Source organism: Schistocerca nitens, chromosome 3 (assembly GCF_023898315.1).
Source record: "Schistocerca nitens isolate TAMUIC-IGC-003100 chromosome 3, iqSchNite1.1, whole genome shotgun sequence".
Classification (NCBI taxonomy): domain Eukaryota; kingdom Metazoa; phylum Arthropoda; class Insecta; order Orthoptera; family Acrididae; genus Schistocerca; species Schistocerca nitens.
Window position 1 is genome coordinate 976,266,658 of NC_064616.1, and position 72,089 is coordinate 976,338,746.

Sequence of the window (72,089 nt, forward strand, 5' to 3'; positions counted from 1 at the left end):
TTCTGTATATAATTTTAGCGGGACCTTGCAGATATAAAATTACTTAGCAAATGTCTACATGACCGTACACAAAACCCTAACTAGAGTTTGAACAGCTGTTCGTGGCAACGAGTACCAAAACCAGTGTTTGTTGGATGGACGGTACTCAAAATGGGTGTGATGGATGCTGTCATCTGTTTCAATGATGGTGTAATCAGCAGGACAAAAGATATTTCAGTAAATTTCCTTTTACAGCTTCAGTTAATGTCATTCAGTGCTGGAAAAAAACCACAACTTCCTCCACATTGTAGATCAAGAGTAATGTGCACTGAGAACGAGGTATAAGAATGTAGCCCGTTCACGTCCAGATCCCCTTAAGCATCGACTTCCAGTCACCCAACCACCTTGTCACTATGCCTGCCGTGGACAATGGCACAGTGCAGTGCAACTTGGACTACCTTGCAGTTTCACTCCTCACACAGACTCCTCAATTTAAAAAATCCGAAACAGGAATGTTGTTTTGTCAATACACCTCGAATTTCTCACACGAAATTTAGATTCCTCCCTTTTATATGAGTTATTCTCGATGATAGAAGAAATGATCGTACAAGCGTTTTCACATCGCTAAAGTATCGTTACTTGTTGTGAAAATCCTGTAAAACACTATGGGGTAGCCTATATATCCTCTAAGTGTTCTCTCAACAGGTAGAATACTGTTCTTATAGCTTAATATCTGCCACGTCCTGTATCACAACACTAGAATATTGTAGATTGCAACTTCTGTCACCAAATGTAACAGAAACACCAAATGTAGCGGCAAGAGGTAGAAGACACTGTATTAAGACTTGTCCGAGCTTACCAAGTAATTTATTGTTTCCAACTACAGTGCCATATTCCCCTCAGTCTGTGTCACCGGGTCCTCCAATGCTGAGGACGCCACCTCAGCGACCCATCAAGCACTCTGCTAATATGTCAGCCTTGTACGGCTGCAGTGATATGACAATATCAGGGATGCACCGGCAGTCGACTCAGCAGCCTTTGTCCTGCACTGCCTCAGCACTGCCCGCTGTCAACTGCAGGGTGGCCCACGCCATGCGTCCCTGCCGGCATGGCTTGGGTCATGGAGGCAACAAACGCCTGCGATCCAGCGTCCGAAACTGCGGCCCTCGCCTCGGGATGCCTCTGGCGTGTGTTGGGAGCCAACAAGACTACCTGTAGTAGCGAGCTGTGGCGTGGCCCGCCACTGGATGGCTGTGGACCCTGCGTTGGCCTCAGAGGGTCGAACCAGCGACATGCTGTGGACTGGAATGCTGGCACCACATCTGCTGCTGCATGTAAAAAATGGCTCTGAGCACTATGGGACTTAACATCTGAGGTCATCAGTCCCCTAGACTTAGAACTACTTAAACCTAACTAACCTAAGGACATCACACACATCTATGCCCGAGGCAGGATTCGAACCTGAGACTGTAGCAGCAGTGTGGTTCTGAACTGAAGCGCCTAGAGCTGCTCAGCCACAACGTCCATCTGCTGCGTGTAGCCGGTGGTGTGACATGCCCTACCGTCCAAGAGAGCTGTCACACTTGAATGCTTTGTTAGAGAACCGGCACTTATTTATATGCGGCTGTGCGCCTGTGTTTTGTTACACGCGCCGCTCTGTGCCATGTACTCATAACACTTAGGTTGGCCAGTGGGCCCCTTCTGCCTGTGATTTACGCCATGCAAACCGCAGTGTGTACTTTTCCCAGCTGTTCTACGCCCCTGTAGCCTCTATTTTACTTCACAACTGCTGGTGAGCGTAACTCACTGGAAACAGGCCTGCGCCTGGCTGTAACTTGCAGGCTCAGAAATATTGCACCAAAACTGAATATTCCTATCGCAAACGGTAGTGCCGCTACATTATTGCCCCCTTCAGAAAGACCCAGTCCCCGAGTCGACCCTTAACTAACTCTTAACTTATATGGGTTGGCACCTATGACATATTTCCTTACTTTTAGGAAACTTAAATGTGGTCTAGTGCCCCTTAAAACACATGACATGAAACAAAATTTAAAGATTCCTTACAGGACGACCACTGCTCGATCAACCCCTTACCTGCTCATCTCTCGCTCTTGGTATCCAATTCACTGGGACTTGGACTATCCTTGGTTCCCTCTTGGAATTGGCTCTCCACCTGATCAGAATGTAAACAACACATAACAAAGTTAAGGTTGCGAAGACACTTGGGACAGAGGTGCTCAAAATGATCCTAATTTGCCATTGCCTTTCCCTATACTGAGCGACATGTTGCACAAGCTGTTCGGCTGATATGCGCCCCTCTTGATCTAAAATAAACTGATTTACGGATCTCAACAGGCCTGGCTCCAGAGTTTGATTTAACAAGGTCAGATCCTGCCTTGGCAAAAACTCTAAAGTGGCTTTTGGCCAGTACAGCTGTGGCTGTTTAACATTCAATTGCGTGACTCCTGGAATTGAAGCTGGGAGGTGGAAGGTTGGTTCTAGTATGTTACACTCAGTTCCAGTGATTAAAATTCCGCTCTCCTCTAGCTCTATACGTTTCGCTTCTGCAAATACTCGTCACTCAAAACAATTTGCTACTACTATTAGTGTCTCCGAGGTGGAGAAGATCTAATGCATCCCGATCCGTTGCAAGCTCAATTTTACCTCCACGATGCCCCTTGGACAGTCTATTTCTTCCCTCCTGGCTAAAAATAATTGCACTGTGCACGTGTCTGGATTGGTGCTTATCACCCGGGCTGGACATATCGTTGCCTTCCCTCTATGGTAGCTCCATAATTCCTCTCTCATCATCTCAGCGTACCAGCTGTTAACTGCCAATATCAGCAATACCTCCTCAGTTTTTACTTCTACTACAAACTTGCTATACACTCCCATCATCAGTGACCTGAGGACAGTGATCACCATCACCCTTCCTCCCTCTTCAAAAAGACTGCTGTCCCCAGTAGGCTCACAATACTCGAAAACACGCACAACATATGAAAATACAATGCTCTAATTAATCTATGCAAACCCAATGATATCTAATAAGAAACAAAAACTACAAATACTTTACTACTTTCTGGATCGCAAAGCATACGGTACATCATACTGTTCTCTATCTTCCTGGTATGCTCTGTGCTTAGCACCTCTCTTCACTCTCTCTTTCCTCCTCTTTCCTTCCTGTGACACACCTGGAATCACATCTGGGCAACCCTTAAATGGCCTTAACCGCCCAATGTGTACTGTCGTTGGTCCGCAGCTCGTGGTCGTGCGGTAGCGTTCTCGCTTCCCGCGCCCGGGTTCCCAGGTTCGATTCCCGGCGGGGTCAGGGAGTTTCTCTGCCTCGTGATGACGGGGTGTTGTGTGATGCCCTTAGGTTAGTTAGGTTTAAGTAGTTCTAAGTTCTAGGGGACTGATGACCATAGATGTTAAGTCCCATAGTGCTCAGAGCCATTTGAACCATTTTTGTACTATCGTTGTTCTAGTTGGCAGCTGAAGCTTAACATTAACGGGGAATGTGGTTTCAACTACTTGATATGGCCTTTTATACCTCGTGACGAACTTCTTCGTTTTCCCTTTTAGCGTATAGGGGCTGGACAGCATTACCCATTGCCCCACTCTATACTGTGGTAAACTTGCTTTCTGCTTGACTGCGTCTTCCTGCCTTTTCAAAGCCTTCGTATTTGCCTTTTGTACCCATTTCCAAACATTCCGAATTCTTCTCGCGAATTGACGTACAGATTCACTGGTCCTTCCTCTCTGTAGTTTCACTAAATCAAACGGTGACGGCATTTTTAACCTGTACACTGCCTCATATGGAGACAAACGGGTATTGGTATGGACTTTTGCATCGTATGCACATACAATATGCTTCAAGAGCTCGTTTCACTGACGTTGATGAGAATCCACATAAAAACTCAGCATCTTCTCGATTGTTCTGTGTACCCGTTCTGTCCTTCCGTTGGCCTGTGGATGCAATGCGCTCGTCCTCAACTTCTTTACGTTCAACAATTTACACAGTTCCTTCATTAAAGCCGACATTGAAGTTGGTCCTTGGTCAATAATTATTGTCTCTGGTACACCAAACTTCTTATTGTGAGAACGAATCTGTTCCACGATGGTGTTCGCCTGAAAGGTTCTAAGACATCAATCCCCAACACAGAGAATGGACATGTCGCTTCTGGCCATCACTGTAGCTGTATCTGTTTCCGACTCAAATCAGTTCTCTGCGCACATGGTATACAATTCTTGACATATTGATCCACATCTACTTTCCTACCTCTCCACCAATACCACTTTACCACTCTCCTATTCGTCGCGCTACACTCTCCATGACCAGATAACATGTGATCATGTGCTTCCTTTAAAACCTTATCCCTCAGCTTCGCTGGCACTACTACCCTTGGTCCTAACTTCGTTTCCCCGCACAGAAGACCGTCATACATATTAAATTGTGGCTGTGTCCGATACAATTTACAATCGTTGTCCATGTCCTGTAATTCTTGCCATACCGCTAGGTCATAACCTATTACTTTTGCCACCTTCCTACTCAGTGCATCCGCATTACCGTGCTTTTCCCAGGCTTGTGCACTACCTCGTAATCGACTTCACTAAACCTCACAGCCTGTCTAGCGAGTTTAGTGGACGGACCCTTCAACCCCAACAACCACTTCAACGCAGCATGATCTGTCACTACCCGAAATCTTCTCCCGTACAAATAACATTTAAAATATGTGATTCCATAGATTATTCTAAGCATCTCCCTCTCTGTTGTTGAGTAATTCCTCTCTGCTGCATTCAACTGACTAGACGTATAGGCTACAGGATGTTCTTTCTCATCAATTTCCTGAATAAGAACACACCCTAATGCTTGATTCGATGCATCGCATGCTAGTATAGACTCCTTTTCAAAATCTGGAAACACAAGAACCGGACTTGATGTTAACACTTCTTTCAGTTTGTCAAACGCTTGTTGACACTCTTCTGTCCACTCACATTTACACCCTTCCGTAAGAATCGCGTCAATGGCTGTGCTAAATCTGCAAAACCCTTCACGAACTTTCGATAGACATTGCAAATTCCGATGAATGGCTGCACTTCCTTAATTGTTTTCGGTTCCCGAAAATCCCTTACAGCCTGTAGCAACCTCGGATCTGTTCGCACTCCAAATATTTTACTTCTTCTAATGCAAAATGACACTTCTCCACGCTCAACGTCAAACGAGGTGCTCTCAACCTCATAAAGACTTCCCTTAACCGCCGTCTATGTTGCTCCATACTACTTGAGAACACTATAATGTCATCCAAATAGGCAAGACACTGCCATGGATTCAAACCCCTCAAGACACTGTCTAGCAAGCTCTGACACGTTGCTGGAGCGTTTTTCAAACCGAATGGTATTCTGATATACTGGTAATGACCTCCAGGAGTAGAGAACGCAGTTTTTGGACGATCCTCTGGAGCAGCCACTTCTAACTGATGATAACCACTTGTCAAATCCATCGCAGAAAAGTACCGGCACTGTCCTAAGTGATCCAAAGTCTCCGATATGTTTGGAATGGGGAAGGTGTCCGTTACTGTCTTGTTATTGAGGTATCGGTAGTCACAACAGAACCTGTATTTCTTAGTTCCGTTCATAGAATTTTTAGGCACAACGACAATTCCCGCTCCCCAGCAACTATTACTATGCTTTATAATACAGTCCACAAGCTGCTGATCAATGAAATCCTCCACAATCAGCTACAAATACCTCGGTATTCTGTATGGTTTACTTTAAACAGGTACTTCATTCCCTGTAGGTATACTATGTTGAACTAATGGAGTTGTTGGCAACTGCCGTTGCAGAAAAAACAAATCCTTAAATTCCCACAGTAATTCTTCCATATGCTCTCTTTCTCCTCCTTTCGAATACTTAATTTTGTCACGCAATGCAGTTCTATCGGCAGTTAGTGTTTGATCGCTTCGCCTACCTCTCGAACGCCACTCTTCATCATCTGGCACATCCAAATTTGCTACTAAAACTCCTTTTCTCAAATTCGCGTCTACAGCGCTAAAATCATGCACGTTCACGGGAACTACTCGTCCGTCGTTCCCCTCCTGTACGCGTACAATATTACATTTCAGAAAACAAACCAATGGACACAAAACTTCATTATCCTCCAATGGTTCAATAACATATACTGTACCCACAGGTAGATTCGACTCCACACTTACCCAAAGTGACTTCTCGGTGCCACCAGACACACACTCATACGAATTAAGCCTTAACGTTAATGTACACGGTTCAATTGGTCTGTTCATTACGTTGAACGTCCTTCACGACATCTCTGCATCGACAACAGTTTCCCCTAGCTGAAATGACATTCCACCAAGTTCCACAGTTCGTTGACCAAGGTCAGTTTTGTCATGATGTTGATGCAAGGAATCTACTCATAGGATCATGTTGTAGCCCTCGATTACTCATGGTACTACCTCCATGCATGCATCAAATCGGACTTTCCCTGTGCGCAAGTTAACTGTCACTGACTCCAAAGGTGTGACCTCCTTACCCCCCAGACCACGCAACCTATAATGTGGTGGGTCTAACTTCCTTAGTCCCATTCAACTCTTAAGAGCTACTGACTTGCGCCCCTGTGTCCAACAAAATCTTAAACGTTTTAGTCCCTGTGGATCCTACCACTGAACATTGCACCTCTGCATACGTATTTGTAGCATTGAAATTAAACAGGAACTTCCTTAGGTGGGTCTTGCGCCTCCTCTGCCGTTAAACGATTGACCATCTCTACTAACTCCACTTCTCTATCCTCTACGCTGCTGATTTCCCCCCCCCCCCCCCCCCACCTTTTCCTCTATTCCTCGGTGACTGGGTACATTGCCTCTGCACCTGTCCTGTACGACCACACTTACAACATTTTATACCTGCTGTAAACACTGTTTGTCTATCATGTACGCCCGTTGCCACATCTATTTCCTCACGTTGAATTGCCAGCTGAATGGCCGAATACAAATCTTTTGGAGTCCTTTCACGCACTTTCCGCGATATATGCGCCGGTAACCCCGTCAAAAATACATCGAGTGCCCTTTGCTCGGCCTCCTGCAACAGAACACCGTTAGTCTCATCGCTCTGACCCAACTCGTAAGTGTACTCGTTAATTTATTTTATTCTGTCTGCAAATTTCTCTACCATCTCCCCGTGTCTCTTGGTCATTGTAATCAGCCTCTCCCTTAAGTACCGAGCGCTATTCTGTTCCTTGTACCTTTGTTAAAGCTCCTCCTTCAACTGCTTAAACTTTCTCGCCTTCCTTAAAGCCTCAGAACACCTTACATATGTCTTTGCCTCACCCATTAATCTAATCTTGGATGCATGTAACAACTCTTCATCAGACCAACCATTCATCAAAACTGAGGTTTCCAAGTCCTCCACAAACGAACACACATCCACAGATGCTTTGCCAGAAAATGGAATAATCAAACTCGCGGCAGCTGCATCAATCTCCTGCTGTGGCACTCTTTGCAACAACGACCGATCAGATGCGGTTTCCCGCTCACTTCTAGATGTTAATTCAGTTCTCAACTGCGTATTGTCCACTGTCAATTGTGCCACCTTTTCCAACAAAATCCATACCACTTCTGGTTCCGACACACCTTGCGTCCTTGATTCTGACATTGTGTTGCTTTCGTTCCCAGTTAGTCTCGAAACAAAACATTTAAGTACAAGAATAACCTGACTTCCCACAGCACCGCGTCATCATACTCAGTATCATAATACACCAATATAAAACTAATCAAATGTCCCAAAAAACGTCTTACTGCCCCAAACACACTAACACTTATTCTGACAAAAATATAATATGCCTCCGAAAATCATCTAAAATGGCCTGACAGGAGCCACCCTCAAAACACAAAAAAAGAAAGAAAACGTCCAACACTGAAAAAGAAAAATTGGTGAACACTTACCACATAATGTGACTGTAATGCAGGCGGTGGGCTCAAACGTCGTACTGTACATACAACGCCTGCTATTCTTCACCAAATGTAGTCGCAACTTCTTTCACCAAATGTAACAGTAACACCAAATGTAGTGGGAAGAGGTAGAAGGCACCATATTAAGACTCATCTGAGCTTTCCAAGTGATTTACTGTTTCCAACTACAGTGCCACATTCCCCTCGGTCTGTGTTACTGAGTCCTGCAATGCTGAGGACGCCACTTCAGTGACCCGTCAAGCACTCTGCTAATGTGTCGGCCTTCTACGGCCGCGGTGATATGACGACATCAAGGCTGTGCTGGCAGCCGCTCAGCAGCCTTCGTCCTGTGCTGCCTCAGTGTTGCTTGCTGACAACTGCAAGGTGGCCCATGCCGTGTCTTCCCGCCGGCATGGCTTGGGTCATGGCGACAACAAGTGCCCACAATCCGATGTCCGAATCTGTGGTCCTCACTTGGGATGCCTTCGGCGTGTGTTGGGAGCCACATGAGTGCCTACAGTAGTGAGCCATAGCGTGGCACACCACTGGCTGGCTGCAGACCCTCCGTTGGCCCCAGGGTCGAACCAGCGCCCTGCCATATACTGGAATGATGACGCCCCATCTGCTGCTGCGTGTATTATTTATTTATTTAACCTGATCAGATTAGGGCCATCAGGCCCTCTCTTACATCGGACCAGTGTTCCACACATGCAGCATTTCACACATCAGAGTTACATCATGACCATAGTTTAAATGAGAAAATTAGCTTACTCTAGTGACGATATGAATAAAGAGTAGTGACTAAGACCTAAGAAAGTAAATGCGGCAGTATTTTTACAACAGGTGCTATACATACAGATTATGATAAAAGTAATAATAATAACAGTAAAAAAATCAAATAACAATGATAAACATGACTAAGACCTAATGAAGTAAATGCTGGCAGTATTTTTACAACAGGTGCTATACATACAGATTATGATAAAAGCAATAATAATAACAGTAAAAATATCAAATAATAATGACAGACACGAGAAAGATTAGCAATAGTAATGAAGGTTTGTGCAGATGTACATTAATATCTTGGTGTGTAAAGTAGATGTTTACTAGTATAGCGAGTTTTGGGGAAGGGAGATTTAAGGAGGGGGAAAGAGGGAAATAATGAGGTGAAGTGCATTCATGTACAGAGGAAGGGATCACTGTTGCTTAAGTAGATACGTCATTAACTGTTTTTTGAAGCCGGACATGTTTTAAGTTCTCTTAACATACTGAAGGAGGTTATTCCCGAGTCAGGTTCCCGCTACTGTAAAGGACTTGGAGAAGGTGATGGAGCGATGCAGTGGAACGGAGAGGATTTTATTATAATGTGAACGTGTGTTTCTGTCATGTTGTTCTGACATGAGCCTTAGGGATGAGGAGAGATATGAGGGACAGTGTACACTTATAAGGCAGTAGATGAGACAGAGTGTATGGAAATCTCTGCGTTTGTCTGCACGCAGCCAGGACAATTTTGCATATGCTGGTGAAATGTGATAAAAAAGTCGAACGTCACAGATATATTGGACGCATGCATTCATGACCAGTTCTAGACGTCGGGAATTTTCCTGAGAGAGGCTTTGTAGGATAATATCGCTGTAGTCAATGATTGGGAGTATAAGAGTTTGTACTAATTTCTTTTTCAGATCGAAAGGGAAGAGTTTTTTATATTTTTGTAGAACATGAAGGGATGCTGATGCTCTTTTGCACACTGCAGTTACGTGCTCTGTCCAATTTAGATTTTCATCTATTATTACTCCCAAACTCTTTGCTGAAGGAGAGAAGTTAATATTTGTTCCATTTAGGATAAGAGGTGGTACAGATTCCCGACGTTTTGGGCTAATGAGCTTAGAGTGACCAACAAGTACCGCTTGGGTTATAGATGGGCTTAGTTTTAGACCTATGTCCTGTGCCCATTTTGACAGTGCATCGAGGTCAGTATTGAAATTTTCAATAGCTTTCTTGAGATTGCTTGGTTTCGCACTTAGATACAACTGAAGGTCATCAAGATACATATGATATTTGCAATAGGTCAGAACCGATGACACATCATTGACATACAGAGAGAAGAGTATAGGACGTAATACTGAGCCTTGGGGAACGCCTGACACTACCTGCCGCCATTGTGATTTTATATTCCCAGTCAGGACGCGTTGCTGATGAGACGTCATGTACGAGCGAAACCATTGCAATGCACTTGGTGAGAAATTTAGACCACTAAATTTGGCTAGTAAGATGTCGAAGTCGACAGTATCAAATGCTTTGCTGAAATCTAAGAAGCAAATGATAGTCGCTTCTTGTCTGTTCATGGCAAGTTTCAGGTCATCAGTCACCTTTATCAGTGCGGATGTTGTGCTCCGATGTTTACGGAAACCTGATTGGTATTCGTCTAGTAGATTGTTAGTAGTTAGGTAGTTGGTGAGCTGGTCATGAACTATATATTCTAAGGCCTTTGATAGTGCAGGAAGAAGGCACATGGGGCGGTAGTCAGAGGGTGCTGTGGTGATGTCCTTTTTAGGCAGTGGCTTAATTTGTCCCAGTTTCCAGGCCTCAGGGAAAACACTTGTGATTAATGAATCGTTGAAAATGTCTGTTATAGAGGGCAGTAGTTGGTCAATAATAAGTTTTACCATCTGGATAGTGATAACATCATGTCCAGTAGATGCTGATCAGATCCGCATTATGGCTTTCTTGACAGTACTGCAAGTGACGTGCTGTAGATATAATTTTTCTTTGCTACAGTCGTTCATCCCCATGAAGTAATCAATAATTCTCTGTTTTTTTTTGTGGTTCAGTTTTGGTTGTAGGTAATGTGAAGAATCGGTTTAATTCTTCAGCTGGGACCATGGGATTTTCTGCAACTTTTATTTTGCCTAAACCGAGACTACGGAGATTTTTCCACAGGATAGCTGGTTTACATCAATTGTCAGCTAATGTACGGGCATGTCTGAGCTTAGCGTTTCTCACCGCTTGACTGACTTTGTTTCGTTTCTGCTTGTATACAGCATGATTTTCAGGTGTAGGGTGTATCTTGTATGCTCGATGTGCAGCATCTCTGAGATTCATGAGCTGTTTTAGTTCATCAGTCAGCCAAGGTGCAGGTTGCCTTTTTACTTTTCTGGTCTTTATTGGAGCATATTTGTCATATAGTTGAGTAATTTTGTTAGTGAAATCCTGGAGTTTGTCGTTTATGTCCATGAGGGGAGTAGAGGTCAACCCCCAAACTATTTATTGTGCCTCAGTTTCGAATTCAGATGTAGACAGTTTTTGTTTCTTCCTAGGGCATTCTAGTGAATACGTCATGGAAATGATGTCATGGGCAGACATGCCAGGCGCAGATATTTGAGAGGTGCAGATTATTCTGTTTGGAGATTTCGTTGCGAATATATCTATGAAAGTGTGACTGGTAGTCGTGTGATGTGTAGGTGCCAGCTGAAGTAGCGTCATATTTGAGGAAGAAAGCATCCTCTTAAATTTTCCAGTGGAAGGACTATTGCACAGAAAATCAATGTTAGTGTCACCTGCTATAATTACATGTTCATATGACGATTCGAGACTAGAGAGGGCAGTTTCGAAGCAGGCGAACCCACCTACTTTAGGAGGTTTGTAAAGGACATATATTAAGCACTTTCTGTTAAGTAATTTGATCTCTATGAACATATATTCCACTTGTTTATCTACATTGTTGTCGGATGTGTGTAGTACTATAGGTGACAAATCAGAGCGTATATACGCCCCTACTCCGCCCCATCGTCTGTTGCATCTGTCATGCCTGAGAAAGACATAGCCATCTAGGTTTACGGAAGTTGTAGGAATACTTGGTTTGAGCCAAGTCTCTGACAAAAGTATTACGTGTATATCAGCAGTTTGAAATATATGTTTGAACTCGTCGAAGTGAGCTGGCAGAGACTGGACATTTGCATGTGCAATATGCAGCTTGGTGCATTTGGGTATTGATTGCCCGAGGAGGCTGCCGACCGATGTTTGCGGGTCATGGTTAGTGGTGACAAGAGGGTCTGGCATGAGGAATGCGGAAGGCGTGTGAAGGAGGGGGGGGGGGGTGAGGGAGTGTCCTCCCAGTTCTGTGCATGTGAAAGCGGCCGGGAGGTGGAGGGGTAGGTCCCCGGGGAGGCAACGGGATCTGCGGCCAAGGTCAGCGAGGTCTGCAACGGTTCTGGAAGTAGCCGTGGGCTGGCAGGAGAAGGAATTTCGGTAAACACAATGGGAGTAATCTGCACATTACGACAGTGTGTGATATTAATTTCACTTATGAGGATAACAACTAAAGTATGATGGTGGGTTGCTGATTAAGGATGGAATTGAGACTTATGTAATAATTAACAAAGTTACATGAGAAAAACAATTAAAGATGAAAATAGTTATGTGGAGAAACGAAAAGTTATGTGGAGAAACGAAAAGTTGATAATACAAATAATAACAAAAATTACACGAGAAAAAATAATTAGAGATAAAAAATAGTTGTGTAGAGAAACGAACAATTTGATAATACATTAGTTAAGATATGGTTGACAGTGTAAACAATATAAACATACAGGTTAGTGGCAGCAAGACATGATTTAGCTTCTAAAGCCCAGGCTTTCGAGTTCATTAACACTGCAAATTGTTTTCTTTCCGTTTTCGGTCTTAACCATTATCCTGCCGTCATTTGTCCATACGTTCTGAAGCCCAAATTTCGAAATCGCACTCTTCAAAATGTTTAGTCTTTCAGAGGTCAGATCCTCGCGTACCGTCAGACCCGACTTCGCGAGATTCTTCTTTGCTCTGAAGATTTCAGATCTTTCCCTATACGACATAAGTTTCACTATTATAGGTCTCGGTTTTGTAGAAACTGGCGACTTACGACCCACTCTATGGCTTCTGTCAATGTCACTCAGAGTCACCTGCACGCCTAGCTTTTCTTGGACAAGGTTTATCACTACTTCATCTGTGTTCTCTCTGCTGCTCTCTGGAATGCCGAACAGTCTGAGATTACTGCGTCTCTGATATTGTTCGAGCTCGTCCGTCTTCTCGCTCAATTTCTGTTCGAGCAGTCGTGCTTTCTCCTCACTTGTGCACGGACCTCGCTCGCATTCGCCTCCAGAGATTTCTGTCTTTTATCCGTCACTGCTGCAGTGACAGCATAAGTGATGGTTTGAACAACGAGCCCGAGCGTCTCCTTAGCCTGCAGCGCGGCACTCACCTCAGCCTTCACGAGTGCGGCGATGTCAGCGATGCCGGGTGGAGCGGCCGCAGCTCCCGGTGTAGACTCCACGCCTGCGCTGTCGGCGGCCTGGCCGTTGGCTGCACTGCGCGTTGTTCGGCGATTTTCCATTTTAAGTGCGATTCCGTGTAATTGGTGCTCAGTATGTGATGTAAAATACGTCACTCGGCAGTAGATATACGGCTTCAGTATATGTAGACTAGCCTAACTGCTTAAAACACCTCCAGATTTCACGTGAACTTGCGAGCCAAGCTAACGCACGTCACTCACTCGCCGCCATGTTGCCACTTAGCCGGTGGTGTGACACACCCTGCCAACCTGGAGAGCTTCACACTTGAATGCTTTGTTAGAGAACTGGCACCTATTTATATGCAGCTGTGCGCCTCTGTTTTGTTAACTGTCCACTCCGTGTCACGTACTCATAACACTTAGGTTGGCCAGTGGGCCGCTTCTGTCTGTGACTTGCACCACGCAAACCGCTGTGTGTACTTTTCCCGGCGATTTACGCTCTTGTGGCCTCCATTTTACTTCACAACTGCTGGTGAGTGTAATTCACTGTAAACAGACCTCCACCTGGCTGTGACTTGCACCCTCAGAAACATTGCACCAAAACCGACTTTTCCTATCCCAAACGGTAGTGCCGCTACAATATTAAACTCATTTTTGGTTCATGATGGAGTGCTGAGACCATGCTCTACCACTGTCACAGACTGCCTTCTCACTTTCAAACCCTCTTAAAGTAAACAAATGTCTCGTCACATACAAAGTCTCTTGAGGTAACAGCACAGCGAAAATGTAAAAATCAGGTTTTACTATATATCACTTCACAAATTCGAAAATATATCTGATTTTATTACGCTGACCATATCTCCCTGTGAAGGTAGGAGACTGGAATTCCATTAAAAGATCTCCCCACAACGAAAAAAACACCCGACTGTGCTCCAAATCTTGAATAATTTCTGTGCTACTCTAGCCCTCACTTCTACGCACCTAGCGGCATATCACTGATATCAAATTGATGGGCTAATTAATTACGTTGATCATGAGAGTACCTTTACATAGTGAGTAATTTTCTTTCTTGCAGTTGGATTACAATCGCCAGGTAACTGTTACAGACGTTTCCGTGACATCTCTGGAGGCTTGCCACAGGCTAGGTAGTAACTTCCCCGATACCAAAATGGATGCTAACCATCGTCAAATAGCTGAAGACATCCAGTGGTAATTATTTTCTTTTTCTTAGTTGTCTAGTCACTTAGAATAATGGTATACTGCCCCCGAACTAATCTTACTGAGACACCTCCGCCATTGGATTGCATGTGAACAGCTGCCACCACCGCCACTGGGTAGAGAACCTCCTCCCACGCATCATGGCTGTCCCACTCTTGGCCGACAACCCACTGCTCGCAGTGTCGGACTGCTGTTAATGATTCCAGACTCGTAAAAGTTGTCCTGCCCTTCTCAGAAGGACTGGGAGCTTAAATGTCGCTGGGGTGAATACCAGGATGGTGAACAACATGCTTGCCCTCATCCCTCCTACAAACCAAAAAGTTCTGAGATGTGTTTTCGAAATATACCAGAAAGGGTAATGCAGTGAGCAGTAACAAAGAACCTGTTTACTGACAGCCACTCCCCGAATGTGTACAAGTCTGCGGACCTAGGTTTCCCTCAGAATACACTCTGACAGAAGTATTCCTATTGTCTCCCACCAAATTAGGGGGCGGATGCTTCTAGAATTCAAATGGCAATCCCTAGATGGAAGAAGATGTTATTTCAAGGAACACTATTGAGAATAAACCTCTGAAGCTGATCACAGAAATATTCTACTGCCGTCAACATGCATTTCACATAAGGACCACAAAGATAAGGTACGAGAAATTAGCACTCGTAGGGAGGCATATAGGTTAGTAGCAGAAAAAGGAGGGTGCGCCCCATCTCTATTGACGAAAGATGTATCCAAGATGGCGGACTCTAGGCTTGGCAACAGCACAAACCGTCATACAAGATACATCATCCAAAGTGGCGGAATTCGGTGGGAAGATAGGTCAACTGGGCTACCTCCACTAACCTAACCCCTTCCCTCCATCAGAAAATGGCGGGAAATTCAAATTCCATCAGGACAAACCAACACACCTCTACTAACGTAAGAAGATAGCAGGAAAATAGGGCACTTGGGCTATCTCCACTAACCCTCCTCTTCCCTCCCCCAGAAAATGATGGGAAGTTAAAATTCCACCAGGACAATGCAAAACACCACTACTAACCTAAGAAAATGGCAGGGAAGACAGGGCCGTTGGGCTATCACCACTTACCTAAGTCATCCGACTGCTAGCTCGTCCTAGGAAATGGTGGGAAGAGGACTTGACTTGTGCAGGACATAAGTCTTTATTTTGCATGCACTATTTATTTAAACAGTCAGAGGCAGTACCACAATCAAGTGTAGTCGCCATGGGGCCTTGAGTCCAACTGACCTAGTACACAGTGCTGCCACCAGAGAGCATTGTCGTCCATTCAGTGACGTAATCCAAGATGGCAGGGGAAAATGGAAGAAAACAGTGTGGTCGCCATGGGTCCAATTGACCTAGTACACAGAACAGCCACCAGAGAGCACTGTCGTTTGTTCCTTGATGTAATCCAAGATCGCTGCCTGCACTGGGCTGCTGATGAGAGGAAGGAGTGTACTATATTTATTTTTGAACAATTTATATAGGGACGGATTTTAGATAGTATATTAATCACAGTGATACAAAACAAAAGCTCTGACATGCTTGTTGTCTCGCCACACAGCCTACAGACCTGTAAGCTACTCATAAATTACTGAAATAACGCTCTGCAGACACGAAAACAGCTCGCAAAATACCGAAATAATTGCAATACACAGCACACACATGCAAACTCCTCCTAAATAATGCAGTACACGAATGTGCAGGCACGAAATCAACTCATAAACTGTCAAAATAACGCATAGCACAGCCGCAGACCTGTTCGCAAAATAACGCAACAAACATGCAAAAAACGTGCTCAGGCACCCCCCTCCGCCCCCTGTCTGCTGGACCGCACAGGAGGCTACCATACATGCTCCCAAAAGTCAGGATGCACTGGCAGCTGCCAAGCCATGCACAGGTTTCTGTTCGGGTCCTACAAGCATGAGGCGGCGGCATCCGTTTCATACTTGACACTAGAAAAATTCCTTTCCAAATACACGATCACCTAGGCACCGTTGCTGACGCGACTGGATTGGGGTGAAGACCTATTTGCAGAGCACAGACTCTCCAAGGGAACGTTCTCGTCGATGCTTCTGCGAGCCACCACTGGTCGCACACCAGTGCGACCCATCATACCGGCAGTTGTGGCCGAGCGATTCTAGGCGCTTCAGTCTTGAACCGCGCGACCGCTACGGTCGCAGGTTCGAATCCAGCCTTGGGCATTGATGTGTGTGATGTCCTTAGGTTAGCTAGGTTTAAGTAGTTCTAAGTTCTAGGAGACTGATGACCTTAGATGTTAAGTCCCATAGTGCTCAGAGCCATTTGAACCAATCGAACCATCACTCTCACGTCACTGCAGCCTACAGTGAGCAGGTCAAAGTTGAGTCTGTTTTCAGGTATACAATTAGAGTTTTTGGAGTGTTATACTGACATCACAGAACTCCAAGGCGCTCTCACGCCGGTCCCATATGTGAGCCGCCTCTGGGCATCATGTTTGTATACCATTGCTGATGCTATACCTGTGGATACTGATGTCACAGAGCACTGCAGTGTGCATCGTTCCTAGCGATCCTAATGGGACAGACAAGCTGTGTCTAGCCATGCACACATACCCAGCATGGCTGACGCATTTCATGAAATGTTCATCCTGCTATCAATATACACTCCTGGAAATTGAAATAAGAACACCGTGAATTCATTGTCCCAGGAAGGGGAAACTTTATTGACACATTCCTGGGGTCAGATACATCACATGATCACACTGACAGAACCACAGGCACATAGACACAGGCAACAGAGCATGCACAATGTTGGCACTAGTACAGTGTATATCCACCTTTCGCAGAAATGCAGGCTGCTATTCTCCCATGGAGACGATCGTAGAGATGCTGGATGTAGTCCTGTGGAACGGCTTGCCATGCCATTTCCACCTGGCGCCTCAGTTGGACCAGCGTTCGTGCTGGACGTGCAGACCGCGTGAGACGACGCTTCATCCAGTCCCAAACATGCTCAATGGGGGACAGATCCGGAGATCTTGCTGGCCAGGGTAGTTGACTTACACCTTCTAGAGCACGTTGGGTGGCACGGGATACATGCGGACGTGCATTGTCCTGTTGGAACAGCAAGTTCCCTTGCCGGTCTAGGAATGGTAGAACGATGGGTTCGATGACGGTTTGGATGTACCGTGCACTATTCAGTGTCCCCTCGACGATCACCAGTGGTGTACGGCCAGTGTAGGAGATCGCTCCCCACACCATGATGCCGGGTGTTGGCCCTGTGTGCCTCGGTCGTATGCAGTCCTGATTGTGGCGCTCACCTGCACGGCGCCAAACACGCATACGACCATCATTGGCACCAAGGCAGAAGCGACTCTCATCGCTGAAGACGACACGTCTCCATTCGTCCCTCCATTCACGCCTGTCGCGACACCACTGGAGGCGGGCTGCACGATGTTGGGGCGTGAGCGGAAGACGGCCTAACGGTGTGCGGGACCGTAGCCCAGCTTCATGGAGACGGTTGCGAATGGTCCTCGCCGATACCCCAGGAGCAACAGTGTCCCTAATTTGCTGGGAAGTGGCGGTGCGGTCCCCTACGGCACTGCGTAGGATCCTACGGTCTTGGCGTACATCCGTGCGTCGCTGCGGTCCGGTCCCAGGTCGACGGGCACGTGCACCTTCCGCCGACCACTGGCGACAACATCGATGTACTGTGGAGACCTCACGCCCCACGTGTTGAGCAATTCGGCGGTACGTCCACCCGGCCTCCCGCATGCCCACTATACGCCCTCGCTCAAAGTCCGTCAACTGCACATACGGTTCACGTCCACGCTGTCGCGGCATGCTACCAGTGTTAAAGACTGCGATGGAGCTCCGTATGCCACGGCAAACTGGCTGACACTGACGGCGGCGGTGCACAAATGCTGCGCAGCTAGCGCCATTCGACGGCCAACACCGCGGTTCCTGGTGTGTCCGCTGTGCCGTGCGTGTGATCATTGCTTGCACAGCCCTCTCGCAGTGTCCGGAGCAAGTATGGTGGGTCTGACACACCGGTGTCAATGTGTTCTTTTTTCCATTTCCAGGAGTGTGCATATCAGAAACGTTAAACGTTCTCACTGCTAAATGCCTATGCACGCTTGCGAAAACACCGTTAATCATAAAAGAATTCTTGTTGTTTGGAAAGAGAGCACTCTCTAAGCACAGACAGGGGGAAATCAGAACAATTATGGAAACAGAATTCGAAGCACTGTCTTACAGAAGAGAAAAAAAAATGGCCAAAATTTTCGGTATCCTACAGCTGCAGATCTGGAGATGTCCTAATGACACAGTGGCGGATGAGTGACGGCATCCCCACCAGACATGGATGGTCTGCTTCAACCTGTCTTTGAGCACTTGCTTTCTCAGAACTTTCCATATATACCTTGCCTACATCAGTTTGCAGACGCTCCTACGTCCTGGCACAAAGGCTGTCTTGAGAATGAAAAGAGCATTATGATTGAATTTTGTACAGATCACAATATTGCACCGACAATTAAACCCTGCAAATTGTGTTACAGATCGTCAAATACAGAAATACTCTTACTCTGTTACACTGCTCCCACTGAGGACAGGACATTGAATAACAGAGCGTGAAACAGATCTCCAACCCTGCAATACATCACTGTGTACCGTGTCAATGTAATAAACATACAATTCGTAAACTGCACCATACAAAAATCAGCCCTTTTACATCATTCTTACATATACCGCGAAGTCAAACAGCACTGTATACACTCCTCACAGCACTAGATATTTCTGTGTGAGACTGGTGGTCATCCACCCCGATTGGGTAACAAGAGCGCCCTCAGCGGAACGAAGTCACTCTCAAAACTGTTCTACAAATTCGGGCTCGTTCCCCCTTGGCACAAACGCATTACTGTTTCTGGTCCAGACCTGCTTGCGTGTTTGCTTTTTCTACACCCATCTCCAGACTCTGGGATTACAAGAACGCATATACACCCCTGGAGCCAACACCCGGCATCATGGTATGGGGAGCGATCTCCTACACTGGCCGTACACCACTGGTGATCGTCGAGGGGACACTGAATAGTGCACGGTACATCCAAACCGTCATCGAACCCATCGTTCTACCATTCCTAGACCGGCAAGGGAACTTGCTGTTCCAACAGGACAATGCACGTCCGCATGTATCCCGTGCCACCCAACGTGCTCTAGAAGGTGTAAGTCAACTACCCTGGCCAGCAAGATCTCCGGATCTGTCCCCCATTGAGCATGTTTGGGACTGGATGAAGCGTCGTCTCACGCGGTCTGCACGTCCAGCACGAACGCTGGTCCAACTGAGGCGCCAGGTGGAAATGGCATGGCAAGCCGTTCCACAGGACTACATCCAGCATCTCTACGATCGTCTCCATGGGAGAATAGCAGCCTGCATTTCTGCGAAAGGTGGATATACACTGTACTAGTGCCAACATTGTGCATGCTCTGTTGCCTGTGTCTATGTGCCTGTGGTTCTGTCAGTGTGATCATGTGATGTATCTGACCCCAGGAATGTGTCAATAAAGTTTCCCCTTCCTGGGACAATGAATTCACGGTGTTCTTATTTCAATTTCCAGGAGTGTATTTTCCCTTGGTTTGCCATAATATTATACCATTTTCGCGGTACTTCTCGAATTCAGGCACACAGCAGTAGCCTACCGATCGCTCGCACAACATAATTCCGAAGATATAGACTGGAAATTGTTTCTCTACATACCCGAAACTTTAGCTAGGTGGGGCGTAGTGTAAACCTCTGTCTAACGAGCAACTTGTCACGTCTGCGGCGACATTTACGCGGAAGCTCGAAAAAATAGAGAAAACTGATATTTCCACTCACGAATACTGATGTCGGTGATGTAGCAGATTCCAAATGATCCCTATAATTTACAAGGTCAACTAAGATGACTCTCATGTCTAGAGAACTAGCAAACGTGTCTTCGACATGCTACATGCAAACACCACAATCTATCTTCTCTCAACTAAATAAAAGCGCGAAATTTGCAGAAGCAGTTCAAAATGGTTCAAATGGCTCTGAGCACTATGGGACTCAACTGCTGTGGTCATCAGTCCCCTAGAACTTAGAACTACTTAAACCTAACTAACCTAAGGACATCACACACAGCCATGCCCGAGGCAGGATTCGAACCTGCGACCGTAGCAGTCGCACGGTTCCGGACTGCGCGCCTAGAACCGCGAGACCACCGCGGCCGGCCAGCAGAAGCAGTCATCCTAACAATTTACATGGGAGGGAATAATGGTCCATGGCAAACACACCTCCATAGTCAATCTTCTCAAATTTTCACACTATCACCAAACCTATCCAACATATACTAAGTATTAGTTCGCTATTCTGTCGTCCAGAGGACAACACTGTTTAGTCATCTACACTCCAACAGGCCTCTCCATTTGGACAGCTCCTACCTTTAATGGGAAAAGTGAATCATCTCCACACAGGTCACTGGCGCTGATCGCCAAGAGTGCACGCCATTGTTGCCGAGTGCATCTAGGCACTTCAGTCCACTGCTGCACTGCTGCTATGGTTGCAGGTACGAATCCTGCCTCGGGCGTGGATGTGTGTGATGTTCTTAGCTTAGTCAGGTTTTGGTAGTTTTATGTCTAGGGGCTGTGACCTCAGATGTTAAGTCCCATAGTGCTTAGAGCCATTTGAACCATTTTAAACTGATGGCTGGCAATACGAAATAATACCGACCGAAAATCAACGATGGGTGGATATGTTTCATAAGGTTTTCTTGCGAGGGCTACCACCATGTCTTAGAAACAGGGGTTTAATCGTCTTACAAACAGCCAGATGTTAAAAATCAACTACTGTATGTTACTGTCAAAAGTGGTCTTGGTTCTACATGTGCACACAAGTATCCATGTTAAAAGCTATATTGGCTTTATAAATACACGTATGGCATTAACTAAGAATCACGTCATTTTTCCAGAGTAATACCAAGATGGTGATCGCCGGAGTGTGTATTATCAGACCAGCAGTCTGGTTACACAACAGCCCACGATGCAACCGTGTCATAAAATCGCTGAATTTTGAAAGTGATTCGGCTAAGGAATGTGGTATGTAACCGCTATCTGGTACTCCATCACGCCGCCGCCACTAGATATTTCTCCAGTATTTGTAATGTATTCTGTCTCGATACCATGTCAGAGGTTCTACGATATATCCACTGAGTTTTAGGCGATGACTGATTGAGAAGGATCGCAAACAGTAGTACATGATGTGCTGATTGAGGTTGTAAGAAATGTACGCTACCTTTTCAGATCTCTAGTGCTACGCTATCCGCTAGAAATGATGTCTATGATTTGGAATCAAGTGTTTCCATTCAACCACATACATGCATTGGGTCCTGTGGAGAAGCCTTTTAATGATTACAGCCACAAGTGAATCATATTTCTGGCATTCACATATCTCGAAACGAGTCACCTTTCTCGAACCTATCTGCTAGAGTAAAATTCCCACCTCGTTTTAGGTAGCCCCTATGCATCCTGCAACTGCTCTCTCAGACTCTTTGCTAGTATCCCTCAAGTGATCGTTCCACTGTAAGTCGGAACTGATTAGAGGTCAGAAGATGACTATATCTACCACCTTCTGCAACCCATGTAGAAACAGGCGAAGCTGAGTTACTGCTACAGACCTGTGTGTTGCCATTCGATGGAAGCGAAGCCTGCCCCTGCAACACTAGGTAGTATAAAAGACAGTACAGGAACTGGGGGAAGGACGAGGGCTTCGCTACAGCATTGTGGTGCTTCTACAAACTAGAAGCAGGTACTAATGATCCATGTCCCTCAGGGCCCACTCACATCTATCACCCAAACAGTCTATAATAGTTATTCTATTCCGTCCACCAGGGAAAAAATTACGAACTGTAAAAGCTCTACTAACTTCATCTGATAGAGAACTCAATAAGACTTTTACCGCATCTCTCTCCTCCCATACATCGAAAACAAATACCACATGCGTGTCGGCATCGAGCACATCTAATGATCCTATTAAATATACACTTATCGATCCACTGCACAGACCAGTTTAAAGTTTCATCACCTGTACTGTAGGAGGATGACCGTATCCCGCAGACCATACAGTAAGTGACAAGAGACGTTCCCTGTGACCCTGCGTCGCTGTTTGAAACATTTTTTTTTTCTGCTGTAACACGCTTTGTATACTGCCATTCATTTTGCTTTTCCGTCACGATTTTGAGGTATGTGTCAGGTTCTAAACTGACATTAACACGTTCTGATACATCGCCTCTCGCAGAAAACTAGACGTCACACGTCGTCAATTATCTTGTTACTCTGCCTACAATAACATGCCACACACACTGGATGATTTTAAATATTGCAATCATGTACGCGATCTCTGTTCCGGTGCTATCCGTCCCCAGAAGTTGTTGTCCCTTTATCAAAACTGCTCTCCAACTTAAACAACCGTTGTCAGTCAGTAATTATGTGGTAATCAAGAGCGTACCAGTGGACGGATGGGATGGGAAAGACACCACCGGTTTACTGAAATAATAAGCATTACAGTTGACTGTGTGAACAATTTTACCATGTTACAGTAGTTTCAACACCACCAATGATGTGACAGCGTGTTTCCCAATTTCAGTATCATAGCTAAGCCACCCCTTCCCCACTTTGCAAGTATCATTTCGAATGTCGATTGATGGGTGTGCAGTACATCCATGCATTGTTAATTCTCGAACACATCCACCATCAAAGTACGTCAGAGAGCGCACTACATATTTCTAACACTTCGAGTATAGTGCTTAATTTACGACCTATATGTATTCTGATGGGAGTCACAGAGCATTGTCACAGTCTTTATGGTAAAATTAGAGACTGAAAGACGCCCCTCACACTGTTGTTGAACAACCTGCCCTGCAGTACCGTTACCAATTTAATCTACAATCGACGAGAAGTAGAGCCGCCGCCGTGGCGGAGCGGTTCTAGGCGCTTCAGTCCGGAACCGCGCTGCTGCAACGATCGCAGGTTCGAATCCTGCCTCGGACATGGATGTGTGTGATGTCGTTAGGTTAGTCCCATAGTGCTCAGAGCCATTTTTTTCAGCCAGAAGTAGACCGCTACATTCCACGTCTCGTGAATGAATGAAGCTTGCCGAGTCCTTGTCTACCAAGTGCACAAGATTTCTCGAGATGCGCCCATGTCGATGAGGTTAGTACTCCTTATCGATGTATAGTAACAAATTTCAAAGTGTTGTGATGTAATAGCAGACGATGAAGAACAAGAAACGGGTGATTTTTATGCATGATGGTGCCCAGACGCATGGAGGTCGAAACAGTTTTACGTAAATCAACCAAGCTATCAATTTTAGAGTGTTAATACAGAGTCTAGGATCAGTACCTGGAGAATATTCGTAAGAGAGAACATAAACACATGCACTCCTAAGGCTACAACGTTCCGCAATTAAAAGGGGCTCTAATGTTAGATCGCTTGTGTTTCCAATCTATCAGTAATATGGACTGTAGTCATGTTAATATTCCAATGTAAGAAAAGTATTTCAAGCGCGTGACATACATCCTTCTTCCTGGGTTCTCTACGATAAACTATGTTATCGAACCGTAAAACGAAAAAACTACTGCCTTCAAACATCGGCTCTGTGTGATATGAGCACAATATAGTTTTCTGGAGATGTATAGCGTCCACTGTTCACATCCGATCACAGTTCAGAAATTATACTATGTCTGCCTCAGCTGTATATAAAATGATCTTTAGTAATGGGGAATACCTTTTACAAGGAAATAGATAAACGCATAAGAGCACCGTCTGACATGTGACAATTACAAGTCATCCCGCTACTAACTCTGTAACAGCACATCTGTCATGCAAATGTATACACAGAGATTGCAGTGCCTCACAAGCACCTATCGCTAACTTAGTTATGAAGCTGAAATCTTGATTTTACACCAAAGACGTGACAGGGGGAAGGAGTACATCGCATAAATGATAGTTCGTTTAGGGGAATGTGTCTCGTTTCATCACACATGAGATGGAAGTCCTCTGACGACCAACAGGTTTACCGTTAACGATCGCAAGTAGACAGTGCTTCAAATCACATACAGAACACGTGACTGTATAGGAGTGGCAGGCTGTGTCACGCGACTGATGCATCCTGACATAACAGTGGAAAAATTGACCTATAGCAACTTCTCCCTCTCTAGAATGCATCGCCAGTCTACCATTAAATCGTACATCGTTACAGCTGATCTCAGTCAATCACCGCATCCACTCTCTGTCATCCTTTAACGCACTTCCATGTAAGATTAGAGGCAGATGGTTCTCTGTCTTCCTGAAAAGCGTCAAATACAGTAGTCAACTGGTACGTTAATAGACATAGAGTATAATGCTGCCTCGACAGGAACAAAAATTTGACAGCTTCGCTGATTCCCTTCGCTTCCATGGCGACGTTTTCTCAGATTCCTCTTGCTGCCGCATACTTTTTCCCATGTACAAATTGCTCTGTGCCAACCAGAAGTTACGCAAGTTCTTCCTCAATTTCACTGCATTTCAGTATACATTCAGTCAGTTTATATCTATCACCCATCATTTTTCTCAATTCTATCGATTTTATGTCAGTTCCATCCATCCGATAATGACATCATCTCTCGTTCTGAGTTCTAAAATTGCTTGTAAATGTACTACATCTGCCAACACCTAACCCAAATGTACTCATCGGGAGGTGAAGTATGCCACTATACTCGATTGTATCCAGTCACCTCCACATTTGTTGAGCGTTTGCTCTGTTTTCTGTGTGTCTCTGTACATCCATCTGTCGCAGATGGCTCCCAGGACCTGCAATAGACCCAAGATAGTGTTCGGGTGTGGATCCTCCACACGTTATATACAGAGCTATGTTGGGATGCAGATCCAGAATATGCCGTGCACAGGATAGGGTTTGAAGGTGGATCCACCATGCACAATGTACGGAGCACTGTTGGGATGTAGATCCACAATATACCACATTTGAGTTTGCATTTGAGTGTGGATCTGCTGTGTGCTATATATATCCAGCACAATGTTCGGAGCCGGATCCACCACGTCACATCTGGGATAGAGCTCACAGGTGGACCAATCACACGTACATGTGCTCTATGTTCGAAGTTTGGTCCACCAGCGCTGTCTGATATAATTTGATGATGGATGTGTTGGAGAACTAACAATGCATGGATGTACTGCAAAGCCATCTATCGACATTCACAATGAGACTTGCGAAGTGGGGAGGGGGTGGTTTAGCCATGATACTGAAACTGGGAAACATGCTGTCGCATCATTGGTCAGTGTTGAAATTACTGTAACATTGTTAAAATGGTTCACACAATCAACTGTAATGCTTATTATTTCAGTTCATTGGGGGTGTCTTGCCCATCCCATCCATCCACTGGTGTGCTGTTGGTTATCACATAATTACTGACATCAGATATTTAAGTTGGAGAAGAGTTTTGGTAAAGGGACAGTTTGGAAACTCTCCACAACGCCACCAAACTCTTCCAGTTTCCTTATGTTGTAACTTTCTTTTATTTAAAATCATCCAGTGTGTGTGGTGTGTTATGGTAGCCAGAGTAACAAGATGATTTACCCTGTGCGACATCTAGTTTTCTGCTAGAAGTGATGGATCAGAACGTGTTAATGTCAGTTTAGAACCTGACACAGACCTCAAAATCGTGGCGAAAAAACAAAATGTATGACAGTGTACAAAGCGTGTTACAGCAGAAAAAAAAACAATGTTTCAAACAACAACGCAGGGTCACAGGGAGTATCTCTTGCCACTTACTGTATGGTCTGCGGGATACTGTCACCCTCCAACAGTACAGGTGATGAAACTTTAAACTAGTCTGTGCAGTGGATCAATACCTGTATACTTAATAGGATCGTCACATGTACCCGATGCTGGCACACATGTGGTATTTGTGTCGATATATAGGTGGAGAAAGGTGCGGTAAAAATCTTATCGAGTTCTCTATCGGATGAAGTTAGTGGAGCTTTTATAGTTAGTAATTTTCCCCTGGTGGATGGAATAGAATAACTATTATAGACTGTTGGGGTGATAGATGTGAATGGGCCCTGAGGGATGTGGATCATTAGTACCTGCTTCTAGTTTGGAGAAGCACCACAATGCTGTAGCTAAATCCATGTCCTTCCCCCAGTTCCCGTACTGTCTTTTATACAACCTCTTGTTCCAAGATCAGTCATTGTTTCCGTCGAATGCTCAAAACACTGTTCTATTGAGGTAACTCAGCTTCTCCTGTTTCTACATGGGTTGCAGAAGGTGGTAGATATAGTTTTCCTCCGACCCCTACTGAGTTCCAACTTACAGTGGAACGATCACGTGCACAAAACTGCAGCGATAGTAGCGCAGAGTCTAAGGGGGCAGTTGCAGGATCCATAGGGGCTACCTATAACGAGGTGGGAATTTTACTCTAGCAGATAGGTGCGAGAAAGGTGACTCGTTTCGAGATATGTGAATGCCAGAAATATGATTCACTTGTGGCTGTAATCATTAAAAGGCTTCTCCACAGGACCCAATGCATGTATGTGGTTGAATGGAAACACTTGATTCCAAATCATAGGCATCATTTCTAGCGGATAGCGTAGCACTAGAGATCTGAAAAGGTAGCGTACATTTCTTACAACCTCAATCAGCACATCATGTACTACTGTTTGCGATCCTTCTCAATCAGTCATCGCCTATAACTCAGTGGATATATCGTAGAACCTCTGACACGGTATCGAGACAGAATACGTTACAAATACTGGAGAAATATCTAGTGGCGGCGGCGTGATGGAGTACCAGATAGCGGTTTCATACCACATTCCTTAGCCGAATCACTTTCAAAATTCAGCGATTTTATGACACGGTTGCATCGTGGGCTGTTGTGTAACCAGACTGCTGGTCTGATAATACACACTCCGGCGATCACCATCTTGGTATTACTCTGGAAAAACGACGTGATTCTTAGGTAATGCTATACGTGTATTTATAAAGCCAATATAGCTTTTAACATGGATACTTGTGTGCACATGTAGAACCAAGACTGCTTGTGACAGTAACATACAGTGTTTGTTGGGATCGAGTTTTTTTAACATCTGGCGGTTTGTAAGACAAGTAAACCTCTCTTTCTAAGACATGGTGGTAGCACTCGCAAAAAAACTTACGAGACATGTCCACCCATCGTTGTTTTTCGGTCGGTATTGTTTCGTATCGTCAGCGATCAGTTATTGACGAAGTATTATACTTAGTTGTAGGGGGTGCGTGACAGGTTCACCTTCAGCATCAGGCTTATAACGTATGCGTTTGTGTTCCGACATGTGCAAAGGAAACGACTATGTTCATTTGTAAGAAAGGTATGGATTTGACGTCGAGTACTGTGATAGCAAAGGGAAGAGTATGTCAGGTCATAAGAATGGTACTGATATTTCTATTTCCAGAGCCACAGCCGTCAACTGGGTGTTATTCCGATGCTTCGCTCATTGTCGAATGTCGCTCAATTTGAGACCGCAATCGTAACATTTAGCTGTAGGTACAGGGACAAAATATATATGTGAGTGATTTCTTAGGATGATGATTCTACCTGTGTGTGCAGCGCCGGTGACCTGTGCGGGGATGATTCTCGTTTCCCATTAACAGTAGGACCTGTCCAAATGGAGAGGCCTGTTGGAGTGTAGGAATGTGGATGACTTAACCATGTTGTCCTCTAGACGACCGAATAGCGAACTAATACATAGTATGTGTTGGATAGCTTTCGTGGTCGCGTGAAAATTTGAGAAGATTGAATATGGAGGTGTGTTTTCCCTGGACCATTATTCCCTCCCATGTGAATTATTAGGAAGACTGCTTCTGTACATTTCGCGCCTATATTTAGTTAAGAGAAGATAGATTGTGGTGTGTGCGTGTAGCATGTCGAAGACACGTTTGCCAATTCTCTAGACATGAGACTCATCTTAGTTGACCTTGTAAATTATAGGGATCATTTGGAATCTGCTACATCACCGACATCAGTATTCGTGAGTGGAAAGATCAGTTTTCTCTATTTTTTCGAGCTTCCGCGTAAATGTCTCCGCAGACGTGACAAGTTTCTCGTTAGATAGTGGTTTACAGCACACCCCACCTAGCTAAAGTTTCTTCGCGTTATATGTACCAACGATGTAAAAGGGCCGATTTTGTATGGCACAGAATACGAATTGTATGTTTACTACATCGGCATGGTACATGATGATATATTGCTGGGTTGGATATGTGTTTTGCGCTCTAATATTCAAACTCCAGTCCTCTGTGGGAGAGCAGTGTAATTGAGTAAGAGTGTTTCCATATTTGACGATCTGTAAGCCACTTTGCAGGGTTTAATTGTCGGTGCATATGGTGATCTGTACAAAACAGAATCATAATGCTCTATTCATTCACAAGACAACCTTTGTACTGGGACGTAATAGCGTCTACAAACTGATTCGAACAAGATGGAGGCAAGGTATATATGGAAAGTTCTGAGAAAGCAATTGTTCAAAGTCAAGTTTGAGCAGACCATCCATCTCTGGTGGGGATTCCGTCACTCATCTGCCACTGTGGCATTATGACATCTCCAGACCTGCAGCTGTAGGATACCGAAAATTCCAGCCATTTTTTTCTTCTGCAAGACAGTGCTTCGAATTCGATTTGCATAATTGTTCTGTTTTCCCCCCTGTTTGTGCTTAGAGAGAGCTCTCTTTCCAAACAACAAGAATGCTTCTATCATTAACCGTGTTTTAGCGACCGGGCACAGGCTTTTAGCAGTGAGAATGTTTAGACGCAGCTGCCAAGTCCCATTAGGGTCGGTAGGAACAATGCACCATATGCAATTCTTTGAGTTCAGTATCTGCAGGTATAGCATCAGCAATGGTAAACACACGTAACGCCCAGAGGCGTCTCACATATGGGACCGGTGTGAACGCGCCTTGGAGTTCTGTGACGTCAGTATAACACTCGAAGAACTCTAACTATATACCTGAAAATAGACCCAACCTTCACCTGTTCGCTGTAGGTAGCAGTGGCGTGAGAGTGATGGTCAGTGCTGGCCTGTGTCCAGTGGTGGCTCGCGGTGGCGTCGACGGGCATGCTCCCTTGGAGTGTCTGTGCTCTGCAAATAAGTCTTTGCTCCAGTCTGGTCGCGTCAGCAATGGTTCCTAGGTGATCACATATTACGAGAGTAATTTCTCAGATGTCAAGTATGAAAGGGATGTCACCGCCTGATGCTTGAGGGACCAGAATGGGCACCTGTGCATGGCTTAGCAGCTGCCAGTGCATACTGACTTCTGGGAGCGTGTGCGATAGTCTCCTGTGCAGTCCGGTTGACAGGGGCGGCGGGCGGTGCCTGCGCATGTTGTTTGCTAGTCTGTTGCATTATTTTGTGAGCGGGTCTCTAGGCTGTGTTGTACATTATTTGGACAGTTTATGAGTTCATTTCGTGTCTCCACATCCGTGTACTGCATTATTTAGGAGGAGTCTGCATGTGTGTGTGCTGTGTACCAAAATGATTTCGGTAATTTGGGAGTTGATTGCGTGACTGCAGAGCATTATTTCAGTAATTTACAAGGAGTTTACAGGTCTGTAGGCTGTGTGGCGGGACCCCAAGCATGCCAGATCATGTGTTTTGTATCAGTGTGATAAATATACTATCTAAAAGTCATCCCTAAACAAATTATTCCAAAATAAATAAAATACACTCCTTCCTCTCTCCAGCATCCCAGCGCAGGCTGAGTAATTTTCCCCCTCCAGACAGCCATCTTAGGTAATGTCACTGAATGGACGTCAGTGCCCTCTGGTGGCAGTACTGTGTACTAGGTCAGTTGGACTCCAGACCACATAGCAACCACACTGTTTCCCTCCATTTCCCCTGCCGTATTGGATTACGTCACGGAAAGGACGACAGTGCCCTCTGGTGGTAGTTCTGTGTACTAGGTCAGTTGGACTCCAGACTCCATGGCGACTACACTTGATGGTGGTATTGCCTCTAATTGCGTAAATAAATACTGCATGCCAAATAAAGACTTATGCCCAGCACAGAGCCATTTCCTAGGACCAGTTGATGGTTGGATGTCTTAGGTTAGTGGAGATAGCTCAACTGCCCTTTTTCCTGCCATTTTCTTAGGTTAGTAGAGATAGCCGAATTGACCTATCTTCCCTCCGAAATTGTAGCATCCCACCAGTTCCTAGGAAGAGGCAGTGATCGGGTGACTTAGGTTAGTGGAGGTAGCCCAAGTGACCTATTTTGCTGCCATTTTCTTAGGTTAATTGTGGTGTGTTGCATTGTCTGGATGGAATTTGAACTTCTGGGCATTTTCTGGATACAGGATGGGAGAGGGTTTAGTTTAGTGGAGGTTGCCCAAGTGCCCAATTTTCCCACCATCTTCTTAGGTTAGTAGAGGTGTGTTGCATTGTCCTGACAGAATTTGAACTTCTCGCTATTTTCTGGGGGGGAGGGGGGTTAGGTTAGTGGAGGTAGCCCAATTGACCTATCTTCCCGCCAAAATCCGCCATCTTGGACGACGTCATCGCCGCCTTCTTGGATGACGTCATGCGCTGTTTCCAAGTCTACAGGCCGCCATATTGGATGACGCCATCGCCGCCATCTTGCATGCATCTGGCGACAATGGAGAGTGGGGCAGCACCCCCACTGTTCTACTACTTGGGTTGTCTTTTTCCCTCTTTCTGTTTACGAGTGGAATAGGAAAGGCGCTGACTAGTAGTGGTACAGGGTGCCATCAATCACACACTATACGATGGCTTGCAAAGTAAGCATGTAGATGAAAATTAGGTCCACCTATTAAGATGTCAGTCCTTCGATTAGTAGGCATACAAAATTCACGGAAAAATATTATGTCTTATTTATAGAGAAAACAAAAGATGTAATTTCTGCTGGTGCTGTTTGTCTCTTTGTAGAAACATCCGTGTTAGCTCCTAATTTCCTCATTGCAGTCACTTCGCAAGATGTGTGTGAGAGGTTGTTATGTTTTCCCACAATACTTAGAACGAACAGTATAGAGCTCACCTCTGAACTCCCTTTCGTCGAAGTACTGCATATTCTTACAAATATGGACAAAGTTCAAAAACATCGTACAATATGCATTAGATGAGTATGTGCCAAGAAAGAACGTAAGAGATGGAAAAAAGCCACCATGGTATAACAATAGAGTTAGAAAACTGCTGTGGAAGCAATGGGTATTTCACAGCAAACATAAACACAGCCAAAGCATTGCAGACAAACAAAAATTACACGAAGAGAAATGTAGTGTGAGGAGGGCTATACGAGAGGCGTTCAACGAATTCGAAAGTAAAGTTATATGTACTGAATTTGGCAGAAAATCCTAAGAAATTTTGGTCTTACGTCAAAACGGTAAAGAAACAAAATGTCCAGACACTCTCTGACCAAAATGGTACTGAAACAGAGGATGACAGACTAAAGGCAAAGTACTAAATGTCTTTTTCTAAAGCTGTTTCGCAGAGGAAGACTGTACTGTAGTTCCTTATCTAGATTGTAGCACAGATGAAAAAATGGTAGATATCGAAACAAATCACAGAGGGATAGAAAAACAATTGAAATCGCTCAAAACAGGAAAGGCCGCTGGACCTTGTAAAGCCAAAAATGCATATCCTCCTATTACCATCTATTGTACTTTAAATTTTTTCCTTATCTTGTTACCTGAAAATATGACATTTCTGTGTCTTTATATATTGTAACTGTCTTACTATTTGTATATATATATTTATACATTTATGTCGATGTATAATTGGTTTTTTTGTAAATATTATTTGTATTTCTACGCTGGGTCTTGCCTAGGGAAAACTATGCTATCAAATGGTTCAAATGGCTCTGAGCACTATGGGACTCAACTGCTGAGGTCATTAGTCCCCTAGAACTTAGAACTAGTTAAACCTAACTAACCTAAGGACATCACAAACATCCATGCCCGAGGCAGGATTCGAACCTGCGACCGTAGCGGTCTTGCGGTTCCAGACTGCAGCGCCTTTAACCGCACGGCCACTTAGGCCGGCAACTATGCTATCGAACGATTACATCGATAGGTCGTGTGGAGAACCAAAGTGTTTAGGATCTTAGGTAGGGTTAACTCTGCCACGTGGAGCGCGGGCAGAGGGGTCTGGCTGGAGGAGGGCGGTGGAGGAGGTGTGTTGTGTGACGCTCCCGCGAGTGGCCGCGCTTTCGGGGTTTGGCAGCATGTAATTGCGCTCGACCTGCTATGTTAGTTTCTGACACGGTGTCGCGGACGGGAAGCATTAACTGGTGCACATCAAGAGCCCGTTTCGCCTGGTGACAGTGTCGAGAAGAAAGCGCGCCAACATCCAGCTTCTGCAACAGCGACGGCCGACAATGAGTGACTGTCGCCACCTCCTCGACCGACGACTTCAAACCTTCAATCAACCAAAAAGGAAGACTGGTAGCACGTAAAGTTTTAGAACTGTATGGCAGACCTCAGCTTTTAAATTTGCTCCATTTGCCTCAACGAAATTACAGCAACTTAGCATGAACCTTTGTTGCTCGTTTTCCCAATTGCATTACCAAGCAGGGTCCCTTACTTTTCCGGAATGAACCCGAGTGTCGTTGAAATTCAAACGCCAGCATTAAAGTAATATCATTCGATTTCACTGCTTTAATTTCAAAGTTCAGTTAAGGTATTCATAGCTGGCTACAATATTTAGATTACACAAGCACAAATTAAGAGTGCGAGTTTTGTTACCATATTTTAGCTTACCTGTGACAGCAGCTCAGCTTAGTACGTACTCAATTTTACTATTGTTAATTGTTCAGAATCATTTAATTCAAGTTCAAAGATAAACCTCTTTTTTCTACATTGCGAAGATTCAAGTAGTTTTTGAAATGATTGTTGAGGTAGACCAAGACTAACCTTATTTTATTGAATTTCGTAGTGCTTCAGAAACAAAGTTCACTATTAATTTCAGTCACTAAATTAACTTTCAGTTTTCCGGTTTTATTAATTCTTTTGCTAAATTAAGACAGAGTGTAGCGAAACGTATTACTTCTGACAAACATTCAGTTTTCACACAGTACGTGTCAACCTTCAGTTGCCACGCTTTTAGTGCTAATTATATGTGCATTAATCTTTCATTTTCAGTTATTATAGTAGTTGTCCATAGGACTGGCGACCGTAATTTACCCCAAATCTCAAATATCTCATTAACGCCAATTAATTGTTAACGTAACGACCGCACATTTACTTTCTTTATTAATTTTACCCTTTTCTCAAAATTAATTTCCACCAATTCCATTTGCATTTTTCCTTTCATTTAGATGTAATTTTGCCCTCCCTCTTTACCGACAAATTGACTTCGGTGACGATTGCTTTTCCCAAATTTCCATTAGGTACACGCGGTTTAATTTTTACTGTCATTAAGGTCGATAAGTAAGGGGGTGGTTACACGTGGCGACCTGGTGACAGGACAATCTTCGGATTTGAGGTTGTTCTGGACACGAATTTTACATTGTGCAAATCTCGTAACAAAGTACTGGTTATGAACAGGTCGTTTCGTCAGCGAGAATAAGTAGTGGGAGGAATCCTAATTAGATTTGAGATTTGTCATTTATATTTAAAATTTGTAAAATGAGTGAAGGCAACAATTACCACAATTTGGTAGAATTGGGTACGGAACAATCGGTCGAACAGTGAAAAACGCGCGCCGCGGAATACATTGTTCAGGAGCAGGCGGCTAGAATGAAAGACGCGACCGCCGAAACGCAACAAAGAGCAGAAATGGAATTCCAAACTTTAGAAAATGTTTCGGAATCGGAAGTGAAAATCAAATCTGAACCCCTTGATGACGATTACGGGGGGACAATTAAAGACGTAGCCGCTACGGAAGTAAAACCGGCAGTTTCCGGGAATTTAACTGATTTATTGAATGTTTTCATTAACGAAATCAAGAGTCAATCGGCAGAAATTAAAGCTCTGACTGCCAAGCAAGAAGCTCAGTCTGAAAAAATTGACAGGAAGCTAGACAATCAGAACAAAGCTATTAATGTTGTTAACAACAATGTTGGAGTTGTTAACACAAAAGTTGATAAAATCAAAGAAGATATTGTTGTAATTGGTACCGAAATCGGTAATCTTAAACAGAAAATGATAGGCGTTCAGGTGGCAATTGCGAGCGTAAATACTCGTTTTGATTCCGAAATTAGCCGAATCGAGAAAAGCGTAGGAGAAGCAGTTGCTCCGATCATCGAGAATAAGGTGACGGAACAAATTCAATTAGTGAAAAAAGAGGATCAACAGAAGGTGGAAACTTTAAAGGCTTTAGTGTCCGAAGTAGATACTAAAGTGAGGGAGCAGGCTAATACCTGCGAAGAGAAAAAGAGGGAAGTGGAAACGCTTGCGACAACCATAGCCAAGTAATTACGAGTGTCGGAATTAGAAAATAAACTTGACGAAAAACAGAGCTATGTGCCAATCTGTGCACATAGTTCGGAATTGTTGACGAAAGAGGAGCGGTTCGATCCCTTGAAAAATGGCGGTATACACGCGACGGATTTCATTAAAAATTGTGAAAGAGTTTTATCCAGATCATGGACTATTGAGAGAAAAATTAATGCGGTTATTGACGTGTTGGCTGGTGATGCCAAGCTTGGGGCTTAAACCTCAAAATTACGAACCTGACTTTTGACGAGTTTAAACATTTGTTTCTGGCTGAATACTGGTCAGAGCAAAAACAACAAAGTGTCTGGCGCGAATTTGTCGTATCGAGGCCTTTCGATGCGAATTCGCGTGGCTCGATGAAGGAGTTTTTTGAGGGCTGGATCCGCAAGTTGGAATATTTGCGTGATCGCCGCACGGAATCCGAAATAGTCTGGGAACTCTACAAGAAGCTTCCAGATGATACAAAACGCTACGTAGGAAGCAATTACAAGACAATCAATGATTTCCTGGAAAGAGTTGAGGACGAGGACAATTGGCGCAATAATCGCGACAGTGGTAGAGGCCATGGTAACAACAACGGGTACCACAACAACCACAAGAACGATAACCATGGGAATAATGCATACCGCAACCATGGCAGCAATAACAATAATGGTTCGGACCGTAATAACAATCGGTACAATGCAAATAATAAGAGGAATGACGGAAACCAGTGTCATACTAACGTGATACGGGCTTCACAGAATACTAATAACGCCAGAGGGTGTGATAAGCCGCCTCAGCAGCATCCAGGGAGCAGATCTGCTCGGACGAGACAGGGAAACCATTAGCCGCGCAGGTTAGGGGCCGACCGGGCGTGGAGAAATTTTGGCGGGCTAATAACAGGACAAAACCCAGGTGTCGTCGTTATGAAAATTCCGTATGGAATAATCAACGGCGGGAGAGTGTGCCAGTGTTAAGAGAAAGGAGTGCGCCCACAAGTAGTAGATCAGCTGTAGACACGGCAGTAGAAAATACATTCACTGTCAGTGAGAACAATGTAAGTAGTGTTCCGGAAATCGATTATAAAGTGGCAGCTGTAACACCCACAGCGGAACTGGAGATTGAGTTTAAAAATGATTCGCAATTGTTGAGAGAAGATCAGATGCCGGATAACACGTCCGTCATCGAGTGAGGGGATGCAGAGAGGAATGAGGTCTGGTTAAGGCAGTTCGGTCGCTTATACGACGAACTAAGAGATTATAGGGGCCTGTACGGGAGAAGTGTTTATGGGGAGCGCGGGCAGGATTTGCCGCGTCTCGTCCCACAGGAAGATAGTGTCTGTGAAGTGATAGAAAGTTCTGGCCCTAACCGGCAGACTTTACCAGAAATAGTTGATGTTAATGGGGAGCACGAGCAAGATTCGTCGTGTTTCGTCCCGCAGGAGTGGGATTTTGAAGTAGTAACGGAAAGTTCTGGCCCTAACCGGCAGACCTTACCGAAAGTTATAGTGGTACAAGTAGCCGACCCATCCGACGCAAAACTCCAGTTTAAACATTGCGAGAGTATTAAGGAGAAAGATAACGAAAATTTTAGTGATAGCCGGACACGATTGGTAGAAAAGCACGTAGATTACAGCGTGTATGAGGTTAGAGCTGACGTTAAACGGTCAGACGACAGCAGTGTGGGTTGCGCAGATCCAGAGGAAGTAATTGCAGATACTACTGGGCACATTCCTCCAGGTAGATTGGCAGATGAGATCAATCTGACCAAAGAGGAATCAACGAAGGTGACAATTAGTGAATTGATAGCAAAGCAACGCTCACTAGTTGACGAGTTACAGGAAAAGGTTTCGGTATTGGAGGCGAAGATACAGACTAAGCCTCAGGACAAACGTGTTGAAATTAAAATTATATGTGAACAGAGGCTGAAAAAGCCGCCAGATAAGCCGGATTTAGGATCAAAGCCCAATGGTTTTTTCTGAAATGACCTGGATATAGAAGATGATTTATTGTGGGACAATAAACAAACAGTCGAGGACAAGTGTAGACAGATAGTAGTGTCTGTTAATATGCACGACCTACAACTAAACGTGTTGATTGACACCGGTGCAGAATTGAGTGCTGTATCTGGGAAAATATTTGAGTTACTGAAAGACAGACCTGGTATCGTAGTTATGCCAGTAACAGGAGTGAAAATTATCGGTGCTACTGGGAAGGCCAGTAAACCGGTCACAAAACAGATTTTTGTCAACTTCGAGATATGTGGGGCACGATTTGAACAAGAGTTTGTGGTCGTGCCAGACTTAACTACGGAAGTAATTATCGGGTTAGATTGGCTATTAAAGTACCGTGCAGTGATTAATTGCGAAAGCAAAACTTTGACATGTACGTCACAAGATAAAACAATAGTAGTTAGTTTTGACGAGGCAGGAGACGGTGTGAATAGGCAATACCAGCCTATACACATTGTTAACTGGCCGGATGTCATTGACGTAGGTATGAATTTGAACTACTGTAACGTGAGGGATCTCGGCATTGACAATAGTGTAGAAAGTGAATTGGGAAGTATTGTAGACCGTGTGTCAAACGTAACACACGAACAAAGAGGACGCCTGTATGAAATAATAATGAGGAATAAGAGTGTGTTTTCAGACAAACCGAGACTTGTGGAAGAGATAATCAAATTCCCTCCACGCATTGACATTAGTATTGGTGTGAAAAAAGATCGTTTGCGAGAAATAATGATGCTAAAAGCCGATGCTCGCATACGTCGTCGTGACGCTAAACCGCGTTTTGCTAAGTTTGCAATCGGAGACTTAGTACTTGTAAAAGCTCATGAGAAATCGAGCGAGATAGGCAATGAAATCTCTAAATTTAAGTTGGTTTATAATGGACCATATAAAGTCATTGGTATACCTCACACAAATGCTTAATGCTTACAGAGTATCCAAGCTCTAGAAAACTATTAGGTATACGGAACATTGTAGACTTGAAATTGTACCAACCTAGGATTGATTAATAGCACAGAATGGGTAATTTGTACAGTTTGTAAATATAGAGTGTAAGATTTAAGGATTTGCTAGATTGACATGCTTTTGCTTGACCAAGAGGACATTCAAGAAGTTGTAATTAATAAGTAACTAATTTTGACTAAATGATTTAAGAGTAACTGATTATTAATCAATTGAAAAATCCAAGCTGCTAGTTTAAGTTTTCAGCTGAGTCACAGTAGATTAAGGAATGTAAATATGATTTTGTAACTAGCTGTAAGATTTCATAAATATGTGATTTACTAGTCATTGCCGATGTACTTAGACGCTGTTTTAAGTTTCAGGCTAGTACATGCGTGCGACGATGGACAGTGTTGAGTTATCCACTGTGATAGCATTAATGGACTCCTTGAGATTACTCGGGAGTGAGTTTTTCCGAAAGAATTCAGTGAAACGGACGTTCTGGAAATGCCGTTACACAGGCGAGTGATATCAAGAGTGCCGCACTGGCGGGCGCAACAATACTGGCGAGGCGGAGTCGCTCTCGGCTCTTGTGCCACTCTTGGCATTCTTTGTACTTGCGGGTACGGAAGGTGGAGTTGTTTTTCTTCCCGGACAGCTGATGTGAAAGAATTGTTCTGTCAATTTTTTTTTTCGATCTGCTGTACATTATTTTCTTGTTTGCAGTTGTTTTCTGGACTCTCAAGACGAGAATATTAATTATAAAAAGGTTATATAAAAATGTGCATTCTGTGTAATTAATTATTAATTTGCGTATTTTGAAATACCTATTTTTTATGACCATGTACTCTGCTTGATGTTGCAAATAGTATTCCATTTCTTGATACTGTTTTTCCGTGATTTCCCTAAATCGCTCCGGGCAAATGCCGGGATGGTTCCTTTCAAAGGGCATGGCCGACTTCCTCTCCGTCCTTCTCTAACCCGATGAGACCGATGACCTCACTGTCTGGTCTCCTTCCCCAAAACAACCAACCTTGATACTGTTAGGAATTTTGAATAGAGGAACCATTTTCTATGTTTTCTATGAATTTTAATATGTTGTCAACCTGTTTTCTTTTGTGTAAGATGACAGAGTGGAATAAGGTTAGAAGTGTCTCAACTCAATTATTATGGTCTAAAAATTGGTTTATGGTTAATTAGCCTAATGCTAAATTTTCGTGATGTTTTGAGCATATGCATTTCCGCTTTTTTTTTTTTTCCTTTTGGGAGATTTTCTGAGTGTTAAGTTACACGTACATCCTCAGACAATGTGGGGCACGAATAACGCAGGAAATGCATATCCTCCTATTTCCATCTATTGTACTTTAAATTTTTTCCTTATTTTGTTACCTGAAGATATGTCATTTCTGTGTCTTTATATATTGTAACTGTTTTACTATTTGTATACAGGGTGTTACAAAAAGGTACAGCCAAACTTTCAGGAAACATTCCTCACACACAAATAAAGAAAAGATGTTATGTGGACATGTGTCCGGAAACGCTTAATTTCCATGTTAGAGCTCATTTTAGTTTCGTCAGTATGTACTCCACTTCCTCGATTCACCGCCAGTTGGCCCAATTGAAGGAAGGTAATGTTGACTTCGGTTCTTGTGTTGACATGCTACTCATTGCTCTTCAGTACTAGCATCAAGCACATCAGTACGTAGCATCAACAGGTTAGTGTTCATCACTAACGTGGTTTTGCAGTCAGTGCAATGTTTACAAATGCGGAGTTGGCAGATGCCCATTTGATGTATGGATTAGCACGGGGCAATAGCCGTGGCGCGGTACGTTTGTATCGAGACATTTCCAGAACGAAGGTGTCCCGACAGGAAGACGTTCGAAGCAATTGATCGGCGTCTTAGGGAGCACGGAACATTCCAGCCTATGACTCGCGACTGGGACGACCTAGAACGACGAGGACACCTGCAATGGACGAGGCAATTCTTCGTGCAGTTGACGATAACCCTAATGTCAGCGTCAGAGAAGTTGCTGCTATACAAGGTAACGTTGACCACGTCACTGTATGGAGAGTGCTACGGGAGAACCAGTTGTTTCCGTACAATGTACAGCGTGTGCAGGCACTATCAGCAGCTGATTGGCCTCCACGGGTACACTTCTGCGAATGGTTCATCCAACAATGTGTCAATCCTCATTTCAGTGCATATGTTCTCTTTATGGATGAGGCTTCATTCCAACGTGATCAAATTGTAAATTTTTACAGTCAACCCGTGTGGGCTGACGGGAATCCGCACGCAATTGTGCAATCACGTCATCAACACAGATTTTCTGTGAACGTTTGGGCAGGCATTGTTGTTGATGTCTTGAATGGGCCCCATGTTCTTCCACCTACGCTCAATGGAGCACGTTATCACGATTTCATACGGGATACTCTACCTGTGCTGCTAGAACATGTGCCTTTACAAGTACGACACAACATGCACGGAGCTCCTGCACATATCAGTTGAAGTGTTCGTACGCTTCTCAACAACAGATTCGGTGACCGATAGATTGGTAGAGGCGGACCAATTCCATGGCCTCCACGCTCTCCTTACCTCAACCCTCTTCACTTTCATTTATGGGAGCATTTGAAATCTCTTGTCTACGCAACCCCGGTACCAAATGTAGAGACTCTTCGTGCTCGTATTGTGGACGGCTGTGATAGAATACGCCATTCTCCAGGGCTGCATCAACGCATCAGGGATTCCATGCGACGGATGATGGATGCATGTATCCTCGCTAACGGAGGACATTTTGTACATTTCCTGTAACAAAGTGTTTGAAGTCACGCTGGTACGTTCTGTTGCTGTGTGTTTCCATTCCATGATTAATGTGATTTGAAGAGAAGTTATAAAATGAGCTCTGACATTGAAAGTAAGCGTTTCCGGACACATGTTCACATAACACATTTTCTTTCTTTGTGTGTGAGGAATGTTTCCTGAAAGTTTGGCCGTACCTTTTTGTAACACCCTGTATATATATTTATACATTTATGTCGATGTATAATTGGTTTGTTTTGTAAATATTATTTGTATTTTTACGCTGGGTCTTGCCTAGGGAAAACTATGCTATCGAACGATTACATCGATAGGTCGTGTGGAGAACCAAAGTGTTTAGGATCTTAGGTAGGGTTAACTCTGCCACGTGGAGCGCGGGCAGAGGGGTCTGCCTGGAGGAGGGCGGTGGAGGAGGTGTGTTGTGTGACGCTCCCGCGAGTGGCCGCGCTTTCGGGGTTTGGCAGCATGTAATTGCGCTCGACCTGCTACGTTAGTTTCTGACACGGTGTCGCGGACGGGAAGCATTAACTGGTGCACATCAAGAGCCCGTTTCGCCTGGTGACAGTGTCGAGAAGAAAGCGCGCCAACATCCAGCTTCTGCAACAGCGACGGCCGACAATGAGTGACTGTCGCCACCTCTTCGATCGACGACTTCAAACCTTCAATCAACCAACAAGGAAGACTGGTAGCACGTAAAGTATTAGAACTGTATGACAGACCTCAGCTTTTAAAATTGCTCCATTTGCTTCAACGAAATTACAGCAACTTAGCATGAACCTTTGTTGCTCGTTGTCACAATTGCATTACCAAGCAGGGTCCCTTCCTTTTCCGGAATGAACCCGCGTGTCATTGAAATTCAAACGCCAACATTAAAGTAATATCGTTCGATTTCACTGCTTTAATTTCAAAGTTCAGTTAAGGTATTCATAGCTGGCTACAATATTTAGATTACACAAGCACAAATTAAGAGTGCGAGTTTTGTTACCATATTTTAACTTACCTGTGACAGCAGCTCAGCTTAGTACGTACTAAATTTTACTATTTTTAATTGTTCAGAATCATTTAATTCAAGTTCAAAGATAAACCTCTTATTTCTAAATTGCGTAGATTCAAGTAGTTTTTGAAATGATTGTTGAGGTAGACCAAGACTAACTTTATTTTATTGAATTTCGTAGTGCTTCAGAAACAAAGTTCACTATTAATTTCAGTCACTAAATTAACTTTCAATTTTTCGGTTTTATTAATTCTTTTGCTAAATTAAGTCAGACTGTAGCGAAACGTATTACTTCTGACAAACATTCAGTTTTCACACAGCATGTGTCAACCTTCAGTTGCCACGCTTTTAGTGCTAATTATATGTGCATTAATCTTTCATTTTCAGTTATTATAGTAGTTGTTCATAGGACTGGCGACTGTAATTTTCCCCAAATCTCAAATATCTCATTAACGCCAATTAATTGTTAACGTAACGACCGCACATTTACTTTCTTTATTAATTTTACCCTTTTCTCAAAATTAATTTCCACCAATTCCATTTGCATTTTTCCTTTCATTTAGATGTAACTTTGCCCTCCCTCTTTACCGACAAATTGACTTCGGTGACGATTGCTTTTCCCAAATTTTCATTAGGTACACGCGGTTTAATTTTTACTGTCATTAAGGTCGATAAGTGAGGGGGAGGCTGCAACCTGATGGGACAGCGGCTCGATTTTACACAGAGTACGCGAAGGAACTTGTCCCCCCTCTTGCAGCGGTGTACCGTAGGTCTCTAGAAGAGCGTAGCGTTCCAAAAGATTGTTAAAGGCACAGGTCATCCCCGTTTTCAAGAAGGGACGTCGAACAGATGTGCAGAACTATAGACGTATATCTCTAACGTCGATCAGTTGTAGACTTTTGGAACACGTATTATGTTCGAGTATAATGACTTTTCTGGAGACTAGAAATCTATAGGAATCAGCATGGGTTTCGAAAAAGACGATAGTTTGAAACCCAGCTCGCGCTATTCGTCCACGAGACTCAGAGGGCCATAGACACGGGTTCCCAAGTAGATGTCGTGTTTCTTGACTTCCGCGAGGCGTTTGACACAGTTCCCCACAGTCGTTTAATGAACAAAGTAAGAGCATATGGACTATCGGACCAATTGTGTGATTGGATTGAAGAGTTCCTAGATAAAAGAACGCAGCATGTCATTCTCAATGGAGAGAAGTCTTCCGAAGTAAGAGTGATTTCAGATGCGCCGCAGGGGAGTGTCGTAGGACCGTTTCCATTCACAATATATAAAAATGAGCTTGTGGATAACATCGGAAGTTCATTGAGGGTTTTTGCAGATGATGTTGTAGTATATCAAGAGGTTGTAACAATGGAAGATTGTACTGAAATGCATGAGGATCTGCAACGAATTGACGCATGGTGCAGGGAATGGCAATTGAATCTCAATGTAGACAAGTGTAATGTGCTGAGGATACATAGAAAGAAAGATCCTTTATCATTTAGCTACAATATAGCAGATCAGCAACTGGAAGCAGTTAATTCCACAAATTATCTTGGAGTATGCATTAGGAGTGGTTCAAAATGGAATGACCATATAAAATTAATCGTCGTTAAAGCAGATGTGAGACCGAGATTCATTGGAAGAATCCTAAGGAAATGCAGTCCGAAAACAAAGGAAGTAGGTTACAGTACATTTGTTCGCCCACTGCTTGAATACTGCTCACTGGTGTGGGACCCGTACCAAATAGGGTTGATAGAAGAGATAGAGAAGATCCACGGAGAGCAGCGCACTTCGTTACAGGATCATTTAGTAATCGCAAATGTGTTACAGAGATGTTAAACTCCAGTGGAAGTCTCTGCAAGAGAGACGCTCAGTAGCTCGGTACGGGCTTTTGTTGAAGTTTCGAGAACATATCTTCACCGAGGAGTCAAGCAGTGTATTGCTCTCTCCTAAGTATATCTCGCGAAGAGACCGTGAGGATAAAATCAGAGAGATTAGAGCACACACAGAGGCATACCGACAATCTTTCTTTCCACGAACTATACGAGACTGGAATAGAAGGGAGAACGGATAGAGGTACTCAAGGTACCCTCCGCCACACACCGCCAGGTGGCTTGCGGAGTATGGTGTAGATGTAGATGTAGATGTAGAATCTTAGTCTTCGATGTACAGCATTTGAATCGACCTGATTTCGATGAGTAAGATATGTCCCTCGCCAAGCTAGAGAACCCTGCTAATTCTCTCGAAATCCCGTCATGTTCCAACAGCACTGTCCCATTAGTTAGAAGGCTGACAGGTAAAGAGCTATCACAATGAGAAAAATATCACACCGACATACAGGAGAAATTCAAAACCATGCAGAGTATACACGGACTGCACAAAGAAATCCGGTAGCATAACACCTACAATTCATCGACATCGGATGATGGTCTATAAACGTCACTCTGTACATGTCCTAATCTCCTTTATCATTTTCCTATTATTACCATGCTAGAAATACGTCAGTGTAATGGTGCCCAAGTCTTTACTGACGGCACAGTTTCTCTCTCTCTCTCTCTCTCTCTCTCTCTCTCTCTCTGTCTCTCTCTCTCTCATTCTCCTCCTTATGTTTGTAACATCTAACTGATTAAAACTACGAACTATACAACCTTCGTTAATGTTACCGGGTGGAGAACTCAGTAGGGTCTTACCGCGTCTCTTTCTTCCGATGTATTGGGAAACAAATATCGTCTGCGTGTTGGGATCAACCATATATGGTGATCCCATTAAACAGACATGTATTGGTCCATTGGAGTAGGCGACAAGTGATCGAAGTCGCTTCCACGGACCCGTGTAAAGTTTTTAACAAAGAAATTCACCAAACGGCCAAGCAAACTGAGAAGTTATTTATTTACAATTCAATATGCCACCTTCCGGCCCCATTTGCACCTCTAAAAAATTATTGGCATACTGGGGCCATCTCTTGCAGTCAAGTCTTCGAAGGAAGCACTTGAGAATTCACAACATCCAGAAACAGATGGTCCTAGTATAGCAATAGAGTTCTTGAGACGTGCATATGGGGTCTGGAGATGGCGATTTGAATTGCCGAAACTGGCAGCGAAAACAAAATAAATAACTTCTCAACTGTCAAGGCTGTTTGACGAATTTCTTTGCTAAATATTTTGCCTGCCGCTGCTCCATGTTCACAATGGATCAACAGAGACTGTGAAAAGTTTTGTCGCCTGTACTGGAAGAAGACCATACCGAGTATCAGTCACAAGCAGTTTGATACATTGTTTTTTTTTTTTTTTTTTTGCTGTAACACATCGAAATAATGTACGACTACAGCTGTGTACACAGCCACACATGTGCCACACATGAGTTTGAGGTCTGTGTCAGTAGCTAAGCAGAAAATGGTTCAAATGGCTCTGAGCACTATGGGACTTAACTTCTGAGGTCATCAGTCCCCTAGAACTTAGAATTACTTAAACCCAACTAACTTAAGGACATCACACACATCCATGCCCGAGGCAGGATTCGAACCTGCGACTGTAGCGGTTGCGCGGTTCCAGACTGTAGCGCCTAGAACCGCTCGGCCACATCGGCCGGCAGCTAAACAGACATTAACATGTTTCGATCCACTGCCTCTCACAGAAATCTGGACATCGGATGGTGTAAACTGTGCTGCTCCCACAACGCACATGCTGGCTGAAATGAAAGACAGAGTCGGTATTTCTTATTGACAAAAATGTGGAAGACATCGCAACATATGGAAACTGGAAGAGTTTGCAACATTGTGAAGCGTTTGCAGAAAGCCTTCGGAAGGTGATGACATCTACATTTAATCTCATCGTTCACAGTGACGGGGTAGCAGATTCCTGGTGTTCCGTTTCAAAAAGACTGGAGATTGAAAGATCTCCTGCATTGTCTTTGACCAACCCTGCCTGAAACACTGTTGTCAATTTTATTTGCAACTTACCAGAAGTGGGAGGGTACTACACCCATTATATTCCATGTCTCGTGAAGGAATAGAGCGAGCTGAGTCTCTAACTGCTGTGCAGCAAAGAGTGTTCCACACCAATCTTACTCACGGCACCCATCCAAGTGCACAAGATCTCTCCAGATGTGTGCATGTCGAGGAGGTCAGCACCCCTTATCGATGTATAGTAGATATGAGAGTGTTTTGTCCATATAACAGAGAGTTAAGAGGAAACGTGTGGGTTAGACATGAGAGAGCTCCAGACAGACGGAGTTTGAAGCATTTATGTAAACCAACTGAGCTATTAATTCTGAAGTGTTATTCTAGTGCCAAGAAGGTACTCGTAAGAGAGAAATGATTGTAGAAAATAAGCACACGCACTCCTAAGGCTACCAAGAAGGTACTGGCGAGAGAGAAATGATTGTAGAACATAAGCACACACACTCCTAAGGCTACATCGGTTCTATACTTCAACATGCTATAATGTTAAAGCCATGTGGTTCCCAAAATATTAGACACGCGGAGTGCAACGCTTTTAGTGCTCTAATGTAGGACATGTATTTCCAACATCTGACATATATCCACTCTGCAGGTTTTCTATCCCACTCACTAGAGAGACAAACTTTAAGATGATAAAACTACTTTCTTCTACACCAAATAAAAACAGAGATTCATTTTGATACATGCACAATATACTTTCTGGAGGAGTATAGCAGCCAGTGATCACGTTCGACTACGATTCGAAAATTAGCCTATGCTCGCATCAGTCCTATAAAATGATTCCCAGCAATGGAAAATGTGTCTCATGAAGAAACAGGCACATGCATAGCAGCGGTGTTTGGGATGTGATATTACACACCATGTGAAAGGTGGCTACACTGAGCCACAGCGCCAGAGATCGCTAGAGAGCATTGTTCCGCTGCCTCCACTGGCAGTGATTATTGAGATGTCGTAGTGGGCAGTGCTTGTCCAGGACTCGTAGTAGTCAGTTCGTGTTCAGATGTGCTAGTAGGGAGTGCTTGCTGAGATGTGATACTGAAAAGTTCTTGTTGAGATGTGGTAATAGCGAGTCGGTGTGGAGATATATTGTAATGATTAGAGTGATTTTGGTCAATATATGAAGGTAACGAAACTTGATTTATTTTTCATTATTTCCATGTTTTAAATAATGCGTCATTACAGGTTCAGTGAACAAAGCATCTGGCTTGTGTTCTTGGATTAGAGTGTAATTCTGGTTCTCTTGAGTAATTATGGTATTTTTATTTTCTTTAATTAATTCAGTATAAATGATATTTAAAATTTCTTGTGTTATTGGAGAAGAACCGTGCCAGATGCGTACGTTGAGTCATACTTCCACACACAGAACAGTTACACTTGTGCTTTGGTTTCGTAGGTTTTATAGTTGCTGGGGACTTAATTAATTGTGTTAATGAAAATTTCCATTTCATTCTTTGTTGTTGTTCTATGCAGTCAGATAGCGTAATAATACTAGTGAGGGCCAACCGTTTACGAGACTTCGTAACCGAACAGACAGTTACAAAAACAAAAAATTAAAATTATTTTCATTATGTATTAAATAAGCCCCCATGCACGTGGCGACCGCTGCTTCGGATCGTCCCTTGGAATTCTTCTGATTGTAAAAATAGTAGACAGTAGTATTGTTGTAGTACTTTGTAGTTTAGTAATTGTAGTCTATTTGCATGAGTAGATTTGGTAATTGTCATTCTTTTAATGGTATATTGGCAGAATTTAATTTTCATTGTCTTGTCTACGGGTTTGACAATTAGTGCAATTATTTCAATTGTTCGATTAATCGTGTTTGAGGGAAACATTTCGTGTGAATGGTATTGTTGGAGATAAAGTGTCATTGTGTGTAATTTTCATATAGTGACGAGTTTTGTATGTTTTGTAAATGATAACGCGATTGATGAAAAAGGCAAAAATGATGGATAGTGAGAATGACGAAATTGTTGACATGGCGAACTCGCCAACACAGGACAACAGTATGATGGATAATGAAGTTGAAAACAATTTAAGAAGTCGGGAAAATAGTCCAGAACTAGTTCAAAATTTTTCACAATCAAAAAATTTTCAGAATACGAGATTAACGACAGAAGATATGCAGCAGTTGTTGGGTGCAATATTAAATTTGGGATCTCAGTTAGAATCACTGCGAAGAACAATTAAAACCGAATTCAAAACAGTGGGATCACAGTTAAGATCTGAATTAAAAACAGTGGGATCACAGTTACGATCTGAAATTAAAACTGATATGGGAACAATGGAAACACGGTTAGACTCACGGGAATCACAAATAGGAACAAATAAAACCGAGATGGAAACAATGGAAACACAGTTAGGCTCACGAACAGGGACATGTTTCAAAAACATGAAAGATGAATCAAAGAAAGAAATTAGAGAAGAAGTACAACCGATTTTGAAGGCTCACAATAATAGTTTAATTTCAACAGGAATTAGACAAGAGGAACAGGACAGGGAACAGGAAGAAAAAGATCGCGTGATAGTTCAAAAATTTTCAGAGTTAAATTTACAACGTGCACACGATAATGAAGAAGTATTTGAAAGAATTGAGGAATCAGTACCAAATGACTTAACGCAACAGTGTGAACAGTCAACTATTAAATGTGACAATACCGAAACCCGAATTGCGACACTTACGGAAGACGTAAACTTATCGGAAAGAGTTGAGGAGATTTCAGATCAATTGACAAATCTTAGTTTAAATGGGGACAGAGATTCAGATGATATAGCTCCATTGCCATTTTCAGAAACCGAAGAGTACCAGAGCATAAATAAGCATGTTGAAAATCACGGAAAATTTAATGAACGCGTTAAATGGGAATTTGAAGCATTAGGAAAGCAAGTGAAACAAATTGAAGGCGAAATTGTAGGAAAAGACAGCAAAAGAAATTTAGAATCACAAATAGCAGAGGGGTTTGAAGAAAGTAATTTGTTTTATTTACGGGATGCAACAAGAGAGCGCCAAGCGCGCGAACTTGACAATAATCGACATTCGGACTGGGACAGACGCGGTAGGTCTTTGTCGCCACGAGGCGAAAACTTTGACTGTAAACACTTCTTGACTGTTCGGAAATTTAAGATCTTCCGCAATTCTAAGAATGACATACATCCATGTTTATGGTTAGATCAATTTACGTACGCACTTCCGCCAGATGTGCCACTAAGTCACAAACTGAAAATTATGTGCAGCTATTAAAGTCCTCAGGGGATTCACTACACTAAGTGAATATGTGTCGTAGCGCTCACAGGGCCCCGAGCTGTAGTGGTGCTATTTCTCTTTTAGTTTTCTGCACCGCTGCTTACTCTTTCACTATTCTTTGCATCTATAAAAAACAATTCTTCTACTATCCATCTATCTAGACAGTAGGTAAACAATAACCGGATTTGACTATTTTACCCAGAAGTGACTTCGGAAATTACCGTTTGGACTTACTGTATTTTCTGCAGCATTCATTCGTAATTTAAACGAAATCTTACCTGTTTATCTTCGTGACAATATTACTTCATATGTTGACGATATTCTTATTGCTAAACGTTCTTGGAGTGAGCACAACAAAATTTTGGATTACTTATTACGTATTTTTGCAAGAGTTGGCATTACAGAGAACTTGGAAAAATCTGAATTTGGTCGTTCTCAGGTGAAATTTCTTGGTCACATTATTTCTACAGAAGGTATTCTTCCTGATCCAGAGAAATTAGACGCTATTCGTAATTATGCTGTTCCTACCACAAAACGTGATGTTCGTAGTTTCCTTGGTGTCTGTAATTTTCTTAGACGCTTTGTTAGATTGGATGATTTGGCCACACCTCGTTTACACATTTCAGTTATGCGCACTTTGGTCCCAGAAAATGCTTTCATAAATTGCGAGAAAATTGCTACTTCAGTAATATGGAAAAACGTATTCGATCTGTTCTTGCCAAATGCAAATTATGTCAACAGGCTAAGCCGCCAACTGTTTCTCACAGAGCACCGTTGTTTCCTATCATTCCAGCGAAATTAAAGGACATGGCTGCAGTCGATTTGTTCGGTCCAGTGGTTCGTTCTACTAATGGTTTTGCGTACATTTTCGTAGCAGTGGAATTGACATCAAAATACGTGTGTTTTACACCTTTACGCAAAGCAACAGCTCGTTCAGTATCTAACGCTTTCATCAAACATTTTCTTAAAGAAGTTGGTCATGTTGATAAGGTTATATCAGATAATGGATCACAGTTTCGCTCTAAAATTTGGCTTCGTACTCTACGGCGTCGTAAAATTAAACCAATCTTCATTTCACTTTTTCACCCTCAATCTAACGCTTCAGAAAGATGGATGAAGGAAATCAATAAATTGTGCCGTCTTTATTGTCATCAGAATCACAGAACTTGGGATCAGTATCTTCATATTTTTCAGAACATTCTGAATGAACTTCCTAATGACTCAACTTCTTTACCGCCTATACTGATATTAAAAAATAAAGTACCAACAAATCGCATTTCTGAAATCGTCCCTTTTCCGCCTTCACGGAAACTGCGGCATTCTGAAGTTGTCAACCTGGCTCTACGAAATATTGCGTCTGCGGCTGCAAGAAGAGAGAAATCAGCTAAACGTCCTGGTCGTTTAAAAATTTTGTCAGTTGGTCAAAAGGTATTAATTAAGTCTCACCGTTTGTCTCACAAAGGAAAAGGCTTGTGTCGCAAATTTTTTCTGTTTTATAACGGTCCATATAGAGTTCGCAAAATTATTCATGATAACACTGTTGAAGTAGAAACTCTTAAATCTCGACGCTCTAAGGGAATACATCATATATCTAACGTTAAAATTTTTGTGGAATGACATATTTTTGAGACATCAACAGTTATACGTAAACATGCGGAGAGTACAAGGATACCGCGCCGTGTTCCGGCGGCGGCACATACTCAAAGCAACAGTCAAGTCGGCGCGCCGCACAAGGCAGTCGTTGACCGCAAACAATCGCTTCCTACGTCACGCGCCTACAGCTGATCGAGCGCACAGTGTGAATGCACTGACAGACGTAAACAAATACACAGTCTAATTTCTCCGACTAAATTCAGTATAAAGCTATAGTGACTTGATAAATTATGTTATTAACGTTCAGTATTTTTCAGGATAATGTTGTATAAAATATTTAAGACCTTCAGGTAAATTCTATGTGTGTCCGACGTTAAGAGGACTTGCTATGGAGAAAATTTCAGGAAGAATGTAATTTCAAAAAAAAAAAAAAAACTATTAATTGAGTTTATTTTTCAGGTAACATATTTCCACTTAGCTACGTACTTTAGACGTAATTTGCTGCTCGCGATTACGTGATTCATACTTTGTGCTAAATTTCATGTTCTATGAATTTACTAGTGAAGCGACGTGCTTGCGCACATTAACTGATTTTGACAATGATTGACTAATGAACAGGGTTGTTATTTGTATATATTATGCATTGCTTGGCTGCACTGCTTTTTCACTGATGTCATATTTTTTATTATGTGCTTGCTGTGCTTATTTATTTAAATTATAATTGTCACCCTATTAGTTGTGCTGTTATGTATGTAGGTTACACTTTGTGATTTATCTGCTTGCGCCTTCATGTTTACTTATTAAGATTACATACGAACATTTATTTGTTTATGCTGATATGATGCTAATGACTTGTTTATTACGTAAGATATATGTTTGCTGCTTTTTGTATGGATTGCATATTTACACATTTCTGTTTTGTTGTCATAACTACTCTCCAATTTAGAATATAGAAATGCTGATATACTGTGTACAAACATAGAGTTTAGGTTACACTGTGGTATTAATTATAGATTGTTCGCTTGGCAGAGCCTCGTTGTAGGAATTGTGCTGCATCCACTTGTTGACATTCAGTTCTCTACTGGTATATTTACTCGCTATTGCATGTTTTGCTTATGCTCAGTGCCTTATATTTTTAAGATAAGAAAATGAACTGCAGTAATTCGACATAAACGACATTAGTACAAGAAACTTCATAGAAGTCACATGAGCTGGAGGTTTTATGAAAGCTGTATAAATGTATGCTAATAGGAAGGAAGCTAACGACATGACATACCAAAACTAGGTTTAGACCATTGACAGTTATTACACTGCGTTTTTCGTGAGCAATTGAAATAGGAAGTGACATTTAACACAAGAAATACTCCACATGTTTGCTTCTGTTTGCCATAAGTCTTGAAGTGGTGTGCACACTGTGAAATATTATGATCATTCACACTCCGTAATCGTACTTAATTACTGAGAGTTATTCGAACTAAGTCTGTTAGAGGTCATGTATGCATTTCTTTTATTTAATGATGGACAAGGAACCAAAATGTATCTTACAATTTATAATGAGTAGAAAATTTGGGTCAGATGGATTACACAGAGGTTGTGTGTAGACACTGTGTCTTCGGATTGTATGGGATGATGAATTGAAGTTGCACTAGGATTTTGTCTGTACTTGTTCGAGGAGACTGACTAGAGGAAAGAGTTGTTATGGAAGTGAAATGATATTGGTGCTGAGGTTTATATATATCGACGTAGTGAAGAGGTATTATTGAAGTATTAAGATTAAGTGATGATTATTGGAGTTTTCGTGGACAAGAGGTAAGGTAAATGATATTGATGATAAGGTTTATATGTATCGACGTATTGAAGAGGTATTAGTGAAGTATTGAGATTATGCTGATGATTATTGGAGTTTTGGTGGATAAGAGGTAAAGTAAGTGAGGAGCATATTTTTTTTGTTGGTCCATATGGAACAAGGAGGATGAAGATGGCAGACTAGAACACTCAAGTAGAAGGAAGATTGTCTACACACACACTTTGTCAAATCACTAAGCAGTATATACTTTTTTTTGAGAGAGGAAGCATTTGCATATCTTGGTACACTGACAGTTGTTCAGCAACCGTACATTTTGATCTGGCTTGGCAAACATTGGTCTTGACATGATGACTATGACGTTGACTTAACTATTATTGACTGTTATACATTGCTGCCACTACTACTTGGTACACATGATGAACATCAAATCTTGGACAGAGCTACATTTACACAGTTAACACTATTCAATTACACAGTAGTACTTAATGTGGATGAAAGATGAGTGAGTGTGTTTTGTGCGTTTTCCTTTCCTAATCCTACCCACCTATCTCCTAAATATTATTTTATTTGTTGGTAGTGGCTTGCACTGACACCCATAAATGTTATAGGTTTACTGGTATTTGTGTATTGTAATAATTAATAGGACAATTATCTGATATCATTTGTGTGTTTGTTATGATTTGTATGTTTAGTGTAAAAGCATTGTATGTGTATTCAAACTATTTTTCATGCCTGAACTGTCTGATTAGTGATGGTGCTGCACTTTTCAACATGATGTGTGACATTTAGTCATGTTTAATTTCTGCTGATGAACTGTGTGATCAGTGATTGGAAAAATTATGGACTGTTACTTGTACCTTTTCTACATAATTGGTGCCACTAGGACATGTTTAATTTCTGCTTATAAACTCTGATGAACAGTGTGATCAGTGATACTGAATTTTATGGAACTGCTTCTGCTGAGAAATGTGACTTGTTGCTGTGTGTACCTGCTCAACATTGCTGGGTACCACTGATGGACTGCTTCTACTGAAATGATGTTGCTTCTTGCTGTCTGCACCTGGTCAACATTACTGGGTGCCACTGATGGACTGCTTCTACTGAAATGGTGTTACTTGTTGGTGTCTGCACCTGCTCAACATTGCTGGGTGCCACTGATGGATTGCTTCTACTGAAAAGATGTCACCTGTTGATGTCTGCACCTGCTCAACATTGCTGGTGCCACTAATGGAACTGCTTATACTGAAATGGTGTTACTTGTTGGTGTCTGCACCTGCTCAACATTGCTGGGTGCCACTGATGGACTGCTTCTACTGAAAAGATGTCACCTGTTGCTGTGTGCACCTGCTCAACATTGCTGGTGCCACTAATGGAACTGCTTATACTGAAATGGTGTTCCCTGTTGATGTCTGCACCTGCTCAACATTGCTGGGTGCCACTGATGGACTGCTTCTACTGAAATGATGTCACTTGTTGGTGTCTGCACCAATTCAACATTACTGGGTGCCACTGATGGACTGTTTCTACTAAAAAAATGTCATTTGTTGGTTTTTGCACCTGTTGACCATTGCTGGGTGCTACTGCTGGAACTGTCAACTGCTTATTCTTGGGCTATGGAAAGCGTTTATGTGAATATTTGTATAAACTGATTTTTTGTGTATTACTGGTTGTGAAAAGTTATGAGACTCTTACCTGCACATATTCGTCATTGCTGACGCTATTGATTGAATTGTTTAACCACATAATACTTGTGTAAACTATTATGTAAAGTCACATGTATGAAAGAATTTGTATTGCTTACTGTATTCTATATAATAGGTTATTGAAAGGTCAGTGCAAAGCCAAAATTTTATCTAGTTATATGATATTTACGTATTAATATTATCTTTTATTTTTGTCTGTATTTTTTTTGACGAATTTGGTGGTATTTTCACCACCAATGCTGGCAAAAATACCATCAAATTCTAGCCCGTGGAGGAAGGGCATATGAAAGGTGGCTACACTGAGCCACAGCGCCAGAGATCGCTAGAGAGCATTGTTCCGCCGCCTCCACTGGCAGTGATTATTGAGATGTCGTAGTGGGCAGTGCTTGTCCAGGACTCGTAGTAGTCAGTTCGTGTTCAGATGTGCTAGTAGGGAGTGCTTGCTGAGATGTGATACTGAAAAGTTCTTGTTGAGATGTGGTAATAGCGAGTCGGTGTGGAGATATATTGTAATGATTAGAGTGATTTTGGTCAATATATGAAGGTAACGAAACTTGATTTATTTTTCATTATTTCCATGTTTTAAATAATGCGTCATTACAGGTTCAGTGAACAAAGCATCTGGCTTGTGTTCTTGGATTAGAGTGTAATTCTGGTTCTCTTGAGTAATTATGGTATTTTTATTTTCTTTAATTAATTCAGTATAAATGATATTTAAAATTTCTTGTGTTATTGGAGAAGAACCGTGCCAGATGCGTACGTTGAGTCATACTTCCACACACAGAACAGTTACACTTGTGCTTTGGTTTCGTAGGTTTTATAGTTGCTGGGGACTTAATTAATTAATTGTGTTAATGAAAATTTCCATTTCATTCTTTGTTGTTGTTCTATGCAGTCAGATAGCGTAATAATACTAGTGAGGGCCAACCGTTTACGAGACTTCGTAATCGAACAGTCAGCTACTAAAAACAAAAAATTAAAATTATTTGCATTCTATTTTAATTAAGCCCCCATGCACATGTTGCACTAACTCCATAAACAGGACAACTGTACAGCAAATGCACTCACATAGGGTTTGCAGAACCTCACAAACTTCTGTCAGTGACTTAGAAAAGGAGTTTCATACATTTTACATAAATCTCTTGCACTAAAAATCCTGAAGTATTGTTCCAGTGTTTGATGTCCATACAAAGAAGGTATGAGAAAAAGAGAAATGATTATGGAGGATAAACACATCCCAAGGCCTATACAGATCTGCACTTAAGCACAGTATAATGCTAGAGTTGTGTGGATCCCAACCTATTAGTCATGTGGAATTCAACGCTGTTAATATTCCAATGTAAGAAATATATTTGCAGTGCATGACGTACTTTCTCCCAGGAAGTTTCTCTTCGATAAACCATGGTGACAAACTGTAAGTTGATAAAACAAATACCTTGCACACCAAAGAAAACACTGATTCTTTGTAACACAAACACTACATCAGTTTCCGGAGGTGTATGACGCCTGCTGTTTAAAAAGTTCGAGCCCAATTATGGTCCAGAAATTATGATATGTTCACAACAGTCATATAAAACGACCGTCGGCAGCTGAAAATGCATATGAAGAAACAGCAACGTCTTACAAGGAAATAACCACCGCGATCAGTAGCAAGAAGAAATGTAACAGACTTATCGCAGTTTACCTCCACCCCTGGTAACTTTCCTCTTGCACACGGAAGTCATGGTCCAATGGTATAGGTCGTATTGCTCACGTGCGAGATAATATGGCCATTTTGCCTTGACGCCACATCTCTAGAATGCCTCCTGTTTCCACTGTTAAGGTGTGCATATGTAGCATCCGTCCACTCTCCTCCAGAAAATGCAATTTTATAGATTTTTTCAGTACTCATTTTATGATATTTTTTTCTCTAATTTTATGTATTCTCAGTACATTTCTGTTGTTTTGCTAGGATTTTGCGGTTTTACATATTTCATCATATTTCTCTCAATTTTACGTACTTCACATCAATTTTTCATGATTATACGAGGTTTCCCTCGAATGTTACCGATTTTATGTCATTTTTCATATTCCTTTGACAGTTTTCCACGTGTATATGGTCACATTCCTGACGTACCCATTTGATTGTTTGATTTTCTACGATAATATTTGCTCGTCTTATACACCAACCTACTAAAAGATCCTAAGACTTCCCCTCTTCCTGATGATCCACATGCATGCATTTTGGATAGGTTGATCATGGAAAGTGTAGTAACAGTCGCTTCATACCTGTATGAGACTCAACGAGTGGTGTAGATGATGGATGTGTTGAGAACTTTAAGTCTGAAAAACAGTTTCATGTAATGCTTTGACCCATCAGAGAGCCTGTCTGCAGACTCACGTAGTGCTGTACTTGATGGAAACTCAGAGTCTGGAAACACTTCTACATGTTCATTTGACATACACTCCGTCATGTAGGATTCTGCAGCAGGTAGTTGGCATATGTATAGAGTTGATTTCTGTTGCTGCTCAGATTTCTTTTTCCAGATTTCTTATTGCTTAACAGATGTGCTTCGTTATTTCAGTTTATACATTCCAACTCTGATATGTACCCACAGCCCTCTCAGGACATCTATAAACGATTGATTTTGGTATTTATTTTTGTTACTGCAGTGATAAGTTATTTGTTAGGTGGCAGTGTATGGACTGCACATAGCATCATGGGCCACAAGAGTTTCCCTTCTCTCTGTCTCTACTTAAAGAGTGCATCTCCCCAGCAGCATCATTTATAAATGAACAGTTAGCAAGTTATGCATCCAAACCGCAATCATCCACCACTGACTGCTCTACACACATTCACATTTAGACATTGCACGCATATTACATGTCACTAAGTCTCGATTTCAACTACTTGTACGTTATTTTTGACAGTGCTATAGCTCTGCAAATAGCTAAATACTCTTCGAAAAACGGTTCTGCAGCAGCTGCAACCACATTTAAATTCTTCCTACTAAAGAGCATAAATCTTCGATATAATTTATATTACCAGTACTTGTAACAACATTGTCTACATTCTCCAGTAATAACAACCATCCAAGGCATCCCTCCATGCCTATCACACCTCCTTTGATACACTAAAGATCCACAATGATGGCACATGATCAACTCAATCATGCTATTTTTTGCACTAGATGTCCATTGGATGGAGGGAGACAGTCCTTAGTGTGTATGATTCTTACATACCAGATATAACGCTACATTAGTCAGGTGGTATAGTATATAGTATAGCACTGTACTCGAATGCATCCAGCCACTTCCAACCATAATATTCTACAGGTGCAGTGCATATGCTCTATTTTCTGTATGTCTGTGTCTGTGCGTGTGTCGCAGATGGTCCCTCACAAAAGGAGGAGGAGAGGGCAGTAGGGAAGAGGGGAGTTGAGGAGTGGGGAGTGCCAACACCGCCCTCCGGTGGTGGTGTTATGAATTAGGTCAGTTGGTGTCCAGACCTCACGGTGAAGACACAAAATTTGATATTCCCGCCAAAAAATTTTAATTTCCCGCCATTTTTGAATTTCCCGCCAAAATTTCTATTTCCCACCATTTCGAGGGGAGGGGCAGGATAGGGTGGTGGGGGAAGAGATCCACGTGCTGGCTGGGGAAAACCAGTGACGTCGTCATGGGATAGGGTTAAGTAATTGATCAATTTATGAATTTTCATTATTACTTTGATATCAAAAGTGCACCAGAAATAGCTTTGCCTAGTATTACTGCTGTTTGGAGCGCCTCCAGACAAGTCTTTGCTGGTCATTAGGGCTCAGTTCAAAGTGAGATTCATAACTGAAGACAATTCTACTCCAGTCAATGAGATTTCAGGCCGAACATGGCAGGCACCACTGCAAACGGGCTCGTTGGTGTACAGATGTCAATAACAGTCAGCGCAAGGGGTCGCTGAAGTACCAATAGCACGTCGGATCAATGATAATGATGAATACAGATCTCTGAGTGCCTCTCTGGCGACTACCCAGTTCTCACTTTCTGCGTCTCTCTATATCGACCACTTCCTGTGTCCTGTCATGGTTCACCCAATCCTGCCAACAGCGTCAATACTGGAATCACTCTTATTCAAATGTCGAGCGATTCGTCAATTACTCTAACTGGCTTCTCAAAGGCTAACTGCACAGCTTGTCTGAATTGCTGACATCTTCGTATATTGTTCATGTGCCTGTCTGTGAGTTATAGTTAACTGTCCAACTGAGTACACAGAGTGAAATTTGCAAATACTTTATGCCCCGGTATCGACATGTCCCCTGTTTATTGTCCTTGCCAGCTGCGCGGTGAAATTGCGTTGCAGCATCACACAGTCATCCATCGGCCACAAAAGCTTACAATTTTGCATTTTCTGTCGATACCTGTATGAAAATAAGTTTGCATAACTCCTTCGTGGCATGTAGATTTTTTTCGCCTGTAAAGTATGCTATCAAAAGTGCCTGAGAAACTCTGCAATAGTCGATAAGTCCTCATCAAATCCATCAACAGCACTATTAATATGGTACTTCCCATCACCGTCTTCTGCATGTCGATCTAATGCTCGCTATCAGATAGTGGCCTGTCAAAATTGCTACAACACGAAAGACGAATATCGCGAAATTTTAGTTGTGCATGTGCAGAGTAGTAGGAAGAATACATAATAAAATTTGTAGGTTGTTAGCGGTATACAGAACAGGAAATCTGTACACAAAGCTGCCACCTCTGGCACGAACAATGGCTCTAACCTAGCAGGGCATCAAGTCGAATTGCGCTTGGGTGACAGGTACGAGACCATCACTCCATCCTGCTACATCTCTATGGTAGAGACTATCGATCATAGTGGCTGGCTCCCATATGGCGCGCCACTCTCTCAGCTAGTCATGACCAGATGCTCTCAGCGGGTGATATATCTGGAGAATGTGCTGGTCAGGACAACACTCAAACACTCTCTGTACCGAGACAGGTCAGGAAAGCCTGGACAACATGCAGTCTTGCGTTATCTTGTTGAAAGATTGCGCCACACTGACCTCAAAGGCAGAGCACAATCGCCAGACTTAACATACCAGAAATGTAATGACTGCTGTTCAGAGTAGAGCTACCACCACAGGTGATGGTGTTGCGTACTACATGGCAAACGCATCATCACAACAGGTACTGGGTAAATGTGACAATGATGGATGGAATCTGGCAAAGTTTGCTATCCTCTGAGCCTCCACTCACAGGTAAGTCCACCACGATGCTGTACGTGGAACAGGGACTCATCTGAAAAGACAATGTGGGCCACTCCTGCGATCACCCAGAATCAATAACACTACCTGATAACCGCTGTCTACAAATTATGGTTCTTAGGTATCTCGAGCAGAAATCGGCATAACTGCGCTCTGACATTTTGGAGGCAACAAGGCGAATTCTGTGGACCCAGACAGTAAGCAACCGTCTCAGTAGGATAAATTTGGTCTCTAGGCGTCTATTAAGAACAAGAGTACAAACGTTCAGTCATCATAGCGTGCGAAGGAGATGAACAAGCAGACACCTGAATGGAACCTCATTCATTGTCATTGGATTCTTTTCACAAATGAGTGCAGGATTTATCTGATGCCTGATGATCGTCATATAAGTGTGTGGAAATACCCAGGTACATATGCATATCTCAGGCATACAGTCTCATGGGTTAAGCTAGAAAGTGGGTTATTCATGTTTTAGGCCTGTGTCACAGACAGATGTCAAACTCTTTTCATTGTCGAGACAGAATCCTCCAATCTACTCTCCAGGCCCACAGTCAACATTTAGGCAATGGATTAGATGATTATGCGTGAACAAATTGTGTCCATCTACAGTAGAGTTGGTGAAAGAAAGTCTCTGATAGAATGGACTTGATATGACTACCTTGTGTCAACCGAAATGTGTCAACCTCAACCAATCATGTAACGCAATTTTGTACACCAAACATCCCAAATGGTCTGGGACTGATTTATTCCTGGCGTACAAGCGATGTCAGCGCAGTAACTATAGTGTCAGCTTGAATTAACAACTGTAAACAACAAATGTGCATTAGAGCAGTCAGTTTTGAGAAGGCAGTGTTAAGTGCATCTATATCTCCATAAATACTCCACTGCATGCATGGTGGAAGTGTGGCTGTGGCTGGCCAACATTGCTGTGCCAAAAATCTCAACGGAGTAATATCTATAACTCAAGTGTTCAAGATATTCTTCAGAATGCACTGAAGAAGAGAAAAGTGTGGGCAAAGTTTGTTTCACACACCTTGACCCCAGAACAAGAACAACATCTCCTGGACGTTCACCACAACTTGACTAAACTGGAAAATGTGGACAATTCCTTTTTTGGTAAAAATAAACACAGGTGCCTAAACACGATGTTATCAATGCAAACCTACCAAGAACGGTAAAGTGCAGAGATTCACATGATGGCTCAACGCTTCCACGGCATAACCAACATTCAAGCCAATGTGACGAGTGAGTTGAACAACATCCCAAAGAAGGATATTTCTGATAGTTTTGCGTGGTTGTATAAACATTCTGTGCGTTGTACACAATTGGGGGGGGGGGAGACTATCTACAACACGTGAAGCATTAAAACTCCACCTTAACCTGTGATTTAGATATGGAATATGGAGAAAGAAAACAACATTTCCTCCATATATTTTAATTTATATATCTATTTTTGCACCGAGGGAATTATTAATAATAAAAATCACAACAAAAAGACCATCATCAGCCGTTTGGCATTCACTAATGATCAAAGATCTCCTCTAGATTTCTCCATGCATTATTGTTTACAGCAGTTTCCATCCATGTTGCTTCTATGTATTTTCGAATGTCATCTTTTCACCTTCCATTTTTTTTTTGTATTTTCGTATCTCCTGAAATCCGGAAAACCACTTCCTCAGTCTACTTACCGTCTATTCACCTGGTTGTATATTCGGTTCACCTCTATTCCATTTTCATTACTGTCATAATCAGGTCTTCTACTCCAATATTTTAACCTGATAACTTTATTTCCCTCTCTGTTTTCGTAATTACCAATATGTATACCCCGCTGCACGCCGAGAAACCTTCGGTTTTTGAATGATTTTGTCATTAAAAGTGCATGTCTCACAGCCACAAGTCAAAACTGGTGGCACGCGACTTGCTCTTCGTAAAATTTGTTTCAGACGTACTGGAAACTTAGTTTTCGATACTTATTTTAGTTCATGAAAAGCACTCCACGTTATTTTAGTCATTTCTATATTTCTTTTTCTGTACATAAAATGTCCTAAGCCAAAGTAGCTCCATACTCAGAGAATGAACGTAGCGGAGCAGATGTAGGAAACCTGCATATCGTTCTTGTCAAAGTCCTAGTGGAAATCGTTTGCCATTACCTTCCTAGGACCTATTAAGAAGTGTTGTGTATGTGTATCGTGTAGATGATTGTGATGGGTGTTTGCACAGTGTAGTGTTGGGTTTGTGGTGTTATGGATGAAGGAAAGGGAGGGGGTCATACCAAGTGCCAGCACATAGCCTACTCTTCTCGGGCTGCTGAACTTGACGTCTCTATCAGCATCAACAGTGTCATACTCCCTCACATTCTCTGCCATAACGTAACAACCTTGCACAAATCTGACAAAAAAGTAGATCATATTTAAAAATAACGTTTAAGATCTTATAACGAACATAAAAATTGTAGTACAACCAAATATTAAACATTCATATGAAGCAAAAATGTTAGGGTTTAACGTCCCGTCGAAATCGAGGTCATTAGGGTCGGTACATTTATATCTACGTATGTAAGAGGGCGTGCTGAAAAGTAATGCCTTTCTAATTTTTTATGTCAAAACTTTTAAAGGTTTTTAAATAAAACCAACGTTACTAACGTTTTACATTTTTATTCTGCATGTATACCTATTAATTTCTTAACATAGTCACCCTAGCGACGAACACATTTCTCCTTGTTTGTTGATAATGTCAGTGTAGAATGTTTGATTTTGTTGATGGAACCACAACTTTATCTCTGCTAACACCGCTTCATCAAAATGAAGTACTCGATGGTGTTCTTTAAGTTTCGAAAACAGATGACAATCGGATGGGGCCAAGTCAGGACTGTACGTAGGATGATCGATGACAGTGAAGCCGAGGCGTGGGATTGCTGCAGATATCGCAACACTCGTGAGCGTCCTGGCACTGCCACGCTCAAGGAGAGGCTGCTGCACATGGGGAAGAGCTCTTCCAATTCGGAATTCGATTATAGCATACCGTTTCTCGCGCACCGACTTAGTTACGTTACGCACCGCCATATTACACGCTACAATTCGGAGCCCTCCAGCGGCAGAGGGCTGCAGATATGTAGACAAAGAATATAGGTGTAGAATTTTAATAACGTTTGTTTTATTCAAAAAATTTTAAGAGTTTTCACATAAAAAATTCGGAGGCATTACTTTTCAGGACGCCCTGATAATTGCATGATTGCATATGGCTACTAGTTGATCATAAACCATCACTTGAAACCGGTAGCAACAAATAAAATATAAAACAGCAGCTTTGGTGGATTATTACTGCAATAGTGTGGATTTCATACCATTTGTTGAGGCTGCAGAACAGTGCCGGCCAGGGTGGCCGAGCGGTTCTAGGCGCTAAAGTCTGGAACCGCGCGACCGCTACGGTCGCAGGTTCGAATCCTGCCTCGGGCGTGGATGTGTGTGATGTCCTTAGGTTAGTTAGGTTTAAGTAGTTCTAAGTTCTAGGGGACTGATGACCTCAGATGTTAAGTCCCATAGTGCTCAGAGCCATTTGAATCATTTTTTTGCAGAACAGTAGACACAGAAAATATTCAAGCCAACAATAGTAACTATAGTATGATATAAAATGAAAAGTCCCGATTGCATTCACAGTTATGAATGAGTTAAACATGTGCGCCGCCCGCGCGCGTGCGTGCGGTGTGCTTGTGAACTTCTACGCAGTGCATTGAGGCGAGAGGGTGACCGGTGAGGTCACTGCTAACAGCACACCTGTGCATGATACCTACCGTGTACTCTACCAACCGTAGATCGAGTAGCAAGTCTTTCACGAGTACTTATTCGCTTTTGGTTGCAGCCAACGTAACCTAGCTGACAGTACTGGGTGAGGTAGGCAATGTCCTCTGCTGCGTTACTGTTTTGTAATCAACTCGGTTTGGTATTACGATATAGCAGTTTAGATTAGATTAGATTTACTTTCATTCCAATTGATCCGTAGTGAGGAGGTCCTCCAGGATGTGGAACATGTCAGAAAAACAATACATGACAAATATTTACAACTAAAACAAATAAGCTAATGTACCATTCCACAGGTCCCTAGTGGAATGGTCGTCATTTCTTAATGAACACTATATGAAAGTCATTTTACAAATACTAATGCACTGAATTTAAAATAAAAAAGTTTTATTTATTTATAAGGTAATAAACATGTAATACAACTACTATAATACTTATTTACAATGAACACATTACTGCACTGAAATGGTGCAGAAGTTAGATTGTACTTACACACACACACACACACACACACACACACACACACACACACACACACACACTTACAATGAACACATTACTGCACTGAAATTGCGCAGAAGTTATTTTGTACTTATACAGGGTGTTACAAAGAGGTACGGCCAAACTTTCAGGAAACATTCCTCACACACAAAGAAAGAAAATATGTTATGTGGACATGTGTCCGGAAACGCTTACGTTCCATGTTAGAGCTCATTCTATTACTTCTCTTCAAATCACATTAATCATGGAATGGAAACACACAGCAACAGAACGTACCAGCGTGACTTCAAACACTTTGTTACAGGAAATGTTCAAAATGTCCTCCGTTAGCGAGGATACATGCATCCACCCTCCGTCGCATGGAATCCCTGAAGCGCTGATGCAGCCCTGGAGAATGGCGTATTCTATCACAGCCGTCCACAATACGAGCACGAAGAGTCTCTACATTTGGTACCGGGGTTGCATAGACAAGAGCTTTCAAATGCCCCCATAAATGAAAGTCAAGAGAGTTGAGGTCAGGAGAGCGTGGAGGCCATGGAATTGCTCCGCCTCTACCAATCCATCGGTCACCGAATCTGTTGTTGAGAAACGTACGAACACTTCGACTGAAATGTGCAGGAGCTCCATCGTGCAGGAACCATGTGTTGTGTCGTACTTGCAAAGGCACATGTTCTAGCAGCACAGGTAGAGTAACCCGTATGAAATCATGATAACGTGCTCCATTGAGCGTACGTGGAAGAAACTAAAATGAACTCTAACATGGAAATTAAGTGTTTCCGGACACATGTCCACATAACATTTTTTCTTTATTTGTGTGTGAGGAATGTTTCCTGAAAGTTTGGCCGTACCTTTTTGTAACACCCTGTATATATATACACAAATCAGTTGATTTTACTGAGAAATTCATCAATGGAGTAGAAGGAGTTGGCCACCAATAAATCCTTTAGGCTTCTCTTAAACTGAATTTCATTGGTTGTTAAGCTTTTTATGGCTGCTGGCAAGTTATTGAAAATGTGTGTTCCTGAATAATGCACACCTTTTTGTACAAGACTAAGTGACTTTAAATCCTTGTGAAGATTATTCTTATTTCTAGTACTTATTCCATGAATTGAGCTGTTGGTTTGAAAAAGTGATATATTTTCAATGACAAATTTCATTAAGGAATAAATATATTGGGAAGTAGTAGTTAGTATCCCTAGCTCCCTAAACAGGCTTCTGCATGATGTTCTTGAGTTCACACCACATGTAACTCTTACTGCACGTTTTTGTGTCCGGAAAAATTTAGCTTGCTTTGATGAATTACCCCAAAAAATAATCCCATATGACATTATGGAATGAAAGTAAGCATAGTATGCCAGCTTTGTCATTTTTATATCCCCTATGTCTGCCAAAATTCGCATTGCAAACAGAGATTTGTTAAGACGCTTCAGCAGTTCTGTGGTGTGCTCCTCCCAGTTGAATTTATTATCAAGCTGTAATCCCAAGAATTAACACTGTCCACTTCTACCTTCTTGTCATCATATGTTAGACATATACTCGTGGGACACCCCTTACAAGTTCTGAACTGCATGTAGTGTGTTTTTTCAAAGTTTAGTGACAAAGAATTGGCTAGGAACCAGTGATTAATGTCCACAAATATTTTATTAGCTGATCTTTCTAAGACTACGCTTGATTTGCTATTTATTGAAATGCTTGTATCATCGGCAAACAAAACGAACTTGGCATCTGGTAATGTTACTGATTAAAGGGCATTGCTATACACAAGAAAAAGTAAGGGCCCAAAATGGAACCTTGTGGGACCCCACATGTAATTAGTTCCCAGTTGGATGATGCCTGATAACTTGATACATGTCTCTTTCCTAATAACACCCTTATTTTCCTACCAGAGGTATAAGATTTGAACCATTTTGCAGCATTTCCTGTTACACTATAATACTCTAATTTACTTAAAAGGATATTGTGATTTACACAGTCAAATGCCTTTGACAGATCACATAATGTACCAGTTGTCTGCAATTTTTTGTCTAATGAATTAAGCACATTTTCCTGTAAGTGTAGATAGCCTTCTCAATATCAGAACCTTTTAGAAACCCAAACTGTGACTGACAGTATGTTATTTGAGATAAGATGGTTATAAAGCCAACTGTACATCACTTTATCGAAAATTTTTGAGAATGCTGGCAACAGTGAAATTGGACGGAAATTTGATGCTATTTCTTTATCTCCCTTCTTAAACAGTGGCTTAACTTCAGCATATTTCAGCCATTCAGGAAATAATCCACTGATAAACGACTGGTTACACAGATAGCTTAATATGTTACTTAGCTCAGAATCACATTTTTAAATTAACTTTGTTGATATTTCATCATACCCACTAGATGTTTTTGATTTTAAAGATTTTATGATGGACATTATTTCTGTTGGGGTAGTGAGGGTCAAATTCATACTATGGAAGTTGCTTGAAATTTTTGGTCTGAGGTATTCCATAGCAGCATCTACTGAACCTGACAACCCCTTCTTTTCAGTAACAGTTATAAAATGTTTATTAAAAAGTTCTGCAACACTATACACATCTCTCACCAATGTATCATTTACTCTTAATGCTATTTGTTCCTCTTCATGTCTGGTTCTACTGGTCTCCTCCTTCACTATATCCCATATTGTCTTTATTTTGTTATCTGATATGACTATCTTTTCCTTGTAATATATTTGCTTTGACATCCGTATTACAGTCTTTAATATTTTGCAGTATTTCTTGTAATGTGCTATAGCATCAACATCGGAACTGTTTCAGATTGTCAGATAGTTTTCTTTTTGTTTTACAAGATACCCCTATTCCTTGAGTAATCCATGGCTTTTTTGTAGACTTTGAGCTAACCTTGGTAAGTTTTGAGGGAAAACAGTGTTCGAATACGGTAAGCACTTTGTTAGCAAAAGTGTTATATTTTTCATTCATGCCATGAGCACTGTAAATATCAGTCCAGTGAATGTCTCTGAGGAGTGTCCTAAAATAACCAATTTTTTGCCTTCCTGATTACCCTCTTGAGCTTAGATTTAACAGATTTTATATCCTGTCCAGTATTAACATTTAACAGAAGGAACTGCATGTCATGGTCTGAGACGCCATTGACTATTGGTTTTGTAATATAATTTTGTTCATTGGCCTTTTCTATAAAGATATTATCAACAGCTGTTTGTGAGCAATTGGCTACCCTAGTGGGGAACTTTACAGTGGGAATTAAGTTGAATGATAGTGTTACTAACTCAAATAAGTTCTTATTGGGAGAGTCTTTAAGGAAATCTACATTGAAATCACCAGCAACCACTATTTCTTTGTTTTTGGTTGTTAAATGGACCAGTACAGCTTCAAGGTGGTTTACAAACAGATTAAAGTTACAGCAGGTGCTCGATATACACTTAATATTATGAAGGATTTATTGTGAAATTCTTATTCTGTTGCACATGCTTCCATATGATGTTCTAGGCAAAATTCATGAATGTCTATGGTCTTAAATTTATGACAATTCCTAATGAATGAGGCAACTCCTACATTCTCCATTTCTGATCTACAAAAGTGAGATGCTAAGCTAAACCCTGTAACACTTAAAAGTTCTATACCAGTGGTCACATGATGTTCAGAGAGGCAGATTATGTCAGCTGGGTTTGAAGACTAATTCATCTATGCAGATAGTTAATTCATTAATTTTATTTCTCAGTCCTCGGATATTTTGATGCAATAAAGATAGCTGACATTTCACATTGAGTTAAAATTTGGTAGAGTTATAATATCTGCTGACTGTTGAAAATTCTTAACCAATAGCTGTTTATGCTGATGTAATAAGCTAGAATTATGTTTTTTGGTTTCTTTCTCAAACTTAAGGTTTGTCTCAGTTCTAACCCCTCTTAAAATTTGCTTTCTTTCTGTCCTCCCTACCCTAAAAAAGGGTCTTTTCCGAACCCTATAACCACTGGTATTTTACCACTCATGACAGTGCCTCTCCCCTTTAACTTTCCTGCAATTTCCCCAGCCAATTTACCCTCCTCCTTCCTGTTGAGGTGAAGGCCATGCCTAGTATAATCCCACCTATTGAGAGAATCAACAGGAACCACACCAATGTGTGACCCTGCACCTGACATAAGCAGCCGTTCCAGCTCCAAATTAACTCTATTGACAGAAGAGTTCAAATGAGGTCAGTCATGGTGGCCAACAGTAGTTTGCTTCGATGCTGATGCAATCTTTGCCAGGTCACACTCTATATTGTACCTAGGATCTCTGTCAATACCATTACCTGCCCCACCCACTATAACCACGGTGTCTTCCTTAGTGAAATCTTTGCAAAGTGATCCTAAATCCTCTGTCACCTGCTCCTGATCAGCACTAGGTTTAAAAAAATTGGTGACCTGGTATTCTGATCCTAGTTCATCCTGCAAAAGTTGGCCAACACCTCTTCCGTGGGAACTACCTAACAACAACACTTTCTTTCTCTTTACTGATATCCCTAGGTTCTTACTTTTCAATTTGCTGCTGAAAGTTTGTTATGTCCTGTCTACACATGCAACTGCTTGAGGCTCACCAGTTTCTAACTGAAGCAACAGGTCAAATCTATTTTCCACATTCACCATAAACCTGTCAGACAAAGTTATAGGCCTGTTCCTCCTGTTGCCTGTTGCCACTTCCCACCTCTCTTTACCCCTCTCCCTCCTTAACCTGTCAAGATCTCCCCTGGCCTTGTCTAAATCAACTTGAAGGGCAGCAATTTTCCCCTCCTGTTCTAGTATCTTCCTATCTCTACTACAAATCCTACAAAACCACTGATGAGTCTCATTTACTTCCCACGCCACTACAGTCACCCACGTGGAAAAAACTACAGTGCCTGCGTTGTTCGGAAGTACGGTGCAGTTTTCCTTCGGATGAACCATTCTGGCAATCGGCCAGCTTACAGTTAACACACGGACTGTATGGAGAGTAGATGTGACGTCATACCACTCAAACCTCGATTTGTCACGAGACATTTTTCCTGCTAGGACAAGCGACCTTGAACTAGAATGTCTTCCCTGTACGGGAATATACATAATGAATGTACGAGTGCAGGTTGCAGACATGTGGAGGTTTGGGCCTGGACGTCAGTCATGCTCGGATAATCAATAGTCAGCCTGTGTTCGGCAGTGATGAGACGAGCACTCCTTGTTTGCATCTCGCCTGTTGTGCTGCTTGCGAGCTTGCACGCGTTTGTTTCCGTCCGCGTAGAGGCTTGTTTTCGTGTCCGAATTCCTCGACCGTCATGGTGTTTTCTTACTGCCGAGCCACGATTAAATTAACATTTCCTTTGGATCATGAACGACCAAAAGCTTATGAACTAGAACGGTTTATACGGAACGAAATGCGTCTCCCGCCACAAAATGTTCTCGGAATTCATTTTTCAGTCCTTAGTATCACTTTGTACATAAAGCTGACGAATAAAGAAACCAACTGATTATATATATATATATATATATATATATATATATATATATATATATGTGTGTGTGTGTGTGTGTGTGTGTGTGTGTGTGCGCGCGCGTGTGCGTGTGTAAGTACAATCTAATTTCTGCACCATTTCAGTGCAGTAATGTGTTCATTGTACATAAGTATTATAGTAGTTGTATTACATGTTTATTACCTTATAAATAAATAAAAAACTTATTTTAAGTATAGTGCATTAGTATTTGTAAAATGACTTTCATATAGTGTTCATTAAAAAATGACGCTCCTTCCACTTGGGACCTGTGGAATAGTACATTAGCTTATTTGTTTTAGTTGTAAATATTTGTCATGTATTGTTTTTCTGACATGTTCCACATCCTGGAGGACCTCCTCACTACGGATCAATTGGAATGAAAGTAAATCTAATCTAATCTAATCTGTGCCGACGTTGTGCGGCGCTATGATACAGATCTCAAGTTCCGATACTCTGACGGCTATATAGGAGATGGCGTGGTTGATGACGCTGGTTTTAGTCTCCGAATGTTGAGGGTTTTCGAAATCCCGTTTGAGATTCCGTCGGACGTTTTGCTGGCCGCCTTGAAACTTTATGACAACATCGCTAGTCACGCTGCTGGAACGTGGAAGACATTCGAAACCTACAGTTCCTCAATGGTGTCCGTCAGACAAAAATTGACCTGAGGAAACACATGCATTCTTTGCTACAGGGCTGTCGGCAGGTACGATGGCCAGCCGTGAGGTTGTTCACGTTGTGGCCAGGAAGGCCACGTCCGTTCTGAATATCTCCGACGTAGACTGGTTGAGACGCCGATCGGTGACGTCGTGTCCACGGCGGTTTGCCTGCTGCGCCCACTCTGAAAAACGTGGCGCCGGCGCCGACTCCTCTCGACGACGTCTAGCGCTATGGCTATAGGTGTGGGTCTTCCTGCTGATAGCGCAGCTCCATTGCGTGTAGCTGCTACTATCCGATACTGAGGACTGTTTCGCAAGTGATCTGCGGTACACAACTACCCTCAACTGCCAGCTCCTGCTGTCTGAATTACGAGCTGGGCTCCTAGATCATCCTTTACAAGCCCCCGATCTTCTGCAACGGACAAAATATATTAATGTGTATTTGTCATCGCGTATATCCCACGTGGCAAAGACACTCCCCATTCCGCCATCTATGGCCCGCTGCATGCTAGCGAAATTGGGCTCATGTGTTTACCACGGCTTGCTGTTCCAGATACGGGTGGTTTAGCCCTGTACCATGTTCCTGACAGAGCAATAGCCGTTTTCGTCAGCTCTCAAATGGCGCTGTGGCACCGTTGTCCCACGTACCTTTCCCTCTCTCTAAGCCCCTTTCCAGCTTTCGGACGTCGCCCTTCTGTTACTTTTGCCTTTTTTCCTTGAAATAATGTATGTCTGTACTGCCATAATGCCAACGCGCTTGATGTCCATGAACGCGATCTATGGCTTTCTTCAGCAGAAGAGGTCACCAAATGTGGCTGAGGAAGCATTCCCTCGTCGACTGGCGTGCCGTCTAGTGATTGGCGTGCGCTCTTTGCCTTGCAACTGACGTTAAGTCTGCGTGGTAGCCTACAGTCAATGTAAAGCATGTATGCCAGTCACGCCTTCAGGGGATTCACCTTGCAGACATCCCATTGTGTGTCGGCTGTGATGTTCTGGACACGGTGGAGCATCGACTTTGTGAGGACTGTCGATAGGTGTCTAGTTCTCGGTGTAACAGATGCTAGCCTTAATTACCCGTACAACTCCTCAACGGATACCTCCTAACCAGTTCCACTTTCCGGACTCAGGATACTTCCCACAAACGAAGATTGATCTGGGGACACGAAGTTCACTACTTATTTCCTGATGGTGAGAAAAATATCCTTAATTTAGGTCATTTCCTTAATAAACGATATTGTGCAGTTGTCTGCAATCCCAAATACAGACAATTTTCTCTAATTTTCTATGTAGTGTCTTTCTTAAACCATCCCAGAGTTACTTCAATGAAGAGTTGATCCACAACTTTTCCACTCTAAGTACCGATTATTCTCTAGTCACGGGAATGTTCTTCTCCGAAAAACTTTGCATCGATAGTCCCACCGAGTGTGACGAACTACCGCTCCCTTCCCCTCGCGACGACGGTTTCCTTCTCCGCTCTGTGGCATAACAAAACTGTCTTATTGATGTGCCTTGTACCTCTACTCCACGTTCCCGACGCTGTCCTAGGTTCCTGGGAGAGAGAGAACGGGACATGGTGGGCATGGCTTGCGACCCCTGCCCACTTTGCCCCCATCTCTCCCTTTGGGCGCCAGGAATTTCCATTCATCCTTTTAACCTACCTAGCCTTCACATCTCACCGATATGGTGAGTCACCAGAAGCAACACAGGGTTCGGATTCGATGTTAAACTGGAGGTACAATTTTCCCAGTTGGGTAACTGGGGTAGGTTAGGGAAACGCAAGTCGTCGAAGTGGCGTCCAATAGAACCACATGCACCAGGGCATTGAGTCACACGAAACTATTATTATTATTCTTATTACTACTATCTACAAACATAACTTTCTGTGGCCGAGCGGTTCTAGGCGTTACAGTCTCCGACCGCTACGGTCGCAGGTTCGAATCCTGCCTCGGGCATGGATGTGTGTGATGCCCTTAGGTTAGTTAGGTTTAAGTAGTTCTAAGTTCTAGGGGACTGATGACCTCAGCAGTTAAGTCCCATCGTGCTCAGAGCCATTTGAACTAAGTTTCTAAAAAGAAGAAACATGGTAAGGTGACTCTCGCTATAAGCGGGAAATCCGGGTACGTGTCCCGGTCTGGCACAAAGTTTCACTGTCGTTCATTCCATTACACAACCGATGGCTGTCAGTATTCGCAACTGCGAATGCATTTCACTACTTCGTATTGTTTCTTATCCTTGGCATAAGCGTACGTAATTGTTGTAGTCGTCATACTCAAACATGTTAATACATAAGATAGTTTCATTTCCAGTTATGAACAACATTTGAAAGACTTTGTATTCTTGCATGACTTCTGCTTTCATGGAAGCCTGAAGTAGAGGTTAAGGTCCCTTCTCTGCAGGAGGTAGACGTGGCTTGTTCCCCACGTAGCTCCTCACCTCGAGCCGGTCTGTGTTGGGCTTGCATTTGCTTCCTCTGCTCCCCA